Source organism: Dryobates pubescens, chromosome 1 (assembly GCF_014839835.1).
Source record: "Dryobates pubescens isolate bDryPub1 chromosome 1, bDryPub1.pri, whole genome shotgun sequence".
NCBI lineage: Eukaryota > Metazoa > Chordata > Aves > Piciformes > Picidae > Dryobates > Dryobates pubescens.
Genome location: NC_071612.1, coordinates 42,000,141 through 42,065,715, shown reverse-complemented (window position 1 = coordinate 42,065,715; position 65,575 = coordinate 42,000,141). Strand labels below are relative to the sequence as shown.

The window sequence follows — 65,575 nt, the reverse complement described above, 5'->3', positions numbered from 1 at the left end:
TTCTCTCTCCCACAGCCCTGCCTGCTACATGGTGAAGACACAAATACTTGGCAGACTCCTGCGTCTCTGAGAGAGGCTTCCTTCAAGATGATGGCCTTGGGATGGCTAGCGATGTGTTGTGATGGGAGAGACCACCCCCTCCCTTGGGCTGATCTCATCCCTAAGCACTGCCTCCATCCCCCACTGTGGTGAGGAAGCAGAGAGGGCTAGGGAGGGACCCTGTTAGGGAGAGCCCATGAGGGAAGCTGAGGCAGTAATGCCTCTGGGGACTGTGAAAGGACCTCACTGCCCAAGAGCTGGCATGAGGTGAAGCTAGAGCTGCCTTGGCCACCATGTTGTGGTGGCTCAACCCAGCCCAGTGGCAGGGCTGACCCTTAAAATATCCTCTGAGGGAGAGGCTTTTTACTCTAACAAATGGCGGCTTGACTGGTGGCAGATGAGTAGCTGGAAGAGTTTCTGGAAGAGGCCTCAACCCCCTCAGGCTGCAAAAGAGCAAGGCCAGCCCACCAGAGGAGGTATGAGGGGAGGCAAAGACATGCTTGAACACAGGGACCTCATGGTCCAAACCCTTGTTCCTATCAGGGTGAGCTCTGCCCCACCATATCCTGAGGAAAGCTGGCCATGCAAGGGAGGCCTGTCCCTCAGGTGGCTTCTCCCCCTAGCCTGTCTGCTCAGCTGCCTGAGGGAGTGGGGCTGTGCTGCCTGAGGGAGTGGGGCTGTGCTGCCTGTGACAGATGCTGCCATTTTGGTGCTGAAGGAACGGGTGCCCCGCACCTGTCTGGGACACCCTCTTCTGGCCTCATTCCTGCCCTTCAGCCTCCATTTTTAATGCCGTGAGAGTGTCACTGAATGACAAGGCTACAGATGCCATCATGATAATGGGCCTGGGTCCATATTCTGTGAGCAAAGCTTGAGTGGTCTGAATAATTCTCCAGAGGAGAGGTCTCTACATGACTGCAGCCTCCTCAGGCAGTGGTGGGTGATTTGCTCTCCTCTAAATGAAATAATAACTTCAAGGCAGGTGCTTCTTTTCAGTGAGGAATAAAAGAACACATGACCCTCAAAAGCAATGGATTGAAAACAAACAAACAAACAGACTAGAATAATAATAAAAAAACCAACCCATACCCCAAACAAAACACAAGCTCATTTGGAAATATTGAGGGCTTAGTTGCAGGTTACTGAGGGGGTCTGCTGCTGGCAAGGACTGGCTCTGCAGTACCCACCGTGTTGTTCCCTGCCAGCAAGGAGAGCTTGCTCCTGGCTGCACCGAGGGTCCTGCCACAGCCCCTCAGGATTTTGGCAAGCACAGTGAATTACCTGGCATGATCACGGTCAGACACTTGTTTCCACAACCCCTCAAAGCACAGAAGTGTGTATGTGTTTGTAAAGAAATTCAGGTTTGCAAGAAGTAATGTCTTCTTAATTCCTTTGCTGCCATAAGTGAAAAAAGCTAACAAATACCTGGCTCAGGATGGTGTAAAGGGGTTCATGGAAATTTGTGATTGCTGCAAATTGCACACCCATGTCTTTGCTAGGAAGATTTAGGTATTTTTAAAGTTAAAAACTGCTGCTTGAGGTAAAATAACCATCATGCCAGAGTCCATTGTGCCTTGCATGCAGGCAGATGTGCAAGACTGTTGTGACTGTCTTGAGTTCTGAGTCCTCCACAGCAGGGACCCACTGCTTTTTCACAGAATCGCTGAGGTTGGAAAAGGCCTCTAAGATCACTGAGTCAAACCATTAACCCAACACCACCATACCCATTAAACCATGCCCTGAAACATAACCTGCATTTTCAGCATTTTCTGGTGACTCAAATGATTAAATGTAATCTTCAAAAGAGACATAGAAGCTTATTTTGTGGGTTGGGTTTTATTTTTATTCATGCCTACAAATTTTATCCTTAATGATTGCCATTTATTTTAGGTTAAGTAGTCTTATACCATGTTACTTGGAAGCACCTGCGTGTTTAATGACTGTCGTTGTTCATGAAATCGCTGAGGCAATTAAAAAAATAATAATTATTAGGTGTATTACAAACGGTTAAGAAAATGTTTCCATAATTAAATGTAATGACTGCCAACTGTCACTAGAGGCTGCTCTTAACACATGGTGGAGAAATAAAAACGGAGAAAAACTTCACTGCACGTCCTCCATCTCCCATAAAGGAGACTTTTTTCCCTCCTTTCATACACAAGAGGAAAAAAAAGTTAATCACCATGATGCATCTGCGTGGTTATCCTGTTTATTTCCCTTGCTAAACCGTTCATTTAACCATAAAATCATTGTAGCTATTACAACCTGGTGAGATTAGGCATGGACAAACCGCATTTCCCAGACTATTAATCCTCTTTTCTTTTTTTTTTTTTTTTTTTTTTAAAGCACACAGAAAACAGATCAAAAATTTTGAGCTGCATTTTGAAAAGTATTTGAGCAATAGCTCCTAATTATAGTGGGAAATACAGGTTTTATTTTAACACGTATTTTTTAAAGTCATAAATTTCCCATAGGAAAACATTAATGATACTTCACTACTATCTTTTCTGTCCATAATCTTCCTCAGCTGATTTGTCTTTGACAAGTTGCATTCATCTCCTAGGTAAGGAATCCTAGCTAAAATAATAAAAGTCCCCCCAATGTTTTGCAAAGAATTTTCGTGCAGAGCGGTTAATATCCAACCCAGGAGTGTTTAAATAAACAAAACACAGGCTGTTTGTGTCTCTAGGCATGCATATCAACCTGCTTTGGCAGCTTAACAGCCTCTCAGTTCCCCTGTCCCACATGCTCATGTGATAGCCTAGAAGGTACACCAAAAATGTCTTTTTCCTCACTAAACCCATTCATTAGCTCAGAATGAGCATTTTGCTTTGGCTAGGTGAGGTGTTCTGCTTTCTTTCACAATACAAAGATGGTCAAATATTTCTTGCCCTGCCCTGTTCTCTTCTGGCTGTCCATCATCTGCAGTCAGAAGTAGGGACTGTGGTGAGCAGTCTGGCCAAGGTACAGGGTAGAACAGAAGGCTCCATATCAGCATGTTGATGTATCTTCATGCTTGCATAAATAACATCCTTCATCCTAGCTCTGGCTTTTCTGACTGGGCCACTTTAGTGCCTGTAGTTCGATGTTGTATGCCATTTACTCCTTGTGAAGTCTGACCTTAACCATAGCTGCCCTTCCCTTCAGTCTTCTTGTGTCAATGCTAGTTACATGTTCCCTCTACTGGCTGTTGCCTTTCTGTAACACATGGTGACTGAGTCAATGTTCACTAAAACCAGTCCCAACTTGCATCAACCCTTCTCAAATTGCACAACTCTGTGCTTCTGTTTTGTGGCTGGGGTGATACCTGAGGGTGTAGTTTGCTCTGCTTCACCTCCTGGTTCATGCTGGTTCACTTTTGTGCCTGGAGCTTGTCTTTCTTCGGTTGCAGTCTGTCCAGGGAGCTCAGCAGGCTGTAGGTGAACCCAATGGCCTGACGTTATTTCGGGGCATTAGCTGCAGGGAGCACATTTCTGTTTGTTTGTTTTTCTCCAGACCTAGGGAGGAGGGAAGTGAGTCTGTGCAGCTTGAATGAAGCTTTGTTTTCTGCTGAGGAAATGAAAAGCTGAAATCTTGTCTCGCCTGACACAGAAATGTTCCTTTTCACAGGACTGAGGCTGTTGGTTTGGAGTCCTTGAGGTGGTAAAGTAAAAGAAGGGCTGCATTTACAAGACCACTGGAGAAGAGGAGTGCCCCTTATGTGCAGTGGTTGGATACCTTGTGTGGGAGGTAGAAGAGTTGGTGAATTATTGTTTCTGCTGGAGAGAATTTTAAACCACATGTCTGCCCTTTCAGGCTATTACTCAAACTGCTGTGTTATAGAATGGTGCTTCTCTACATTTCTAATTACTAAGGGCCTGTTAATGCGGATCTGAGCTTATTAGCAGGCTCTGTTGAAGGCATTCATCTTAACTTAAAGTAATAATAAAATACAGGGATCTGACAATCCCGAGTTCTCAGGTGCTCATGTGAATCAACAAACTAGAAAGTTACTAATTTGCTTGTGATTCTGGCTATTCTCTAAGTAGCATATGAGAATTCAGAAGCAGGCCCACTATAGTCCTTTGGAAGAATTCATGTGCATTTCTGTGGTGGAGGCAGAACTAAGCCCTGATCAGCTTGCTTTCTTCACAATTGCTCCAGCCCAAAAAGGCAGGGGTGATAACTTCAGGTCCATAGTGCTTCCTCCAGCTGAAGCTGCTTAAAAAACCTGGGTGGGCTGTAATTTCAGTTTGCTGAAAGTGACTATTTGCTAAAATAAATGAATCAAATCAGGTTTTGGCTGCCCACCAGACATCTGGAAAATCTCTTTCTTAGACTGCCACAGTAACTCTTTTGGTTCACAAGAATTTTACCTATGACTTAACACCAAAACCAAAATAAAATACCCCTGAGCTGCAGAGCTGCTACAGGTATGAACTCTGTAGCATGGATTTCCTGAGCGAAGAGGCTTCTTCACTGACCTGTGGTGCATGAACGCATCTGACAGTAGGCAACACAGAATAGGCATTATGGAATGGCAGAACCTCATGATCTGTGCTTGGCCTTGTACTTTGTGGAAGGAACCATATCAGTCTCTTGTTCACTGCAAGCAGCTGAAAAACCTCAAAAGTGCTGGAAAGGATGTTTCGAGGTTACCTGGCCATTTCATCCATCTGCAAAGGAAAACTTTGGAAATCACAGAATCATCCAGGCTGGAAAGGACCTCTGAGATCATCAAATCAAGCCATTTCACCACTCCACTAAGTCTGTTGTTACACCATGTCACCAAGCACCTGATCTAGATGGCTTTTAAACACATCCAGGGATGGCGATTCAGTCACCTCTCTGGGCAGCCCATTCCAGCGCCTCACAACGCTTTCCATGAAATGTTTTTTCCTTATGTCCAGCCTAAACCTTTCCTGGCACAGCTCAAGGCTGTTCTTGTTCTATCATTAGTTACTTGTGAGGATAGACCAGTGCCTACCTCTCTAAAATGTTCTCTCAGGTAGTTGTAGAGAGCAATTAGGTCTCCCCTCAGCCTCCTTTATTTTGTAGAGTAAACAGCCCCAGTTCCCTCATCCACTCCTCACAGGACTTGTTCTCCAGGCCCCTCACCAGCTCAGTTGCCCTTCTCTGTACCTGCTCCAGTGCCTCGATGTCCTTCCTGTACTGCCATGCCCCAAACTGAACACAGTACTCGAGGTACGGCCTCACCAACGCTGAGTGCACCTCCCTGGTCCTGCTGGCCACACTATTTGTAATACAGCCCAGGATGTCGTTGGCCCTATTGGCCACCTGAGCATATTGCTGGCTAATATCTATCCTCCTGTCAATCAGTGTGCCCAGGTCCTTTTCTGCCGTACAGCTCTCCAGCCATTCTTCCTCAGATGGTTTAAGCTAGTGTGAAGATAGTGGAGGATATCACAAACATAGCATCTATTTCAAATTAATACTTGATTCTTACTAAGAATACTGACCCCATACACCCATCCTTCTTCTGAGTTAGGCTTCAGTCCTCTTTCATGCCCAAATCTTTCCGCTGACCACCTGAGACCACCCGCACACTTTTTTTCAGCATCATTAAAGCACTAGCAAGCAGATGTCAGCTTGGGAGCAGTCTCTGGACATCAGTTTGTGAAGAAGAGGGCAGTGATATGGAAAGGTTTTCTGTGGGTGAAGGGTTTACTGTAACAAGTAGTGAGTGCTACTTAAGAATGATTCTCAGATGCTATGTGAAGGTCATATGTTTTAGGATTTGCTTTTCCCTCACAGCTCTTAAGAATATATGATGGGAAGCCAAAAACTCTCAGATTTATCTGAATCAAATACAGTTTGGTGTTGTGTTGTTTGGTTTTTTTTTTTTTTTTAAATGAATAGATTCTCTCTCCCCTCCTCCCCCCCCCCGCCCCCCCCCAGCAGCCTATCTTGGAAAAATTAAGACATCTGGGCAGCCATATGAACCACTGTAGTACCTGTGAGCTGATGAACATTTTCTTAATCTCAGTATAGCTATATCTTTCTGTACCAGTTTTCCACACACAGGCATACATTCAGCTGCCATAGGTGTGAAAGTGAAGCTGGAATATCTCCAGCCCAGCTGGCTTCTGCCTAAGCATGCAAACACAACCTTGTTTGACTAATGAAAGTTTCATCTGGCACTTATGGGTATTGCTGCTGCTGGCAGCAGAAAGAGGTCCTCTCCTTCTAGCCTTGATTAGCTCATCTCTCCTGTGCCCATCAGGAGTGGGCTTTTTCCCTTTCACCTTGCGTCCCAAAAGCTGCTGGAAGGCACCATCATTGAAATGACAGTAGCCAAGAAATAGCACTGGTCACTGTGTGCAGAGGGATGCTTTCTAGTCATGTCCTGTTTCAACACTGGGTGCTTTTCTTAATGTCTGTGTACTTTGTAGTGATCTTAATTGCTGATTTAGAAATCCACGCATCCGGGGAGCTGTAGATGCCTTGGTATTTGCACTGGTGCTACTCATTTTTTGTTCTGGGCAGTGATACAGTGTCTCCAGTTGTTTCTACACCTGAATCATCAAGATTTTCATGTGTCTGTCAGGCTTAAAGCTTTCTGAGGCTTGCAGGCTCAGGCTCTATGTGACACACAGCTGTGGCTGATACAGGAAGGATTTGCAGAGCTGTGTAAGGTGACACTGCCACAGTCACAAACGGCCCCTCTTTAACTTGGCCACATCACACTTCCATTACTCACAGCGTTTCTCTGCCTCACTGCCTGCAATCACTCCTGCCGTGGTACTGCAGGAACAGCAGAGACTCAGAAAGCCGTGTGGGTCTAAGGGGCCCGCCGGTTCTGCACTCCCTCACTTGGCTTTATCAGTGGAAATTCCTTTCTTGCTGATCGAATGGCCGAGGAGAAATTATCTCTTTTTAAAACAGTTCACATTTCTTTGGATTCAGTTTCAAATTGGCATTCTTAAGCTTATCACAGACCATTTGTAAGTGCACTAGTTCCTGACCAAAAGATTTAGCATGTACCAGATTTGTTATCCATCTAGGACAAACAGTCTGAGAGAGGCACATGCCATACAGTACATTCTCCATGAGCCACTTAAAGGTACCAAGAGCTCTACATAATCTAGAGAACATTATTTAAAACTGACAGAACCTTACCCTATCATAAAAGCAGGCTTCTTCTAGGACTTTTGGATTTACTCGCATGTTCAGCTCCCCACTTAAGATCAGTGTAGAAACCCAAGTAACCTTTCTGTAACATCACTTATATCCAAGCACTAGTCACAATGTCTCTCTAACCCAGAGTGGCTCAGGCACAAAAGCTGTGCATAGCCACATCTTCCTGGGCCTAGTGAGAACTGAATGACAGGGAGCAATTGCTTCATTCACTATTTAAATCCCCTTCTCTCCTCCACTAAGCCCAGTAGTTGTTCAGGCTTGCCCCTGGCTTCTTGCTTTCTCTTTGCCTCACTGGTATTTTTCTGTTGTCTCTCTGATTGACCGTCTTTAATTTTTTTTTCTACTACAGTAATAGACAATGCTGCCAACATGTGCCTTGTTTTGAGCGGTGGTAGGTCTGCATGCTTTGAATGGGGTCTACTTGTTATAACTTTCCAGCACCATAGGAAAATCTCAGTTACTTGTTATGTTTTCATTGAAAGCCTACTGCTGTAGCTGAAAAAGTTGGCCAGCCTGAACCCACTTAGTAGTAGTAAGGGCTGCATGTAACAAAGGACAGAAATTTCCTAAAGTAACTACTTAATCTTAGAATCACCGAATCATGAGCTGGAAGGAATCTTAATGATCATCAAGTTCCAAACCCTTGCCATGGTCAGGGACATCTCCTACTAGAACAGGTTGCTCATGGTCCCATCCAACATGGCTTTAAACACTTCCAGTTTTGGAAACTCAAGAACTTCTCTGGACAACCTGTTCCAGTGCCTCACCAACCTCATGGGGAAGAATTTCTTCCTAATGTCTCATCTCAGCCAACCTTCTTCCAGTTTGAAGCCATTATCCCTCACCCTGTCACTACATGCCTTTGTAAAAAGTAGCCAATACAAGTGGGAGGACAGAAGCTTTATATGCTAGGTAAATGTTATTTATTTATAAAGGAGAAACTCGATCCCCTGCAGTATTATTTACCTGCTCCTGGAGCTCAAGCAGCAAGGTCCTATGAAAATTGCCAACTCTTTTGATGTAACAGATAAATGGAATATGCAAGTTAATAATGAGAGTAATAATGTAACAGATAAATGGAATATGCAAGTTAATAATGAGAGTAATACTGTGGCTCTATTACCTTCTTCAGTGTATGGAAGAAAATCCATAGTGTCCCAGTACTCCTGCTTCTCTTTCTATAGCAAGTTGTGGCAGAAGTGTTATGAATGGTTAATCAGCTCTTTCATTACATGTTCTCTGAAAGGGAAGAGAGCTGAGCTATGTGCTTCAATATCTTCATATCAGTTTTGTGTTGTACATCACGGCCAGCTGGAGTCAAAACTTTTCAATTAAAACAAATATACAACAATTAATTTTTTTTCCTGAGCACTTGTACATGATGTCCCATCTTGAATTACACAGGTGAAACACAGGGTTAGCAACAGATTATGTTAATGCTGTTATATTAATAACATTTTTTTGAGATTAGGCTGTCAGAAAGTAAGGTAAGGGTTTAGTCAGGGATTGCATCTTGATTTAACAACTACTGGAAACCTTTCTTTGACAACTCTTAATGCTCATTTAGCAATGAAAAAAATAACTAAAGGTAACTCAGTTTCCAGTTATTATTAGAACTTTAACCACTGATGCCTTGCTATCATTCTACTCAGCTCGGCTTATTGTTTTGTTTTGAGTAGCAGGTAGTTCTGATTAACAAAGTGATATCAGGAATCACTTCAGAGCAAGCTGAAATCAGTGAAATCTGTAGGATGCTTCTGAACAGACTATGAAATGGACAATATACTTTCTGAAAAAAGCTGAAGTGGAGTTGCAGTTGGCAGCATGATGGTTACTTCAGGACATCACACAATAGAGGGCCTACAAGAAAGCTGGTGAGGGACTTTTTAGAGTGTCAGGTACTGATAGGACTAGGGGGAATGGAGCAAAACTAGAAGTGGGTAGATTCAGCTTGGATGTTAGGAAGAAATTCTTCACCATGAGGGTGGTGAGACTCTGGAACAGGTTGCCCAGGGAGATGCTAGAAGCCACATCCCTGGAAGTTTTTAAGGCCAGGCTGGATGGGACACTGAGCAACCTGATCTAGTGTGAGGTTTCCCTGCCCATGGCAGGGGGGTGTGTGTGTGGGAGTGGTGGTGTTGGAAGTAGATGATCCTTGAAGTCCCTTCCTATCCTGACAATTCTATGATCATACCATTGTGTAGTCACAGTGTTAGAGCAGCACGCTGATAGCATTACAGTGTGATGCTACCAAACCAGTTTGTAACCTTGAAACCAAGAGAGTTGTTGTTTGGCTTCTGCTCCTTCAATTCTTTCATCATAACTGCAAAATCATGAAGGTGAATAGTCATGTGTCCTGCTGAGCAGGCAGCTGCCCAGGGACATCCTGCTTCTCGTGTACTGAGCCGCTCATAGTTTGGGTGTGGACAACAGCTTCACTTTCTCTGTCCTTTGTGTATGAGTCTGAGCAAGAAGAAAAACTGGAATAAATTGCCTGGCCCTTTGCCACCTCTTTACCTTAAAGAGTAGCTGGTATCTGTAGCAAGTTGTTTTAACTACTGTTAGTCAAAAATCTGCCATGTTCTGTTTGCAGAAGCAAATGACTGACATTTTTCTTTGACAAGACAACTGCCTTGGTCACCAGATTTGTCTGAGCTTGTCGTCACTGTTTGGGTATCTAGGGAGAGGCTCAAAACAGTACCAGCCCTGAATCTCCTGGGGGAGCAAGCAGGGTGAAGTGTTTCCCTCTGGCACAATGTAAGCCGCCCTGCAGCGTTCTGTGCTGTACCAAAGCCCAGAGGTAGACAGAGACTGTACCCTTGGATTTTTGTACATTAGAGCCACCTCCTCAGCATCTCTAGCTTTCCCTTTTAGTAGTGTTGCAGGACAAAGGGGAGAGAAGTGTTTTTCCATACGTCTGTCCTCCCATCCCTCTGCAGTTGCCTGATAGATGTGCCTAATCTCTCCCAGGGCTTTCTACTGTGAGAAGCTCTGTGATCCTTTTCCCAGGGCATCTAGACAGGGATTAACTCCAGCTGGCTCCCTGCTGATGCACCTTCCCACTCAGGAGACCAGGACAAGAAGGCAAGGACTATGGGGCTGGTGCTCTCACATCTGCTGCCCACAGGGTGGCAGGACACAGCACATAGAAACCTGGGAGCTCCAAGGCACTCCAGCTCCCAGCTTGGGAGGAACAAGGCAGAGCAGTCCTGTTGCCTTCTCCAGCATCACAGTGGCAGAGAGACTTGGGATCAAGAATCATTTTTTGCTGCCTGTGCTTCTGCAGTAGACTGACTTGCAAAAGGGGCTTACCTGTCCCCTCCATCTGAATTTGTTATTTTAAATACATTTTATCTGAGGAGTTAATAGATCCCCCCCACCTCCACCCCTAAGTCACTGAAGCTATATGTACAGCATACCTGGGACATGCAACAGCTGCTTTTCTACCTCACAGGCCCTTTTGCCACTTCATTAGAAAGAGACTGTGATTCCCAAGTAGGCTCTTGAATTTTATTTTTTCCTCCAGAAAAGAAAGAGTAAGTGCTGTCTGTCTTGTTTGCAGTAACAGCTGCCACAAGCTCTGCTTTTGACGAGGTTTAGAAATAAAACAAAAATAACCAAGCCAACTCTTAACCCAAGCTACAGAATCCCAAAATCCCAACAAACACCATTGAAACAGAAGCTGATAATATTGATCCCTTGTGTAGTGATAATTAGACTCCAGAAATCATAAGGGAGAGCCTTCCTGTAGTATCAGAAGGCAAAGCTAGATCCCATATGTAGAATTTTTATAGCTGCAAGTACAGAGAATGGTTTTCAGACAATGGTAAAACGACTGTTTTTTCCCCTTTCCTTCAGGAGCAAGCTCCTAAGAGGTACTACTTGGAAAGGAATCCCTGAGTGTGCTCTGTGTGAAAAAAGAGGCAGCTTTTCAGAGCAGTACGTGGAAGGATTGAGACCGGCTGGATCAGCAAGAACCCCAGTTCTGCCATCACTTCTGCCTTGAGTAGCTTTAAGAGTTTGTCTTCTTTGTTCAGGTAAATGCATCTCTGAACATATAAAGCTATTCCTGCACACAAGTGCTGGCAGGATCTAGGATCAGCAACTACACAAGCATTGCTCTGGCAGTGGTCTCCTGTGTGTTTGTAGAAAAAGATGTTAGGCCTTGGTCTTCTAAGGTACTTAAGTGAGAAATCCACATTGCTAAATGTCTCTGAATGCCCAGAATGATGTTTTGAAAAAACGTAAGACTTTAAGGGCCCAGCTCTGCTTCTAGCCATCTTTGTATTTCCTCCTTGTTCAATTTTAGCCAGTCAATGTTGGTTTTCACTTGCTCAATTGACTGACTCCTGGGCAATTTTCCTGCCCCAGCGTTAGGATATTTCTCAAAGAAATTTTCCATCTGAAAAAGAGAGAGAAAAAGAAATTATATGAAACAAATAAAGCTGCTACTGGGCAAGTGGCTTTTTGCAGAGCCAAAGGCAGTTTTGTCTGGGAGAGATATTTCAGGTCAGGCTAGCAGCACTGGGATAGTTTTACAATAACTCCTACTGCTTCAGACTTTTAGAGAATGAAAAGTCAATTTTCCTGGCCAGTAGCTCATTAAATAAATTGACTTAAACCCAAGACAAATGCTGTCACCATACCTGCCAGAGCTGGAGCTCTGTGTTGAAGTTTTGAGTAATAGTTACTATTCGACCAAGGTTTCTGTCATTGATAGTGAATCTGGGGAAAGAAAAAAACCAAGTAATACATTATGTTTGATGCAAAACTCTTCACAAAGAGAAGGTACAAGTCAACATAGAATTGTAGAACCATAGATTCATTTTGGTTGCAAAAGATCTTTTATGATCATCAACTCCAACTCTCCCAAGTCTGGTGCTAAACCATGTTCTTCAGCATTACATCTCTGTCTCTTTTAAACATTTCCAGGGATGGGCATGCAGCCACCTTCCTGGGCAGTCTGTTAGAGTCTTTAAGAACCCTTCCAATGAAGAAAGAGTTTCTTCTAAACCTCCCCTGGTGACACCTGAGGTAATTTCCATCTGGCTACAACCTCCTTTCAGGTAGTTGTAGAGAGCGAGAAGTTTCCCTTCAACCTTCTCCAGACTAAACAACCCCAGTTCCCTCAGCCACTGCTCACCAGACCTGTTCTCCAGATCCTTCACCAGCTTTTCTAGACCCTGGAGTAAAAGCCTCAAAACTAAACTCTGTACTCAAGGTGTGACTTCCAGAGTGCTGAGTACAGGGGACAATCTCTTCCCTGGCCCTGCTGTTCACATGACTCCTGTATCAGGCCAAGATGCTGCTTGCCTTCTTGTCCACCTGGGCACACAGCTGGCTTCAGCCAGCTGCCAATCAACACTCCCAAGTCTTTCTCTGCTGGGTAGCTTTCCAGCCACTCTCCCTCAAGCCTGTAGCACTGCATGGGGTTGCTGTGACTCAAGTACTGGACCTGGCAGTTGGCCTCATTGAATCTCATAACACTTTGCCTCTGTCCATCTAATTTCCTTGCAAAAATACAATTTTTATGGCCTTGGTAGAACTTTCTAGACTTTTAAATCACTTTTCATTGATAGTGATCATGTGGGCAAAGAATGATTTTCAACTTAGCAGCAAAGAGCTTTTTCACAGCAGGTAGATATTACTGTTTTGAACATACAAGTTTCATTATGCAAAGCCCAATGTTTAGAACTGCACAGTGAAAATACAGAAAGCCAGGGCATATAACAAGCTACACAGACGGGTGCCAACCTAGAATGTCCCATGAGTTCCCTAACCTACCTGTCAACCAAGTCCTGCCAGTTAAGTCGTATCCAGTCCCAGGCCATTGTTTTCCCATAGGCGTTGGATGAGATGTATCTCAGGACTGTGAACACATCTTGGCTTTTGATGAGGTTGGTGTTATTAATGGATTTCAGGTACCTAAGGACAATGCCAGAAGAGTCAATGAGAGTCTTCTAGAAAAGACAATGGAAAGCAAATCATAATTTAACACTTCCGACTGATGATGATCAATGACGCAATGTCGATGTCTGTTTCTCAAGTGTACAACCCCCGGCCCATTTCCAGGCAGGAATATTATTTCTATCTACAACATTCTAAAAGCAAAATACAGTGATCTAAAACACAAATATCTGTTGATGACTGTCAAGAGATAATTATACTGAAAGAAACCCTGGCTGTTATGTATCTCTTTAAAAAGTAAATAGTATTTATGTCTTTAAGTTACTCAAAAATAGCCCAAACCCATTGTTATTATTCTAGTGAAAATCAGATTGGATCTTTCAGTAGTCTGGCCTGTTTGGGTAGTAAAGATCCCAAACGGTAGTAGTCCAGGCCATGGTCTCATATAGAGACCATGAATCCCCAGGCAGGTGTCTTGCTCACACTGAAAGCTGCGCTGTTCTGAAACTTGCTCACACAAAATGGGCATAGCAAGCCTGCATGTGCTGCAGTTGTACCTCCAGCTACAGCACAAATGGCTTTGGCTGACAGAGTGGAGGGATCCCTTAGCATGCACATTTGCAGGGGGATGAGCACCATGAACATGACTTCCTAGAAGCAGCTGCAGAAGAGCACCTTCAGACTTTTTTTGTGCTGGGATTAAAGACTGTCTTCTTTTCCCCTGCATGTAAGAGACAACCTTCTCAGTCTGTTTGCTCTTTTCCCCTTCCTTGTTGTTTCAATAGTAAATTAAGACATGAATTCTCTCTGCTTTAGGGGGGAATTTCCCCCCCCTGTAAATAGAGGCTGATCTAATTAATTCATGTCTTAATCATGTCAGTGATTAGTTATTGAATGGCTTTCAATTATGGCTGTTGTGGTCACAAGGTTTTAAGAATACATCTACCTTCAATCACATTTTTATTTACTCTAACTTTTATATTTACTCTTTCTGAACTTCCTATACTTCCTTGTTTCATCTTGTTTAAACTTGGAACTTTTCCAGGCAGAGATTGCTTCATCTTACGATATTTAGGCAAGGCTCCAACCAAGTGGTGAACAACCATGGTGAAGATGTTTTCTTGCATCTCTGCTACGTGATACAATGGCTTGCAAAGTTATCAGAGAAGCTTACAGGAGCTGGTGTGTCTGCAGAGTGGCAGCCTATCCAGCCTGACATTTGGACCAGTCTGGGGCAATTTCTGGTCTCCCCATCACTGCCATGGTGACATGAATACTTACTCTCTGGTTCTGGCTCAGACACCTCTTTACACAGTGCCCCAGGGAGCATTGCAACTTCACACAGATGCCTTCATAGGACTGTTAGTAACAATTGCTCAAGGTTATTTGCCCAGTTTGGGCTACTTAGAAGGTAGACATACCTTCTAATGCTACTCAATGTTCTAATGTACTTAATGTTCTAATATGTTCTCTGCAGCCAATGGAGGGTGACTGACAACACCAAAGCAATTGTTCCTATTGATTTTAAGTCCTTTTCCTGGTCTGGGATAAACAGTGCTCTGGATGTCCTGTATTCCTTCACTGATTGCAGTGGAAACAAAGATGACTAATTTTCTCCTTATGCTTAACTATTAAGCAGCTAAAATTACACGGGGTGAAGGTGCTGTTGGAAGATCTGAAGACTCTGATTGTGTTCAATACCATTCCACTAAAGGGGCAAGGCTTTTTTTCTGCTACAGCACAATCTCAGAGGAGGGTGTTAGATAACTGCTCTTGAAAATGTGTTGCATTCCTCATGCTGTAATCTGACAAAAATGACAGGAGAGAGGAGAGGGGAATGAACAAACCAGTTACACCTGTAGGGAAAGTAAAATCTTTGTGTGTTTAAATCACCTGTCCAAAAGGGTGATGTTCTTCACTGATGCCAGGCCATAAAGCAGCTTTTCTTTTTCTTGTGCTAATGATGTCTCTTGGTATTTCTTGAACATGTAATTCCATGATGACTCATTGCCCGAGTTCTGCATCCCATAGCGATACACTAGGAGTCGGAGATTTACAGAAACACTAAAATAAAGAAAGAGTACTTGAATATTCTTCCCCCTTTCCTGCTTGAGATCTGTGACTGAGCCACGTGCTGTGCTTTTCAGCAGCCACAGAAGCTGTGAGCACTCACTTCTTTCCTTGTAGCCAATCCTCAAAAAGGACAGAAGCATTGTTCAGAGATTCTGGGTCACCCATACTGCAGGCAAAGTCTAGAACAGATGCACGAAGAAGCCTTTAAAAGAGAGAGAGAGGGAGAAATATTTTCCTACTGCTTAGTGTTCTTTGAATCCATCAATAATATGAGATGAAAAAGAAAAAAAAAAGATTGCCCAACCTCTCCAAATGGTCTCCACTATCATTCCAGAGCAGCTGATCCACAATAGGCTTTACTTGCTGGCGAAAATATTTCTGAGGTAGAAAAGAGGAGTTAGTCACTCATGCAGATTTCTTTAAATAACAATGTATTTGTGCTCAGACATCATTCTCCTTCAGTCTTCCTAGAACTAGCATCTCTTAAACAATAAGTAACATAAACATGCACTGTCTCTCCAGATCACCACAATATTCCAGGTCTGAAAGTCTGCTGCACAGACAGGACAAAGGCAACCTGCTTCTCTCCAGCCTTCTCTGTGCTCCCAAAGGAAAATTAGGGTACAGCAAGGGTCCACTGACATGGCTATTTTCCAGAGATGATGCTGAGATCAGGACATAGTTATTTGAGTTCATATTCAAAATGTTAGTTCAGCTAACAAGCCTGCTCACTGCCACAGTGAGATGCAGATGTCTTTTGTGTGAGGACAAGTGTCAGAGATTTTGCTGCCCTGTACAGACTTTTTTACTGGAGGCAGGACAGTGATAACAAAAGTCTGTACTGTGACTTATGGTGAAAGATTATAAGAATAATTAGGCATCATTTCTCTGATTTGAGAATCCACACAATTGAAAGATAAGTGCTAAGCAGTTTTTATCACTTCTCTTTTTTGTTTTTTTTCTAAGTGGACAGTAACAAAAAGTAAATACTGATAGCTCAGCATCATGGAAAACCACTTGAAAGTCAATATTTTTGCTGTTACAGATCCTGAACTGTCAGATCCAGTGGTCCCATGCAGGAATGTTTTTTTTCCTTCATCACCTGAAACTGGGGATAGATATTTTGATCATCTTCCAGCATGTTTGCGAGGTAAGTTACAGATGATATAACTCTGTGCCAAGGTAAATAGTCTGTTTCTTTTGTTAGGTATCTTGTGAGCTGCAGGGGAATGGAGTAATCCACAAGGTCAGGTCTGTGGAAGGAGAGAACATAACTTTTGTTATTTAACTTCTATTATTTTAATGAATTTTAAGCACTTGCTTCTTTAAAGATATTAGAACATTGTTTACTTTAGAAGGTCTGAAATAATAAGTTTTGGGAGGGGGGAAATAGTCTGGAATGTAACTTGGGACGTGTCTTCCAAAGAGATCACTGAGGATCAGTTGATCAAAACCTAACTGCAGGAGCTCTCACTGCCATGAGGATCCTGTTCACATTGTGCAATAGCTCAGTGTGCCCAGAACTGGATAGCCCTCAACTAACTACATCAACTCCAGTCACATGAAAAGGAATTGCTAGCTCTGGAGGCATCCTATGAGGCTGAAGAAACTCGAACTTGGAGGCTGTCACAGAAGGTCATACAGAGTTTATCTGTGTCAGTATGACTGGGTACAAGAGCTAGACGTTTCCAAGCAAGCTTCTAAGCAAGATAGCTGAGGTGGTAACTTCCTGTTGCCATGCTGTGCATTGTAGGCATGCCTCTGATTCTCTGGACACCTAACTTCTTCTGATGTGCTTCTATTATTGTTACTTACATGGCCCAAACACCCCTTTCAAAGACCTGGGCAATTAAAGCCCCCTTTGGTGTTTTTTTTTTTTTTTTTTTTTTTTTTTTTTTCTTTTTTTCTCTTTCCTTTTTTTTGGCAACTGAAACGAAGGGGAGAATTTCTCTTGACTGCATTGTTACTGCAGGCTGCCAATGCACACTTGAATTTACCCCTTTTGCAGGACAACACAAGGCAATAGTCAATTCAGACTTGTAGCAAATTCAAAGATATTCTTTCAGCCACCTGAGCTAACTCTAATTAATGAGCAATGGAAACTGAAAAACTTGTGCTGAAATCTCTGCAGGGAATTAATTTACCTTGCTAAAGAAAAGGCATCATCCAAAATCCCTGCACGGTCAGCAGCTGAAAGACTCTGTGTGAAAAGAGGAAAAGAGAGATCAAGAATATATGAATCATTAGCAGGAAAAAAACCAACCTCCTCAGACCTTTGTGGGAGAACCATCAAACAGGTTGCTGTTATGATACTCACTTTGTGGTCATTGACCAGAAGATTGCTTAACCTGTTCCAGTTTTGACTGTCATAATTCACCCGAAAGAATCCAATGTGGTCTGGATTAACATTCACAAAAGTGTCGGTAGAAGAAGGTATTTCAATTCCTGCAAGCCAAACACACAGCAATCTGTTTGTGCAGTTTACACGACACAGAACTCACTGCAGATTCCTTGACTCCAAAAGTAATGTTCAGTTTTAATGAATAGCAAACGAAAGTCTGATCCTTAAATGTGTGTATTTATTGTTTAGATGGTTATGAGTAAAGATGAATTACGACAGACTTTAATGCATGTCAGCATCCGTCTTAGAATAAGGCATTGTGGCAATTACTTAGATTCATAGAATGGCTTGGTTTGGAAGGGACATTGGAGATTATGTTTCCTGTTCCCCTGGCATTGGCAGGGACACCCTCTACTTGACCAGGTTGTTTAAGGCCTCATCTAACCTGGCCCTGAACACCTCCAGGGAGGGGGCATCCACGCGCCCCCAGGTTCCAGTGTCTCACCACCCTCAGTGTGAATAATTGCTTTCTAACATCCAATCTAAATTTACCCTCTTCAAGCTAGGCTGGTTAGTTTGTCATATTAAAAATGGAGATTGTTCTGCTTAGGGTAAAGATGATGAAAATTAACATCATTCTAAAAAGTAAAAAAATGCAAAGAAGCAGTTCTTGCACTTACAAATATCCATTTAAAAAGGTTTTTTACCCTCATGACTACTACTAGTTTTAAAGTTCTCATATTTTATCTTCCATTGATTTCCACCACCACCCCCAGCTTGGTCTAGTAGGAGGTCCCCCTGCCCATGGCAGGGGAGTTGGATCTTTAAGGTCCCCTCTAATTCAAACCATTCTATGATTGTATGGAGTCAACAGCCCTATGAAGTCAGTAGTCCCTTGCAGTGCACTGTAAAGTTATGTGGAAGTTAGAGAAAGAAAATTTCTTTATGTTAACCTCTGACTTTTATCGTGACATAAGACTTTTTTGTTTGCTTTTACATGAATATGAAAAGCAACCAGTTTAAAACAAGAGCAGAACAAAAGACAAATTACATTTTGAATAGGTAACACTCATACAAACTCAAGTGAAGAGCTGATTGTGGCATTTCTGAAATTCCAACATGTGACAAAATTTAAAAGCTCAAAAAGTCAGTAATTTTTTCTCCCCACTCCCTGTTTTTGGCTGCTAGAGTTGCAGGATGAGAAATACAGGTATGACTGCACAACAGATCATCAGAAATGCTCATGTAGGTATTTCCTGGTTCCTGAAACCAGTGTTAGAACACATATTTAATTGTGTGTAGCTCTTTAATTGAACTCAGATTCCACTTGCCGTGTTACAGGTTTCCTTTGACTCAACAAAGGGCATGTCTAAGTCCCATTGATTTTAACACACTGTAATTAACAGTATGCTTAGATGCATCCTTGAATAGAACTGTATTTAAGCACATGCTCAGGGATATGCTTCAGGACATTTAGCCACTTGCTTAAGGATATTTAAGCACATGCTTAAACACAGCACAATCACTTACTGAATTAAGCCTAAATTGGCCTAATATATATATAGGAGAAATAATCATCTTGCAGAATTGACTACTAATTTCACACTGTGCTCTGCTTCCCAGAGCTGGAAATGGAAAGCCTGAAAACTAATTCTGTATTTTATTAATTTGTAAGGATGTTGGAATGCTTTATTCATTCATTGCTCTTAAGAAAGAAGAGGAAATTTACCTGCAGAATTTGATATGTTGTAGAAAACATAATTTGTGGTATTCCCAAGTCTCCATTTCACTGGTATGTTCCATTTGTAACTGAAATAATTTAAAGGGAAAGTGAATCAAATGACATTTGAAAACAAATGTTAAATACAAAGTTTCAGTTAATCTTTTTCTTTGTTTCAATGCTTCCATCTTGTTTTATGAAGCCAGCTGTGCATATGTGTTGTAGAGTCAGAGAATGGCTTAGGTTGGAGGGGACCTAAGACACCATCTACTCCAACCTCCCTGCTATTGGCAGGGATGCCTCTCAACTAGACCTGGTTGCTCAAATCCTTGAACACCCCTAGGGAGGGGGCATCCACAACCTCTCTGAGCAGCCTATTCCAGAGTTTCACCACCCTTGTAATGAAGAATTTCTTCCTAAGATCCAGTCTAAAACTGCTCTCCCTCAGCTTAAAACCATTCCCGCTTGTCATATCACTAGAGACATTTATGAAAAGTCTCTCTGCAGCCCTCCTGTAGGATCACTTCAACTACTGAAAGGCAGGTCTAAGGTCCCCCCAGAGTTTTATTTTCTCCAGTCTGAACAATCCTAGCTCTCTCAGCCTATCCTCATAGCAGAGGTGTTCCAGACCTTGGATCATCCTTGTGGCCCTCCTCTGGACTAGCTCAAACAGCTCTTTGTCCTTTATATGATGGGGACACCAGAACTGGACGCAGTATTTGAGGTGGGGTGTCACAAGAGCAGACCAAGGGGGCAGAATCCTCTCTCTTGCCCTCCTGACCACAGTCCTCTTGATGCAGCCCAGCACACAATTTGCCTTCTGGGCTGAATGAGTGCACTGCTGGCTCACGTTGAGCTTCTCATCAATCATTACCCCCAAGTCTTTCTTTTCAGGGCTACTCTCAGCCTACTCTATACATACCCACTGACCAATTATCCCTTGTAACAAATCCCAGGATTTCAGCTGTTGTTTGAGTTGTAAAGCTGTTCCTGTGCTATGATACTCTCTTCAGGCAGCAAAATTCCAGCTATTGGTGTGGTATGATTTGGGCAGTTCTATTCTGTGTAAAACAAAGTAAGCACCATGAAGTGTCTGAGCATGGTCATGCTCTAGAGATGGAGAACAGCAGTAGCTTGTCTTTATATTTTGCATATATCAATAACTCTAAAAATGCATCTGATGCATTGCAAGGGAGTAAGACTTTGTCTTGTATCCCATGTTGAAGTATTTGCCATGTTAATATGGTACTGAGTTAATTATGTGCCTAAAGTTAAGTCTGAAAGCTGTACAATTTCCTTAGATCATCTTTTTTTTTTGTTTGGAAAACCAAGGAAACTCCTAGAGCCATGTCCTTCTAAATGCAGTCTTCACCTCTTGGTGACTTCATGTGCTGGAGAGTGTAACAATGACCCAGAATCACATGAACAAATTTCTGTCCTACTATACTGTGCAGCTTATTAACACAGGTCTGGAGCATGCAACCCTGCTGAGCAGTATCTTCACATCACATCAGATGATAATCTAGCAGGGCACAAGGCAATTAATTTAATAAAAGTTGCTTCTGTGTGGATGGTTGTTGTCAGTGTTAATGTATGTCCCTTAGACAGTGCTGGGAGGCAAATGTGACCTCACCACTTGCTCTTCAATTCTTTGAGTGCTTTCAGTGGGTAGTGCAGGCCCCTCAGTCCCAGGCATGGCCAGGATGAAGCTGAGACATTTGGAACAGAAGGGAGTCATGGCACAGCCTGACCCACAGACCAGGCAGTCAGAGAAGTGGGATGGCAGAACATGCTGTGAGCGTACCTGCATGGGCACTTGTACAGGGCTGCTAAAATTATTTGAGCAGTCACCTGCTGTTCCATGTTAGCATTTTACAGTCTGTCAGAGAGAGATTTGTTTTAAGTCTTAAACCCCCAGTGACAAGCACTATAAAAAGGCCTGAGTTGATGTCAAGAAAAAGTAGAATTCCTGAGTTTTCTACCTTAGAGCATAGTGCAATAAGTTAAAACTTTTAACATAAGGTATTTTTGCCACATTGCTCTGTAACACCAACCTTCAAATGGCACAGTGCTGTAGCCTGCAGGTAGGATTGCTTCCAAAGAATTCAAAAGCATTCAAACTTCTCTGCTTACATTGTGAGAAATAGAACATTGCAAATACATTGCTAATAATCTCATCTCAGCTCTTTGGATACCTATGCAAAACTGCCAATACCGTGGGCCTCCTCAGAGATCAGTTTTGTTCTTTTTAAATAGAATGAAACAAAGTGGCCAAAGGGGTTTCTTCATCTTCACCTTTTTCTTGCTCTTTGTATTAAAATAATTAGTACAAACTAATGGAAAATTGCTTTGGGGTAGGTTTAGTTCTGCTTCAAACAGGCAAATTTCACTATTTTAGTTGGTTGGGCTAGCCCAAGGAACAGAACCTTCCTACTCTGGAGTAATTTGAGTCCTTTTCACTGAAATATTATAGAAGTTGTATTACCTCAAAATTGGGGCTGGCTAAAAATAGAGACAGTGCCAGGCATGCCATGGTGCAGCCAAGCCATTTTCCTGTGTTGAGTCCACAAACCCACAGGTATAGCTCATCTCCCTTCAGGTTATTTGTGTGTTAATTAACAAATGTGCTCCTACACTGTCTCCCACCTGTCTTGAATAGTATGAGATGAGAGTTTGCAGCTAGTTGTCAGGCCACACAAGAGCCCAGGATGGCTAACTTTGACTAAGTAACTCTCTTTTAGATGGGTAACATAAAGCAACACCTTTCTCAGTTAAACAGGAAAAAAGGCAGCTCTTGATGAGGATTAATAATATTTATACATGGTTAGCTATTTCACTGTAACTCAAGCATCTAAGACACATGGAGAAGACCCTGTATTGTATGTGATGCATTATAGATGTTATGCCATATAGGAAAAGAAATGAACTCTCATGATATAAAATACCTGGATTGTGGGCATATTATTTCTGGACAGAGAGAACTTTGTGTCAGTTTTCCTTTGTCTGGCAGGCTATAACTTGCAGTCATTCAAGAGATGATTTGCAATCATGTCTGTGTGTGGAAATAAGATTTTTTTGAGAGACCCTGTCTGATTTTGCTCTGCTATGTTTGAGAAAGAAACCCAGAGACAAAGGGCTGATGCTGTCATGAACTGGAAGTATTTGTATCTAACTTCCTGGTGGTTTCTTTTTAAAAACAAATGTTGAGAGTAAGTTTAACAAGAATGAGCATCACAGTGCCTACATATATGTGATCTGAAGTGAGTGTCTCTACTGGTTTGGATAGACATTTGCAGCAGGAACTTACCCAAGATCAGAAGGGGGATGAGAAGCATTTGCATTGGGATCCAAAAGAAAACGTTTCTGTGTGAATAGTGAATTACTTCCCATCTCCAAAACAGGGTAGCCCATCTGCCTAGTCCATGTGTCCATGACTTCCTTCACAGGTTTATTGCTTGCCTGTGAATGATGGGAGAAGGTTGCAGTGAAAAATCAAATTCACTCCAAAGAGGGAAAAAAAATTTAAATATTTCTGATATTGAAAGAAAGAAAGAAGAGCAGAAAGGGCAGAGGAAAAGCAGGTTTAGTACAAAAAACTCTCCTTTAAGTTCTTTCATGGTGCCTGTCATTGACAGAAGGAATGAGCGGGAAACTTGAATGTGGACAGAGAAAATGAGAAGTATGTAGACAGGAGACTGGTCAGTAACATAACAAGAAATACTGAGGAATCTTTGAGGCCTCCTGCATACTCTAAGATCTCTCAATTCTGTCAACAGGACAGAAAAGAGACTTCTCAAAGCCAGAAGGCTCCTTTCAGTATGCCCTGTTTTAAATGTGAAGGAGGAGCCAGTGTCAACCACCAGCAGCTGCACTAATGTAAACTTTGATTCATTCTGTGGGCCATGAACTTCTGCTCTAGTCTGGAGCTGAAGAAAGCTGCTACTGCCTCCCCAGGATACCACCTGGGCATTGAGTTAGAGTCACTGTTTTCTTCTTCAGACAAGGCAGGTGACTTGAAGATGGAGAGCACCAGGGAGGGAGCAGTAGGATGTCCTGCTGAGCAGGACAAAATGGTGGACCAAGGAGATAGGAGCTTGAAAGGAGACACAAAAGAGCAGCCTGGGCTCTGTGAGTGTTCACATAGTGGAAGTGTGTGTGGTGGAAGGAAAGGAAATGATAACAGGGGCAGACCTTGGTAGTATTTTGTGGGTAATTGGATAGATGGAAAGAGCCCAATCTCAAGAAGAAGGAGAGATCAGAAAATGGTGGCACAGAGAACGACCCAACTGGGCCTCAGAAGCTGGAGTTGAACACCAAAATTACTTGGGAATGGGCGCTGTTGAGACCTTCCCAAAAGCTGAATCTGTTTAGAGATAAAGGAGAATACGAGGTGCATGTGTGGTGGATGAGAGGTGTTTTCACCCATGAAATGAGCTTGGGTTAGGGTGGAGGCAATATTCTGACATCTTGCTGTTTGTGAGCAAGGCCTCATTTCTTGTTTCGTAGTCCTCTCCTCCAGCCTTATGCCAAAAAAAAAGAAGAAATAATGTACAATTGCTAGAAATAATATGTGTTGGAATATCCTGGGGGACTGCCTAGCTTGTGATCTCTCATTGATTGAAGACCTTTAGAATATGAACAGCTTGAGGAAATGAAAATAATTGGGTGAGTTATGAAATGTTTATTAGCAACGGCTGGGGTTGCTGCAAAACCTACCTCTTCCAGAGCTTCCCAAAATTGTTCTGTCTTGGCATTCTGGAAATAGTATTTCTTCAAGTATGCCTAGAGAGAGGTAGGAGACTGTGAAAATACTACCAAGTCTTTCTTCTTTGCCTATGGAAGTGATACAAATATTCAGTTGTACAGAGATGCAAGTATCACCCAGAATCACAGAGGGCTGGAAGGGACCTCTGGAGATCATCTTGTCCAACCCCCCTGCCAGAGCCGGTTGCACAGGACTGCTTCCAAAGGGTTTTAAATAACTTCAGCAATGGAGACTCCGCCACCTCTCTAGGCAGCCTGCTCCAGTGCTCTACCACCCTGAAAGTAAGGAAGTTCCCCCTCATGTTTAGATGGAACTTCTTATGTTCAATTTTGTGCCTGCTACCTCTTGTACCATCACTGGCAACAGATCAGTTGCATAGAGTATCTATCCATGTGCAGTGACAGTCTGAGCAGGAGGTTCAATGGATCAATATTATGCTGATGAAGTTCCTGTGCTTTCCTATCTTGTTGTAAACTTGTGCCTAATGTAAGACGTGGTTTAGAAGGAAGAAGCTCAGATTTCACCAGCAGTGGACACAGAGTGGAAGAAGAAAGTCGAGTCACCTCTAGGTTGTGATCAAAATGACTGTTACAAGGAATCGTGGTATTGAGCTAAGTGTTTGCACCTCCTAAATGTTATTCCTGTCCTGTATCTTACCTGGATAGCTAATCACTGCTTTTCCACCTTGCTATCTGGATCCTGGTGATGTTTAATCAGTAGATGGTGCTGTTTGTTTCACTGTTAGCCACAGCTACCTGCAATCATGCTCTCGAAGGCCCTGAATAGAGGGGAAATACTCCCTCGAGTACAAGGTGGTTGTATTTCCCCATCTTGTGGAACTGTATTGACTGAATATATGAAAAGAAAAATACAGGAAAATGCAACTGTCTTGTAGTGGCCCATAAATGTGCTCTCCAGCAGGAGGGAGGTAACTGCAGAGACAACTGACATTGGCTCATAGAAAAGGGCAGAAAACTTTCCTCTTCCTGGGAGGGCCCCTTTCTCCCTTTTTTTCTTTCCATAATTTTGTAACAAGCCATTTTATCCTTCATGAGAAAGGACTATGGACTGTGCAATTTCTCCTTTTTCTACTCCCTATTACCTCACCTATCTAGTGCAGGGTGCCCCTCCATCAGGGCATCAATGAGCTTATGCCTCTAAGAGCGTTCCCACAGACCAGGCTTGGATGGGTTGGAGGAGTGTGGCCATATGAAGCTCCAAACATACTTTTTGGCTGAACGAGGGCATCCTAGGCGACAACAGGATAATGGTGAGGTGGAGGAGATTTCTCCAGTGAAATCTATCACTAGTGTAGGTCTTCACTGGCAGTCTATCAAATCTTAACACAATTCACATTCCTGCTTCTTTGAGAGTATGGAACATCTTCTCTTTGACATTGTCCACTCAATACTGACATGCATTAAATACTTGATATTTACTGTTTTAATATCTGATATTTACTGTTTTAATAATGGCTTTGCTACTGTCACATGAGGGTGGGTTACATTTCTGGTGTGTTTTGATTCTATCCTTACCTGGCAGCCTTTCTGGAAGAGTTCTGGTGTAATCCAGTCTCGAATCATTCTGAGGATTGATGCACCCTGGGGACAAAGAGAAAAGGGAGAAGGTCATTTTATGCTGCCCTAACCCTGGATTTCTGCTAATCCAAAAAAGCGACAGGTGAATTAATATTGTATAAGGCAAAAATAAAAATCATCCATCTGACTAAGAAAGTGATATTTTTCTAATTCACTCATGACACACTCTGTCTGTTTGTGGGGGTTAGTTCTGAATGTGAGAGCTTTTTCTTAGCTGTAATCAGACACCTGTTTCCAGCTGGGCCAGTACAAGGGCTCCTGAGCTCTGCTGCTGATGTTTACTGTCCTACCAGTTTGTGTGAGCAGGAGAGGGGTGAGGGCAGCTGGGGAATAGCCCTGTCCAGCAGCACAGCCTTATAGAGGAAGAGACTTCAACTGAAACCCCACAGATAGGGAAATCCAAAAATGCTGCAAGTCTGGGGCTTTCTATGTTGGGGATATCATCTCAAGATGCAGAATGATCTTTGCTGAGGACTGGGGTAAGAGCTTTGGCCTCTGAAGCAGGCTAGAGTCAGGATCAGAGAAGTTACTTGGGTGTTAGAGAGAAAAAAAACAATTAGGACCCCAAAAGAAAGAAACAAAGGGAAGACAGAAGTAAAAGAGTCATGTGGAACAAAGAAGAGAATGGACAGAAAATGATGAAAACCCAAAGCAGTGCAAAGTCAATCTAAAAAAGCAAAATACGATTTTGGGATTAGCATGTTTTCATTTTCGGAATGAAATCAAAGGGCAGCTGAAAACCTAATGCAATGAATAGTTTAAAAAATCCACTTTTCCCATGAAAACAAGGATGTTATCTGAAATGTCAGTAAATCCTATCTACACTGTTTTGCGTCTCTGAGAGTAACAACTTCACAAATCATGGCAGAGGGACTGTTTGAACAGGTCTGCCTCAGACTTCTTTCCAGACTACTGGGCTGCATCAAGAGAAGTGTGGCCAGCAGGTCAAGGGAGGTGATTCTCCCCCTCTACTCAGCTCTGCTGAGACCCCACCTGGAGTACTGTGTCCAGTTCTGGAGCCCCTATTACAATAGGGATATGGACGTGCTGGAATGTGTCCAGAGAAGGGCCACAAGGATGATCAGAGGGCTGGAGCACCTCTCCTATGAGGACAGACTGAAGGAGTTGGGGCTGTTCAGTCTGGAGAAGGGAAGGCTCCGAGGTGACCTAATTGTGGCCTTCCAGTGTCTGAAGGGGGCCTACAAGAAGGCTGGGGAGGGACTTCTCAGGATCTCAGGTAGTGATAGGACTAGGGGGAATGGAATGAAGCTGGAGGGAAGATTCAGGCTGGATGTGAGGAGGAAGTTCTTCACCATGAGAGTGGTGAAGCCCTGGAATGGGTTTTCCAGGGAGGTAGTTGGGGCGCCGTCCCCGCAGGTGTTTAAGACCAGGCTGGATGAGGCTGTGGCCAGCCTGATCTAGTGTGGGGTGTCCCTGCCCATGGCAGGGGGGTTGGAACTAGACGATCCTTGTGGTCCTTTCCAACCCTGACTGATACTATGATACTGCAGAATCAATGGGGTAGGCAGATGAGTCTTTACCGATAGATTAATTTAATGTGTTTGCCACGAAATAAGTTCAAAACCAGTTCTGTAAAATTTAGAAGAGATATCTGTTAGTGGTACTTACAAGACTGCTTATGATTCATGGTGATCATAAAGCAGCATCTATGCACCAGAGTACCTCAGCTCCCCAGCTTTGTCTATCAGCCACTTCTTATCTGACCTCTCGTGGATCATCCCCTCCCATTTATATTAAAACGTCAGAGCAGAAATACACTCTTGTGTATACATTTGGGAAGAGTGGAGATTTCTTGGTTTTAATTGCAATGTGTACTTAACCCCTTGCATCTTCTGCTGCCGATTTTCAGTCTCTTTCCCCTCCTTCTGTAATTTCATTGTAGCCTATGATGGAGCCCACATAACTTAGAGAGAGTTGTAGTAGAATCATAGAATAATGGAATTGGCTTGGTTGGAAAAGGCATTTAAGATCATCAAGTCCAACCATTCTCTAATTCTACCAAGTCTGGTGCTAAACCATGTCCCTCAGTACCACATCTCTGTGTTTTTTTTTAACACCTCCAGGGATGGGGATTCAACCACCTCTCTGGGCAGCCTATTCCAGTATTTGAGAACCTTTTCAGTGAAGAAGTTTCTTGTAATGTCCAACTTAAACCTCCCTTGGTGCAACTTGAGGCCATTTCCTCCTGTCGTATCACTTGTTACTGGGTAGAAGAGACTGACTTCCATCTGTCTCCAGCTTTCTTTCAGGTAGTTGTAGAAATTGAGAAGGCCTCACCTCAGTCTCCTTTCTGACAAACATTTGACAAGATCATATGTGGCAGAAATGTAGAATGTTTAAGCCTAGTTTTCTTTAGCTGGAAGGTTCAAAAAATGTGGGCTCCAAAAGCAGATTTCTAGCAGAAGTTATTTAAGTATCTGTTTTCTTCAAAGGTAATCACTATCTGAACTCTAAAGACAAAACATTTCATTGTTACTTGAATAGAATAGAATCTTGCAGACTAAGAGGATTGAACTGGAAAAGAGGGGAAAGGGAAAGAGAAAAGGACAGATTTAAAAAAGTGTATTTATCAATTGTGTAGCTCTACTCTCTTAGGTGCTTAAAGTCCTCCTGGCCCTAACCTAGTTAAAGGTTCCTTCACAGAACCTGAAGCAATTAATTAGAATTTTAGTATTGTGTAAGCCCTGTAATTGCTGTGGTAATACTAAAAAGAGAGCATTCCAAGTGATGCTTTATTTGTTTAGTGATGGATGTTATCATGAGGAGATTGTTTTTATAAGAAATATGCAAAAGGCAAGCCAAAACAAAGCCAAAAAAACCCAAGTCAATATTGTTGTGCATTTAGATATAAATATCAACAGTAATTTGAGCTAAGTCTGCATGAAAACTTTCTCATTCAAGCCAAATTATATCCCAAGCCAAATTATATCCCAAGCAGGCTGTTCCCAAACAATGCATGAGTTCTCAACTGTTTTCTCTTAAAAAAAAAAAAAAGAGTTCACGTAGCAATTATCCAGGCACAGGATTTTTTTTTTCTTCTCCATTGTTTTTTTCAGTCCATGCAACAGTCTGCCTCCTGCTTAGCTCACCACTAAAATACATTTTGGGCCAGAGTACTCAATTTAGCCCTGTATGTTTCTTGACTTTTAGTTTGATTTAAGAACAGCGTTACACAATGCAGGTTTTCACATGGTTTATGATTTGGCTGTGAGGCATTTATGATGCAATAAATACTGGTTGTATTGTTGGGTAGAGGATTTAGCAATTGAAAACAGAAAACGGATGGAAATGGATGGATTGAATCTAGCTAATAAAAGTAATAGCTATGGCTACAAACTCTAGCACAGCTAAAGCTGAAGTCAATGCAGCATGTACTTTATGTCTGGCTGACAACAGGAGCTTGGAGGCAAAGGAAAACACAGGCTTTAAGGGTGAATTTTCTGTGTTTGGTGGAAACTTGTTACGGCATCAGATAGGAAACACTAGCAGACAAGAAGCTGTCAACAAAAGCCTGGTGTATCAGGGTCAGAAACAACATGGGAGATGGCTTGTTGAGGAGAGTAAGCAGAGTCTCACCTACTTCCCCACCTTGGTGGAGTATGTGGAGGTGAGAGGGAAAAGGGTGTTTCCTCCAGTGCTTCTTCAGGCTTGTCTTTTAATGCACTGAAAAAAACACCCTAGAAGCAGCAATGTTGTCAGGGTTTTTAAGCCATGAGAGTCCCTGGTTAGATACCAGACCTGCTTGGTTTGTGTCTAAGGACAAAATGGCTTTGGGCGCATTTGATAAGGAGGGAGATGAGCCTAGTTCAGCCTCCTAGCCTGGATCCTGCTGACCATATCAAAGTGGTGACCCTCAGCAGTGCTGCTGACGTGTCCAGTGCTCTGGACCTCAAAGCACTTTTCCACGAGTGTGGAGCTCCTGGCTGCTGCCCCACACAGTGAGTACTACCAGAAGCTGTGGGCCCAGGATGGCTTCTTTGCAGCCTGGTCACAACAGTGGTTGGATGGCAGCAGCATCCTGGTGTCTTGCTGCTCACAGACCCAGGTATTTCTCAGTCAGTACCAGGTGGCTCCTGAGACAGCCTTTATAGGCACAGATCCCTACCACCACTCAGAGGGACAGCCCCAGGATGAGCAAAAAGCTTGTCATCCCTAATGGGGTGTCCTCTACCATCTCCTGGGCTGTAAATGACGGTACTACAAGTTGGTCCTGAGCTCTACAACACTCAATGAAGTGTGGAGTGAACCTATCCCCCAGTTTAGTGCAAATGCCTGCAGAGGCTGGTGTAGCCTCTTTGCTGAGGCTTTTTGAGTGGTTGGGATAATGTGAGCAATATGAAACAAGATGTTACTTTGCTGTTTTTACCACTTGGCTCCCTGTCTTGCTTCCTCAAAGCTGAAGTTACACTGCCCCGAAGGTGTGAAGGGGGAGTGAGAGAAAGGATATCTGGATATCTGTCCTTGCATCATAGAATCACAGAATGCTTTGGGTTGGAAGGGACATTAAAGATCATTGTCTGCCTTTGCACTGGGTTATGAGGTTTGACATAACTGGGCTGCCATCAGCACATGAAGGATGTTCTAAATCTGATGACTTTAGTGGCAGAAGCTGCTGATGTGGTGATTTCCCTGCACCTCTGCATGTTGTGAGCAGGTCTTCATGGCACACAGTAGATGATCTTAGCTCTGGCTGCACTACTGCTCTGGCAGATTCTTCTGATTGAATCATCAGTGACAACAGGGAATGCCACAGAAAAAAAAAAAAAGTCCCACAGACACGCAGTCCAAGTGGGCTAGAAGTTAGGTTTATGAGCTCCCCTGACTTTTATCTCCTCTCCCAAGCCTCCCCTTCTTTGCACCCAAAGTCACAACAGGAGGATATCCTACCTTGCTGTAGGATATCCCATCAAACACAGAGGTGATTTCAGCTGGAGATGACACTTCAGATACAATTGGGTGGGAAGATAACAAAGAATCATCCTTCATTACAGGAAGCACATCATCAGTTAAAACCTGATCAAGCTGAGAAAGAGAAGATGTTAGAACAAAGATGTTAGAAAGGAAGGAACGGCTATATGCCTAATTTCTCAGAAAAATGTGCTTGAACTGCAGCTTCTCTAGGGGGAAGCAGTTGGAAGTGGAATGAAGTTCTACCTCCACTAAAGAAGGACTTGCAAGCTCTTACTTTACATTTGAGAGGGGAGGGATACATTTTTTTTTTTCCTTAACTAAGATAAATTGTCTTTTGCAAATCCTATTTTCCCATGTGCATCATAATACAACCCTCTCCCACAGCAGGCAAAAGGGGAGCCTGTCTTATGAGTTTCAGCAGCGTGACAATACCTATGAAGAATTATTAATTCCATTTGCAAAATAGAGTTGGGGAGGAAGGAGGCAGGGATTTCCATCCCAAGGTCTATAGTATTTTAAAGTAAATACACACACACACACACACATAAAAATTTAAAAGGGATTTTTTGCCTGCAGTCAAAATCTGCTTAGTTCCTAATCAATATTGTACAAAAAAGACTAAACTTCTTCAGGTTTTGCCTTCTACTTCTCAGTTCTTTGTAACACTGAGATGTCTCTAGATCTTAAATGAACACAATGTTTAGATAAAAAAAAAATGGCTTTCAAATTTTAGGCATGGCAACTAATTTCTCTTCTTATGTAGTTAGAACAACAGAACCTCTATTTCACAGTGTAAAAGAAATGATCCAGGCATGATTTTGTTCTCAGTCTCACATAATGTGGATGTGAAGAGGTATTTATGGGCAGCAGGGAGGGAGGCAGGGGGAGCACTGCCTGCTTCTGAAGTTATTGGGGGCTAGCAGATTTAGACAGCGGGCTCAACCTACATAAAACCTACTCTTCCTTCCACTGGCAGAAGTTCTGCATTTTCTAACAGCCACTACACCTGGGTGGCTGAGGAAAACATGCATGCTATGAGATGTTTGAGAGGGTAGGAAGAAGAGAGCAAGAAATGACCCTTTTTTTGCACACTGTTATCATTCCTCAGACTATAATGCCTATCTAAGGGTACCTTCTTTGCTGTTACTTCATAGCTGGTAGGTAGAAAAGCTGAAACCAACTTTTTCTTCATGTTGCACTGCACTGTGCAATGTAAATATACTTCTAAGTCTTCATGGTCCTTCTCTAATTTTTAATGTCTTCCAAAACTTTCCCTCCAGCCCAGCCAGTCCTCCACAAGACAGAAATAATTACCATTTGCCAATCTGGCTCTGAAGCATTCGCTCCCAGGAACTCAAAATAACTGGCAAATCCTTCATTTAACCACAAGTCATCCCACCAGTCCATGGTCACGATATTTCCAAACCACTGCAATTATATACATGGGAAGATGTAGTGTTAAATAAATGGTAAATGTTCATGTCAGTATCTCACGTCTACGCATACAGTGTTGACTTGTTCACTTCTCCTCCTGTTGCCAGATGCAAATTATCATAATTTTGGGGTTTAAATGGGAATTCAGGCCTTGCCTTGTGTTAAAGCATCATTTTTATTATAAAATTACATATAACTGGAGAGATTGCTAATGATTCATGTGCCATCGAAAATATTTTTAGTTTCTTCCTCTTGATCTGATGATTTCTGCTTGTGAGGATGTTTTATTCAGACAGCCTCCACAGTGTACAGTTGTCCCTGTTTGCTTGCCCAAAAGAGACATCTGCACATGCAAATTAGTTCCTTTAACACATCTCAGACAGATTTTTGTAAGCTGGCTCACAGTCTGGACCCAAACATCTAAATTCCTGAGAAAAACCCAAAGGCAGTGGTTATGGTACTTCAAAGTTCTAATGGAGAACTGTTTTAACAGCATATTTTGCAAGCAAGTTGTAAGCAGACGTAGAAGATCCCAAGGCGGAGCAATGACAGTATTTTCAAGATTAAAATGTTTATACTACACATTTGAAGCACTGTAAAAAGAAACCATTTACCTGATGAACGAGCTCATGAGCTATCACAGCAGCTACTCTCTGTTTGTTGGAAGTGGCTGACTCATTGGGATCATACAGCAAGTTTGTTTCTCTGTATGTGATCAGACCCCAGTTCTCCATAGCACCTGTCCCAAAATCTGGAATAGCTATTTTATCTGTATTGAAAGAAAGAGAACATGATAACCACTGTATCCTTTGAGGCACTTTGCTTATTCTCTTTCTGTGTGTTCACAGCCTGCTTTGCTTGCCATTTGTGGTTCTGCAGTCTGTACCTTGTGTTTAAGAAGTAAGTGGTCCAGCTTGGCTGAAGTCCTTGGAGTGAGGACCAGTTGCACTAGCTAAGGATCTGTCATGTGAGGTGATACTGTTCTCCTGGGAGACCACATATCATGCATTACTCCATTTTGGCTCCAGAAATGAAGAGTATTGTCTGGAGATGTGCTGTGGGCACTAAACTTCCTGAAACTATTTGCAGTATAATGAAGCATGTTGCTGTTTGTCACACTGTTGTAGTGAAAGTATTTATTGACATGTTAACTGATGTAAATCCCCCTTGCAGTGAACAATATCTGCTTCTAGTCCTGCCAATCTCTGGGGGGTCACTTATTTATGGTCAGTAATCAATACAGGTTTAAATGAGAATTGTGGACTCAACAGGACTGACATGTTCTCCTGCAAACAATGATCACAGCCTTTCTGTGTGAATTAGTGAAAAAACACAGATTGATTTAAAACAGTATAGGACAAACAAGCTTCACTCCACCCTAACAGAAGATAGAAATTACTTATTTTAATTTAAACAACTTGATTGCAGAACCAAAGTTGATTATTTGGCAAGGGCTTCACTGGCAGTCAAAATAAGGAGAATGACAAGGCCAGAAACCATAAATCAGTGTGAATTGTAATATTCAAATAAACCACTGTGCAGAAACAAATTTGATTCATCAGGTTTGATATAGATGACTTCTAATTCTGATGAACAACATTGTAAGTTAAGATCCAAGATCCAACAAACAGGCATTCTGAGAAAACCAGTACAAGATCTCCAAGAGCATCTATCTTCTGACACTGCTGACCTGGGGTTACCAGGGTAGCACAGACAGGCCTGTGCCTATATGCTGTGGGGAAAAAGTCATCAAGCTTTTATGGAAATGAAAGTCTGAATCTGAAGGGTAGGTGAGATACAGCCCCAGTTATTACTGGGTACCAGTGTATATATTGTACTGGTTTCCCTAATTCAGTTGCCATTAAAATGAAAACAGATATTTACACTAAACTCCTCTGATGTTTCAAAAGAGGGAGGTAAAAATCTATTGCTGAAGTAATACAGGTTAGCCTGATGAGTAGGTGTGTGAACAGCCAGCACAGGATTTTACATAGCGCTGTTAATCATCTCCAAAGATTGGGGTGGTTATTTTTCCCCATTACATTGCCTTAACTTGTTTGTAGTTAATATTTTTTCCATCCTTTTAAGCTCATGAACCTATCTGAATTACCTCTTTGGAAGTCTTAGAGGGTTGCTTTTCCAAGACTGTGATTACATTCCCAACTTTATTAGTTCAAACTGGACAAATAAGATCTAGAGTCTTGATAGCCCAAGCTGCAGGATGCCCAACTGCACTACTTTTAATTTGCTTCTTTAGTAACCATGGGCAAAATTTGATGGTGTGCCCACTCCTGTTCAGCTCCAGGTCTTTATTTAGCCCAGCAGTTAAAAAACAACAAAAAAATATATGCTGGACCACATTCATCTTTCCAAGAAGTAGATACACACCCACTTTACACAAAGGTTAATAAATAGTATGACATATTCTCTGGCAGTTTACATCTCCACTTATCTCACTGCTGACTTTTGCCCAGAGGTTCCCATGGAAGAGATACATATTTTTCTCAAACTTCTTCTGGCTCTACTTTAGCTCATGATGTTCCTTTGCTGATGACACCAATGCTTCCTCTGTTTTTTACAAGGCACTTTAAAATGACCATGCCAGGACCACTGCTTCAACTGAGCAAATAAAACTGTGAGAACTGGTAACTGTTACTGAGGCAACCTTCTCATCGTGACATTTAAGAATATCTTGAACTACATGAGTGCAGTTTTATAACATCCTGACGTAACAGCAGCCATTAGCAACCAAATGCTTTCATGCTGTTTTCCACCAAAGCACAGAGACCCGTAGGAGAAACAGAACCTTGACAATGAATGAACAAAAGGAAAAATATAAGCATTGATTATTACCTAACTTTGGAAGGGAATAGCTCATATTAAAGTACTCTTCAAAGAAGTCGAATGCAAGTTTTGTTACATTTGCTGCGTATTCTGCTGTGTGTATTTGCAGTGGCTGGGCATAAACTCTCAGCTGCAGAACAAAGAGACAGAACAGTCTTCAGTTAGAAGGCAGCAAGCATTGAGAAGTCATTTAACAGGCACACCTATAACACTGCAGGTTTTCTCTAAGGAACTGGCTTGGATGAGAAATTCTGTTCCCTTGCACATTGACTCACAAAGTGTTTTGGATGTTGTATGTAAGAGAGATTGAGTCAACATAACCTGTGGATGCTTTCCACAGTGTGTCTAAACTGTAAAACTGGCAAAACTCATGCCTAGAACTCACAGTGGCCAAGCTTGGAGCAGGCTTCTGCTTCCCCAAGGCCCGTTTTTCTCAGGAAGGAAGCCTAGGCAAGCACAATTGCTGTTCTGAGCAGTTTATTGATCTGGACTCATCCCATCAGACCAGTCCTTAGGAGCCTATCTGTTCTGAAATTATTCTGAAGCCCATAACAGCCTATTTTCTTCAATTCCTTCATACTTTCCTACTTACTATCATCATATTTTCCACTTGTCCTTGTATGCTGGAAGATGTCAGACCCTTTGAAGATAGTGTGTTTACCAGATCTGTAACTCTTCCTATACATGCTGGCCCATGCAGGTTAAGTGGCTATTTGCCCGGGATTTCAGGTCACACAGCTACCCAGTTTCAACAATGATGCCTGCCAAGCTGCTGTGCCTCTGGAAATCCTAGAAAGCAATCGGCTCCCTCTGTTTCCAACAGGCAGATCCAGGAAAACTGTCACATTTGGTAGCCCTTTGTGTGGTGAGTGACCATTTACGTGCTCCTCTTGCATATCTGAGCATGTGGTCTTTTCTTTCTGAATGTGAAAAATGTTGTGTTCAGTGCTGACATATCCATCCCTGAGGCTTGTTGCCCAGGACTGCTTTGGCTGTTACTGCCAGACAATAGGAAACTTCAAGCCCTGGAGGACTGGAGTCCTTATGACACCTGTAACCATAATGAGAAGGCTTGGAAAAACATTTTGGAATGTTATCTATGCACTGTGAAAACAAAGTTTAACTTCAGAATTCATGGAGTCTTTTGGGGATCTTCCCTCAGTGTCACGAGGCTTTGTCCCAAAGCTAACACAAATCTCTGTCCCAAAGCAGAGCCATAGCACTGTAGTGTCCATTGGCAGGAGCCATAGGCTGTTCACTCTTCCTCAATCTTAATCTTGGAAATGAAGAGAGTGAAGTTTCTAAGTACGGAGTGAAGTTTCTGGCTTTAGGAAAACTGATCCATCTCATTTTGCACACTCTACATGGTCCCATTGTTCCGGCTGTATTGATGTGACGTGGTTACTCCTCAGCCTTGTCTTGCAGCCAGGAATTTAGGGTCCAAACTGAGCAAAGGAGCCAGCCTACTCTAGGAGCCCTCCTGGAGCTTGACAACACATTGATTTCCATACCATGAAATTTCACTTCTTCCAAATAGGGGGAAGGATGGGAAAGTGGTCAGAAATAAAGCTGGAATGAAAAGAAAAACCCAACAAAACAAACCCCCAAAAAGCTTATGAAATTCAATCATGAATCCATTCCAGGCAGGGGATTTCCCTCAGGGTCAGTTTGCAATTACAATCTGCAATTTCCACTTCAGTAAGCTCTTTTCTCAATTTAGCAGTCTTCGCTCCCTTAGCTGATCCATATTAATGGGTTCCAAACCCTTTAGCATGCACTAGGACTGACTTCGAGTTTCATTTGTATAATCTCCTCTGTGATTTTCCAAGCAGACATTTGGTACCTGACAGGTAATCAGCTCAGGAGCACCATGTCCAGCTGTAAGCACATTTCCCACCATTGATTCCATTTGTGGCTTTGTTAGGACACTGGCTCTCAGAGTAAACAGAGTTTTTAAGTAGTTTGCTGGGTGCTGTTGTTGATGAAAGCAAAGTATAGCTCACATGGGTACTTTCTGTTGGATGAGGGATTTATTGCTAGCAGTTTATAGAGCAAACTGTGGAATGTTCTCAGCAATAGGTGAATCTAAATACTTCATTGCTTGGCTGGGTTTGCAGGTTTTTGGAAAGGAGTTGTTTCATTAGGAAAAAGACTTTCTAAATATCTGATTAATAACTCTAAAGATTGCCTGGTTATCCTGGGGAAAAGGTAATTTTTAGTGATTAATTTTATGTGGCTTCTTTAATTAAAAACAATCTTAGAGAGAAAATAATCTTGCACTTTATATTGGTAAAACTATGTCAAAGCTAACAGAAAAAAACTCCAAACAGTTGTAATTTTAACCTCACTTAAACCCCAAGTTTTCTACTGCAGACAAGTCCTCAGGCATTTTTCAGTGAATAATGTTAATAAAAAACTTAGAAAGCAAGGACTGAATTAGATGTTTCTTCAGACAACCTCTGTACTGACAGAAATACACAAACTTTAATTTCAGTGAGCAACCTCTCTTATTTAGAAGAGCTACAACTAGTCAGGAGCAGTATGGGCCTTACAGTGCTATGCCTGGCGGGGGAAAAGCCCAAACGAAAACAAAAAAACCCACACCAAAACTAATATTGATCTCAGAGCTATATTCTGGGGAACGGCAAGGGCAAACAGAGAATGTTCACTCTTCCATCTAGAAAACAGTAAGTTTTATACATCTTCAGCAATTTTATTTTTTTTTGCTATCACACTACGTTCTACAAAAGCTGCACACATTTTGATTCTTCAAACAACTAAACTCTAGAGAATATCTAGAGAGGCCAAATAACCAAAGTCCTGTCCCTGACAGTGAATGGAGTGGCCAAACTGAAGAGCATCTGGTTAACAAAACTGAGCGGCTGGATGACCTAAAACATTGTCTTCTTCTGCAGATGACTCAGCTAAGCAGCAGGGATCTAAGAATACTGCATCGCTGCCTCAAACCAGGACCCATTTTCTTGGCTAGGTGTAATTTAGCCTAGTTATCTGTCAAGAAATAATCTAAGTGTACAGCATGCTGCTAGTGAGGGCATAGATGAGGGAGGCCTCAGCACAGTGCTGTGCCAAGAAATGTTTGCTGAGATCTGGATCAGCACTCTGGAGTTTGATACGAGGCAGATTTTCACATCAGTCTTGAGTAGGCAAGGATTTGCTGAGCTTTTTCAGATGGAGAAACTCGAGAAGAGCTTTCTTTCTAGGGGAACAGCGATCTGGCTGGGGTTTTGCAGTAGATTCCCTGGCCATTTGTGTCACTGCCCACAGAAGAGGAGGAAAGTGCTGTCAGCTCATCTGAACCACAAGACCATGTGTTACACCCCTGAGGGCAAAGGAAGAGAAAGCAGATTCACAGATTGCATCCAATTGGAAGGGACTCTCAAAGGTTAATTTGTTCATCCCCTCCTGCAGTGAGCAGGGGCACCTCCAACTAGATCAGGCAGCAAGCAGCAGACAGCATACAGCTCTGGGATCATTTTCTGTCTCAGATGGTAAACCAATAAATAATGAATGGATTTAGGCTAGATGAGGAGTTCATGTTGAGAGGCAAAAATGTATTTCGTCTTTCAGATTGTGATTCAACATGTCTTGTGATCTCCTTATACCTTATGATCAGACATTCCAAACAAAGGGAGAACTGGATTGGACTGCCTGTTGCATTTAAATAAAGGAGCTACTTTAATTTGATGGATATAGATTCAAGCATAATCACTTCATTAGGGCACCTAACAAATGTATGGCAGTTTGGGCAGGCACTATCACTTCTATACTTGCTTGTAAAGAGCTTACACTAGTTAGTTTCCTTTAGCCTCTGTGCTAAAATAAAGAATGTTAGAGCCAATACCTAGTGGCACAGAGCATTGTAGTCCTGTGTCTTTATGGTTGTAAATAAGAAGACATCAAGTGCATGAGTTGACACCTTTTAACCCCCAGGAAACTGCAAAGCATTTGTACTATGGCATGTGAAACTCTTGTACCCGTGGATTGTACATTCCTTCAGACTCTGGGCTTCAAGTCAGGGATGAGGTTGGAGAAATGTACCCCTCACACGTGTACCTGTATTGGAGATACTGACTGGTGTCTCACAGAGACGGCAGACAGGGAATGACTGCAAAATGCTCTAAGTAGTCAAAATCAGAGGGACCACTGCAAACATCTAATCTGATAAATGAAGCTGCACAGAATAGGCTGGAGAAAGGGGGAAATATGTTCCTCTTTGTATTATACAAAGAGATGTTTCATTAAAAAAACAACCATGCAAATCACAGTACCTCTGCCATCAGAACCATGTTCAGGACTTACCGGTTTCCCACTAGCAGATGTTTTCTCTACATAAGTAAACTGGTGCACTGCAAAGCATACCAAGTAAGTGCTCATGGGGACTGTCTTCTCAAAAATTGTCCGAGTCCAGCCACCATCCAGCTGTTCAGTTTGCTGCAGAAATGGAAAAATAATTAACTTGATTTTCAGAATTGCAAACACATGCAGAAGAAGGTACAGCATTTCAATGAAGGCTGCAACTATATAGGAATAATAATAAATCACTTCTTCAGGTTCACCTCTTTTAAACCCCTCTAGGGTCTGAGGATTCAACCACCTCCCTGAGGAGCCTGTTCTTGTCTTTGAGAACCCTTTCAGTCAAGAAGTTGCTTCTAATATCCAAACTAAACCTCTCATGCTATCACTTGAGGCCATTTCCCCCTTGAGGCCATTTCCTCCTACCACTTGTTAATAGGGAGAAGTAACCAACACCCACCTGGTTCCAACCTCCTTTCGAGGAGCTGTTGTAGAGAGAGAAGGTCTCCCCTCAGCCTCCTCTTCTCCAGACTAAATAACCTCAGTTCCCTCAGCCACTCTTCATATGTCCTGTTCTCCATACTCTTTACTAGCTTTATTACCCTTCTCTGAACCTGCTCCAACATCTCAATATCTTTCTTTCAGTGAGGGCTCCAAAACTGAACCCAGTGCTCAAGGTGTGGCCTCACTGTGAGAACAGTCAAAATGTTCGGGTTTTCTTTTTTTTTCTGCACTACACAAAATGGGACATTATTTTGCTGCACTGATTAAGTTTACCTGGACCTAATTTTCACCAAGGATTTCAAACCATTCACATGCACAGGAGTTTTGCCAATGGGAATTTTTCAGTGTGTACCTGTGTGTTTTGTCGTTGAAATAACATCATTTTGGAAAAGACTGAATTCTGTCCTCTCTTAAATATATACACCTTGTAGGAGTCAGGGATTGCAGAGATGCTATGCCATGGTAAAGATCAGTCTAATTTATCTGTCTTGAAGTCATTCAGATATAAATTAGCACCACTAACTGGTGGATTGTTTAAATGTACATAAGGTTTAGTGCTGATTATAGTTTTTATTTTGCAAATAAATTAAAAACCTTTCCAGATTTTCCCAAGTGTTCTTAACTCTCAACTGAACTATATGGCCAAACCTGCAACCTGTTGTCTGTGAGTTGTCCTCTAAATATTTATTTCTGCTATTCATCATCTACTATTGCCTGTCTGATATACTTTTTTTTTTGTCCATACCAGAGATAAGGTCCATGTGCAAAGGTGTAAAGTCAATGTCAAAGACCATTAAATCTTGATAACATTCCCTCTCATTCCCTCAGCGTCCTTGCCAGTTCCCTCACTTAGATAAGGTCTGTGAGGAAAGGTACAGCAAACACTCTCACAGGTTGTTCATCAAAGCACCTGGTCTTTTGTTGGTATCATAGAAATATTTTTAATAACAGTAGGTCAGAGCTTTAAATTTGCAAAGGGTCTGGGAGCCATCTGTACCAGATGGGTTATAGTTCTTGCAGCTGCATTGTGAAGGAATAGCTGAGCTTTGGGGGAATTTCTAAATAAACCAGTACACAGCAAAGCAGACCTTTGTTTTCTGGGTGGGGCAATGACTGGGAAGATGCAAATGTCAACAGCCTGGAGGCTGGAAGTTCCTTTCTAATTTTTTTTCTTTTTAAAAAATACTTGGCACTTTATCTCCCATTTCAGAACACATTCATTAGAAATGATACATTGGACTACACATTCAGTTGAACTATTCATTAAAAACTCTCTCAGCTGAAAACCATTCAAACTTCTTCCAGAGGACCTAGAGATAGATAATTGATGCCATTGAATTTCATACAAAACTTGGAATTTGACCCAAAAGGTCCAGAAATACATTATTTAGAAAATTATAGTCATGGTGCACTGACAAGTTTCCCCACCCATGAGCTGACAAATATGATTTCAGGTCCTATATTACTAAAAATAATAACTCTAAACTTCCTTGCTAGCAGGATTCTGCACTGTTAGATTGTGACTAGCAGACCTTCACTTTGAACCTTCATGTAGTTTCAGTGATTATTTTGGACTTCTCATTTGGAAAGCAGCCTGTTTTCCAGAGTATTCCTTCTCAGAGTCCACTTGGCTTGACTGAAGAACCTACCATTACCTGTTTATAATTAGTAAGAGATGCTCAAATCAATTTAGATTAGACTCTGGAAAGAAGTTCTGGAACAGATGGCCCAGAGAAGTCATGAAAACTCCATGCCTGTAAGTTTTCAAAGCCAGGCTGGATGGGGCCTTGAGCAACATGGCCTAGTAGAAGCGTCCCTGCCCACAGCAGGGGCTTGGAACGAGATAATCTTTAACATCCCTCCCAACCCAAACCATTCTATGATTCTATGAGTATCTCAACAGAGGGCCAGTTAGCTCAAAACAGAAGTGACATTTCATATCTGCTTTGGATTTGGCTTTGAACTGCCATGTTATATGCTGGTGGACCACTACAAGTCCTAACCAACCAAACAGCCCTGCTTCATGGAAACTCTATTAACCCTTAGCTTTACAGCATCTGGAGGCAGTCTGTGAATGCGTGAGGACCTTGTGACCCATGCTAGCTTTCCAGTGGCTTTACAGAACTTAGACAGCAGAGTTGGGAAATACATACCTGTACTGGCATGTTTGACAGTGCTTTATAGGCATCTTGATGGATGATAGATATGTTGTAAGTTGCTTTTTTGTTGGGCTCGTCAAAGCAAGGAAACGATTTCCGTGCATCTGTTGGCTCATGATCAGTAGCTGCAATGCTCCTTAAACAAACAGCAGATTGGCAAGCCTTCGTTATATACCTTTTGCATCTTATCTGCCATTCTAAGCAAATATTTTTAGCAATTTCACAACCTCAAGTCAACTACAAATATTTGTGTGTACTTGTCCATTCATAAAAGGGGGTGACATCAGAAATGTACAAGCTGTCATCATGCAGTCATGTGTAACATGTACCCAAAAGTCTCTTGTCAGCATCCTCTAACATTCAGAGTGAAAGCTAAAGCCAACGGCATATCACCAAATGTTTTTAAGAGTGAGGCAATAAGAGGAATGACCCCTCATGAGTAGTAGCAATTTTGGTCACCTTCCTGATGAGCTTTCCCATTGATTTATGTTCCTAAAATAAACTACTGGTTGTATAATCTGAAAGGAAACCCAGGTCTTGGTATAGGAATGTTTACTTCGGTTAGTCCACAGGTTTACCTACTAAAGCATATATTGGGACTGGAGTCTTGAACATGTCCTCAGAGGACACCCTGGAACTGCTCCTAAAATTTCATCCTGCTTTCGTGTTTCTTTTTCTGCAGTTATGACATACAGTTTCCTGATGGTGTTGTTATACCCCCAGGACTCCATTAATGAAACTGCTGGAGAAAGAATGAGAAATTCAGGTGAACGTCCCAGTTCATAATTGATGCTATGATACCTGTTTTGAGGGTGGTGGTGGTTAGAAAGCTATCTCAGTTAGGCAGAAACAACTGGAGGAGCTAGACAATATGGATCACATGAAAAAAAAAAATGAGGTGAAGGTTGTGAATGTTCCTATCATGTGTTTGATTCTCACAATGACACCAGGCTCCCCCATTAATGAAGCACAGAATGGCAGAGTGTATTGTCCAGTGATTCATAGTGAAAGGATCACAGATGCTTCCGCAATTAATCTGGAATGTCAAGCATTTTCTGACAGCACTTCCACAGCTGCTCCAACTATATTAAGTTTTTCTTTCCAAAAAGTAATTAGAAGTGTACATCATAAATTACAGCTCTGCAGCAATCCTACAAGCTCACTTGACAACCAATTTTTCAGTGTTTCTCTTGCCCTTGGCATTTCCCCTGTGACAGTTAAATACTAAACTGATCATGAGGAACTTGTAGCTGCAAGAGTCATTTACAAGCCCGATGGAAGTAATGTGTCTGGGCCCTTACCATTCATGTTCATTGGAACAGGAACTCAAAAGTTCATGGGCAAAAAGCATAATGAACATTCACCTTAACATAACTTCAGGCCTTGCTTTTGCTTGGTAAATTGTTTGATGTCACTCTACTTTTTGTAGGGTTTGAAAACTGTTTCACAATGATGTTAACTTCTAGTCCTCAGGGCAATGCTTCCATGATATTGCTTAAAAAATTGGCTCTGTACTTAGACACCTTTATATCTTGTTCTTACAGACTGATAACACTGTCATCTCTGTTGATTTGTAAGGTGAATCTGTCCTCAGACACTGAGATGCTGGAGCAGGTACAGCAGAGGGCAATGAAGCTGGTGAAGGGTCTGGAGAACAGGTTTGGGGGGGAGCAGCAGAGGGACCTGATGTTATTTAGGTTGGAGTAAAGAAAGCTGAGAGGAGACCTCACTAATAGGAGCCTGAAGACCAGTGGGTGTGGGTCTCTTCTTTCTCATAACAAGTGATAGGAGGAGAGGAAATGCCTCAAGTTGCACCAACAAAGGTTTAGGTTGGATATTAGAGGAAACTTCTTCACTGAAAGAGTTCTCAAAGACTGGAACGGGCTTCCCAGGGAGGTGATTGAATCCCTATCCCTGAAGGTGTTTCAAAGAAGCAGACATGTGGTGCTGAGTGACACAGTTTAGTACCAGATTTCGTGATCTTAAAGGTCTTTTCCAACCAAAACAGTTCTGTGGTTCTATAGCTCTGTGAAGACAGACAGACATAGGCAGTGCAAAACCTTAGCACTACCATTCCTATGGAGTAGAAGATGAGAACTCCAGGCTATGGCATGCAGAGAAGTGGCACTAGAAACATGAAATATTGTCCTTTTCTTTCAAACTAGTAGTTTTTAGATAAGATTTTCTTTGCTGCTTAGTGGTTTCTGCCCTTCTACTTGCTGTTGATGTCCAGACCTTTATATGTGAACTAGAGGTGACAGTTGTAAATATCATTGCAATAAAAAGTGAAGATCTGCCTGAGACTGCATCCAGCTGTTGTTCCCAAAATAAAGCAGTGCTGCATTTAGAACCATGATGAATTTCACACCACCACCCCCTACACCTCAATTCCTCCCCCCCCCCCCCCGAATACAGTGGTTTCATGCAAAAAAACCCCACAACCCTCCACTTGAGCTAATTTAACATTTTTTCCTCCTGTTCTTTCCCTCAGACCCATTGCTTCTTCTGAGAAAATTTTCTCCTTGAAGAAAAAATCCAGGAGTGTTACTTTTGTAGACTAAAGAATATTTTGCCTTTACCCTAATCAAATAAAATCATAAATGCAAGCTATTCTGTTAGAGATGTGCCCAGCTCGGTATCTTTCATAAGCCTTGTGTTGTCTTCTTATGGAAGATAGAATTTCTATAAGGTGGGAGCCATATTTTGTCACTAATAGTATTACAAAACCAAAACAAGCTGTTGTGACCTGTTTGTATTATCTGTAATATTAGAGGGAAAATAAAAGGGGGTTTTAGGACATTCTTTGAGAGGAATAAATGAATTGAAAACCCCATTACATCAAGAAAGGGTTCTTGTTTGTGCTCCTTTCCCTAATATCTGAAACTATTAATATTGGAATGCATTTATGCCCACTGCATAGAATCACAGAATGCTAGGGGTAGGAAGCAACCTCCAGAGATCGTTGAATCCAACCCCTTTGCCAAAGCAGGATCACCCAGGGCAGGACACACAGGAATGCATCCAGGCAGGTTTTGAAAGTCTCCAGAGAAGGAGACTCCACAACCTCTCAGTGCAGCCTGTTCCAGTGCTCCATCACCCTCCCTGTAAAGAAATGTCTCCTCGGGTGGAGGTGGAACCTCCCGTGTATGAACTTGTATCCATTGTTCCTTGTCCTATCACTGGGCACCATGCAAACTAGGGAAGGATTTTTATTCTCCTACCATCAGTGGGGAAATGAAATGATCAGACAGAGAAATACCTTTTCCAGAGGATCTCAGTGCTTACAGCTGGGTTAGCACACCCACAGGAAGATCTAGGAAGGTCTACGTCTCCAATCTGCCTCCTCAGTTTCTGCTTTCCTGCTCCCTACCCTCACACACAGGTTGGCTGAAGTAGTTGTGCTCCAAAGGTATCTTAAAATCTGCCTCTGGGCATGTCCAAAAGCACCTTTGTCCTGATGGGGATTGAGTGATCTGTCTGAACAGGAATCCCAAGCAAGGCGTTCTTCTCCCTAAGCCTCCCAAGGATCCCAGTCTTGTGGGCACGTTCAGCACATGTCTACCTGTTTTCCACAGAATGTGGTGGGAGTTTTGAATCTAAGCAACAGCAGAGTCTGGACACGTGCCCACTTTGTAAACACAAGGCATCATAGCAATGCTTTGGGAAACCTTTGCCTTCACAAATAGACAGCTGGGGAGCAGCTCAGCCCTCGGAGTTGACTTTCCAGTGTTATTAGTTCTCTCAAAAGGTCCTGCTGCTTCTAACATTGCCCATAAGGGACAAAGGAGCAGGTTAATTACATGTCAGCTCTCATTTTCACTTCAGTCACCTTCGCTCCAACATGCACTATTAATAGACTTGCTTGACATTTGCTATTACCTGATCTGGTTTGTATTTACTGACTGCATGCCAAAAATGAACCATTTGGGTTGATATTTTCTGAGGGTGATGCCTGCCTCAGGCAAAAGTAAAAAAAAAAAGCTTATTTCAGTCATGATTGGTTTTGAGTGGAAATCCAGGGTGAAAGGCAGTTTTAATAAGTAACAAAACCTTTCCTTTGCCATCCTTCCTCACCCCATCCTATCACCTACCTTCATGCTGCATAACAGCAACTTGGCTGCTGGTTGCAGCACCATTTGGCTGGTGGTTGCCATCATTTCAAAGCTGTACTTACCACTGTCACATACATCTGCTCATCCACCCCCCTGCAAGCAATCTGCCCAAATTTAACTACTTGAAAAGCATTTCAGAAATCACCATTCACTCACACTTATTAGAGCCCTTCTTAAGCCAGACAATCTCACATCCTCAAGTTCCTTTTTGTATGGAGTGTTTTCAGACTGCTGGCTAGGATCATCCTTGCAATTGTAGCTTCCAGCATCCATATCAAGGGGTAGGAACCCTCCAAAAGTGAGCTCACATTTTATGCTTTCTTTAGCTTATGAAGTATTTCCTGACATCTGATGCTTGGTCCTTGTCTTCTTACACTATCTGGATCTAGGGGATGCGCACCTACCTTTTCTGCTCTGTGCCTCCGGTCCTGCTGTTGTGTTTTGACAGACCTGGGGCAACTAATTTAATATCTAGGTATCCTTCACCAATAAAAAGCAAGTGATGCTCCTCAGCTTAGGAAGATGCTAAGAGATTACACTTTAAAGTTGCTGTGGGGATGTCAGATACTCAATAAAACCCTAAGCACCTTTCAAGTCAGAGCAATACTGAGGTGGTAGATGGAAGAAAATAAGAAAGATAGAGCTGGCTGGCATTCAGGTTGTGCTCTACATGTCTTCTCAGATCAAATAGCTAGATCCATGTACAAAAAAAGCACAAGGTTTGCTTTTTCCACTGCCTCTTGGCTTTGCTGCTGCTGGTGCCTCTCACTGCTGCTGCTCCTGGCATTTCCTGTCAGCAGCTGAACGGGCTGATGCAACTCTCACTTTGGATGCCATTGTCACCAGGAAGGGCAAATAAGTGCTGTGAAAACACACCAGTGTTTGTTTTCATATTCCTGATACAGGGTCTTGGAAAAGTCTAGCCAAGTGTAACTTCTGTCCATTCAGGCTGGAATGAATCAATTCAGAAATGTTAAGTATTGGAAAATTGATGAGTGTCCCTTCCATATACTAACTGCAGAGAAATGTCTCTGAACAGTGAGAAATGGCTTTTACAACTTTTCAGCTTGAAGAAGCACAAACCTGAGAGGTGGAATAGACTAACTGAACTGGCAGAAGCTATGTAATGTTTGAATAACTATTGGTATGCTCAAACGGAAGAGCCGGAGCACAAAAATGCAATGTCGAAGATATTCTTCATAGCACGGACTTTCCTACTCATAACTTAAACCAGCTGCAGTGAAGTTCTGGTTTGGATATTCCTTAGGCTTACAACATTAAGGAGGCATGACATGTGGAAAACTATCACAAGAGCATTTTACACCAAAACTGTCAACTTAGGGAGTGACAGGAGAGAGTGGTGAGAGCTGTATGCTATTTATTGTACTACAGAGTTAAAAACGGGCCTCAATCCCTCCAGGTCTCTGAGGGAACCATTTGTAAAGCTCAAAGGTGACCTGGGACCAGTGAAGTTTGAAAAAGTTTTTCAGAACAATCATAACAAGCCCCTCATCTCTCCAGCCCACATTCACTTGTCAGCAGCCAAAGGGTTTTGAATAGAAGCATCTTCCTTAGGGGAATGAGAAAATTAAAGAACAGCCCAGAAATGTCAGCAAGTTGGTGAGAGACAAGACTGAGAAGATGAACAGGAACAGAGCAGGCCTGAGCAAGTAGAAACAGAGAATAAAGTTTTATAAATAAAAGAAAAACTTCTTTACTTGATCTCTCCGTTTTCATTGTAGGTGGTCCTATAAAATCCAACCAGGGAACCATTCAGCCAGCCTTGAAACTTCAGGGTGAGTATATAGGGATCGTTTTCATCAGTGACAGAGAGCTCTGTTCCTGTCTTCATCACTATGTACTCTTGTGCCTTGTATTCAAAGCAGTCATTGAGAGCAATCTGCTGTCCTGAGGATTTCTGGAGCGTGGGCATCTCTGTAATCTTGGTCTCTCGCAGGTGGAGCCACAGAGCGTTGACAGAGTTTTCCAAAACAATATGAATGCTGACTGTCCCTGTGTAAATGTCTTTCTCCATTTCAGGCTTCATCTGCAGATCATAGTGGACAGGCTTGACATAAGTGGGTAGCCTGAAATGTCTCCACTCACCAGTTTCATCATTTTTAGCAGGACAGGGACCCAAATCCACTGTGGGCTGATCTGTTTCCTCTGAAGATTCTTGAGATTTTGGTCTGGACAGTCCCACACCAAGCCCCACAGCAAGACCTACAATGACCACAACGCCACAGATGATAGCCACGTGCTTTGCCTTCATGCAGTACCTCTTGGACTTCTTATCCTCAAAATCCATGCCCTCCATCTCTGCTCCCAGGACTGTTCTCACAGGAAAATATTAACTGTAAAAAATCCAAACTTATTAGTCACTTCAGCATTTGCATTCAGTAAGCTCAGCAGACTTGGTTTGTATTTTAATTGTGTAGCTGTTCTCTGCCTGTCTCCCCCACCTCGCTTTCCATGAGACACTCAATTAATTAAAGACAACATGCATTTGGAGGAAATGGGAATGATCAAAAGGAGTGCATCTGGGCTGGGAGATGGAGGGAACAGGCACAGAAGAACATTGTTCCTGTCGTGCTCCCCTTATAAGCAGTGCAACACCACCCCCAGCCCCTCCTGCTCTGAGTTAAATATAAAACAGTGCTATGTTAATCAGCAGTTAGATGATCAGATGCCAAAGCTCTGTCAGCAGCTTTCAGAAAGAGTTTGCATACAGAGGTGTAACTGCTCCAAACCCTCAACCTTTGCCACTACCTTTTTCTTTCTCTTTTTTTACCCTGCTGTGTCTTTTTTGGGTTTTGGAGGTCTGGGGTTGTGGTTGTGGTTTTTTGGTTGGCTAGGTTTTGTGTATTTTTTTTCCACTTTTTCCACTTGCTAACAAAGATCTCTTTGAACTTTCACCCTGCATTTTATGAAATGACATCTCCAAAGTCTCAACAGTCCAGCAAAAAATTCACATACATCTTTCAATGATTTTTCAGTTGTTTCCCCTTTTCTAGGCTCATTTACCTTTGTCAAGTAATTTGAGGTGGTTACAGGCTGAAGAATGCACAGTGGAACAATAAGTTTTGATCACTGACTTCAAACTAAACATGTTTAATTCCTCTCCTCCTTTCACAAGGGCCAGTTTTCCAGGAGACTGCTCACAGCCGTCGCCTGGGATAGCATTGCCTTTTTGGTCAGTGCAATTACTGACAATTACAGAGAACCCTTGCTGTGAGGGACACTTCTGAATATGCAATTATATGATTTACTTGCTAAAGATCCAATTTAGCATTTACTGCATGTCATCACGACGTGCATGTGGCACTTCATCAAAACAAACTCATTGAATAGAGCCTCCTTGGGGGAACTTATTGTAAGGGTGGCCTTGCTAAGCCTGTGAGCAAGATGTTGCTAACGCTTTATGAAACTGAGTACAGCAGTAGTCTTGACCTTGTTTGATGCTGAACTAAAGGAAAACTGTGCAAAATAGAAACCTCAGTTCCTGGACCTCTTAACACCGTTTCTCCACTTATGGAACCCACTTGAACAGATTTTTTTAATCAGGTACATAAGTTTGGCTTCATGCCTCCTGTTTTAGTTTATTAGGAGACAGATTTGCAACACTCTTCACTCCAGTTGCAACTCTCTGCAACTCTTTCACTACTTAGCTTCTTCATTTTTGTTTTGTTTAGGGTTGGTGGTTTGTTGGTTTTTTTTTCTGTTTGTTTTGGGTTTTTTTGTTTTTTGTTTTTAGATGGATGAAGTTTTTCCTGTATGGGTTGACTTAGGTCCTAGAGTCAGTCAACCTATGCTCCAACTAAGATGCACTAAATCAGAGAAGGAGCTTTTCCAGGATAAATATCATCCAGTCCATTTAAAAATGGATCTGTTCACAAGCTGCTAAGTTTCTCTTAGAAAGATCACCAACCACCACAGGGAACTTTAGCCACCCAGCCCGCATCAGCGCTTCTACTATTTATACAGCATCTTGTTTTAAAATCAAGATTTCCCAATGGGAACTGAGAAAAAAAAATAATAAAGGGTCTCTTTTTGCAGAGCATCAAGTTAACTCTTGCTGGGATATTTTCAAAAGTGAAAAATTAGTGCAAAATCAAATTAGAAAAAAAAAAAAAAAGAAGAGGAAAATCAGGCAGAAAGCCACAAATCTGTTTCATATTATGTCTGTTTTTATTGTTTCCCTTCTGTCTGCTGTGATCAAAACTAGATATGACATGGGAAACCAGTGCTCTTTAATGGATTGAGTAAGATTTAGCTTCTAACAGCAGAGCCAGCATCAAAGATCATTGTCTTAATATTTAAAACCATTTCAGCTTTTCTCTTGTTCTGTGGTAGGACAGGACAACGAAAAAGAGCAAGAATAGACTTAAAATAAGACATCTTAAGCCAGAGCAGGTCATAAGTGATATGAGAGTAAATGTGTTTTGATTTCAGGTGTGTTTTTAACATCACTTTCATTTTCATGCTCCTTAACCATGGGGTTTTCTGTTTCATTTTTAATCTGAACATGAAAAATGCTGTTTTAACTTATAGACCACTGAGCAGGTTTCTTACTGTAGTTCTGAAAAGTCTTGCAGGTTTCTTCACTGGTAACAGTTGCCTCCTTCAGGAAGAGCTAGAAAATATGTATGAATGAGCTGGTCCTAGATAGCAAAAATACAGGTATTCTCCTAAGCTTTAAAAACAACATCAGCAGTAAAAGCCATTACAAACTAATGAGGAGGAACAGCAAACTAGCTCAAGAGATAGAAGCGATGATTGGTATCTTCTGCCAGTGGAGTTATACACAAGCTCTAAGCATTGATCTCCTCTTTAAAAAAGCTGAAAGTCAAGTCTAGTTTCTGCCAGCAATAGGTATAATATATTTCTGATAGCTATAAGCAGATATATCCCTTCCATAGCAGAAACATGCTTTGTTTCTAGCTGACACCACTGGGGTCAGTCGGCACTGCTAAGAAGCTGCCGATGTCCAAAGATAAGACAGTGCTCAAACTGTTAATCCCTTTACACAGGAGCAATAAAGGAGGGCAGTGCTGCTAATGCCAATGCTCTCCCTGCTTGGCTGTCTCCAGGTAGAAAGTGGGAGGGAACAGGATCTGCCTCCTTAGGTTGGAGAGCACCATGGCCATCATCAGCACTTTAGAGATACATTGCCTACACTCTTTCCATGGGCATAAGATGATGAATCCCCCCTTGGAAAGTGGAAGAAAGCTAATCCCAAGATTCTCCATCACAAACCACAAACCAAGGCAAGTCTTGGCCAAGCTTGGAGGGTTTAGTTTGATTTCTAGGAAACTGAAAACAGACTAACACAATCTCATCAGTCATCTGGACAATGCTGACACCTGCTATCATTTGTTTGGTGAATTTGAAGCAATTTCACCTTAAGTGAGTTTGCACCAGGATTACCACACTATCTGAACACTGTCCCTTTGGCTACCTAAAACACAGAGGGGTATGAAGTCACCTTGCTCTGTCATGATATTGCTGGTGGGCCCACCTGTGTGCTCGTAGGAGCAATATCCAGATTATCTTTTCAGACAACTACCAGGAATATAAAGTAAGGGTAATTTTTATCCCCAAATTATCAGCCACTGATTTCCAATATAATGTCCCATTTTAATTTCAGAAAATGGAATACAGTTTCCACAAGTGACAGCTAAGATCACCACCAGCACAGGCCTGCTGTAGGTATTCAGGGAGAAGTCGCATAGTCCCAGGAACTTCTTAATTGAAGCTGACGATGAGAAAAGAACTGCTCTGGAAAGCATCAAAGACATGCAAATAAATAAAGTATATTAAAGTAAAAAAAGACAAAAAAAGAAAAGACAAAACCCCTCCACTGCAACTCACAACAAATGAAATTCCTCCAAGCCAATTCCATCCTTGGAATAACATCAAACACTCACTGGGACTATGCAAAAAAGGTCTTTGGCTCCCTGTGTCCAGGGACACTAAAGCAACACAAGGGCAGCAGAGTCCAAAGACCTTTGATTTCCTTCTGTTCTCTGAGCTGTCTCTGCTACAAGATTTGGGGATAATCGATGGAGCCTCTCTGCCTCCATCAGGAAGAGTCTGGCTCTCTTTATGCTAATGTGCCTTGTTAGATTTGTCTCTGCAAAAAAAAAGAAGGCATGAAGCAATCTGCTGTAGTGACTGCTTTCTGGCAGAGTTGCACTTTTAGCCTTCTCCCCTGTGGCCCTCTACCAAATAAAAAAAAACTAGGACATTAGTTTGAGAAATGTGAAATTGGTTGTAGTGTTCCACCAGGTCACAAATTAACCGTGTCTGAAATAATTTCCCTGTCCAATGTTTTTCTGTGTCTGCAATGACTGATTTTGTCTCCATCTTTGGCTCTGAACACCCTCCAGCAATCATCTATCCCCTGGAGTTCACAAGTCTTAGTAATTACTGGCTTGCGGTGGTCCTTCTTCCACTCACAATCTTTTCTGTGACAGTTTTTAACTACAAAACAAGCCCTTTTGGGTTTGGATTGTTTGGAAATGCAAATGTTTTGGACTGGTTTGAGAAGAACAGTCAGGATTTCTTCAGTCATAATTGTTTCCCCATTTAAATCTCTGAAATCTGGCCCCAGCACTCCGGTACTGTTCCTGTGCTATCTTGGGAGGGCAGCCCTCTTCCCCAATGCAGCCCAACCAGCTCTATAGAACACACCAGCTGAAGTGAAAGGGAGAAAAGAAACAAACTTTTACAGTGCTGTTGTGGGTTTGAGAATGGGAAGTCATAGCCACAGAGACAGAAGTCGTCCAAAGGGCTAGACAGGACCCAGGAAATTGTAAATTGTTCTATCTCATAATTCTGCTATCTCTTTATAAGCTGGCTGTATGGCCAGCTCTTTCTCTTTTTTCCCTTCTCTCTCCCCCTGGGAAGGTGTGAGCTCTTATCTCTGGAATGGGGGAGTATTTTGGGCCTATCTGAAGCCTTGGGTGGCCTGACTAATTTTTTTTCTATGCAATTCTGGCCTGATTGAGCCTAATGTGTGTGTGGGGGGGGGGGGGGGGGGGGGCAAGAAAGCACTGATGCCTGAGTTAAGGTATGGTTGGCAGGAGGGAAGGTTTTTCTGCTTATGTAGCATGTACTATGGATTTTGTGCATTTTATGTGATTTGTATTGTTATATGTAGTTATGAATAATAGTTCCATTTACATTTCTGATTCTTTCCAATCCAATGTGGAGAGTTTTTCTTTAACTCCTCTGAGAAGGGTTAATGAACATCTGTCTTGCTCCTCAAAACAAAGACAAATGTAACCTTTAGGACATGTTGGAACATCAGCAGGCCAGCAGGAGAATCAGATACTGTAGTTTAGAAATTTAGTGGGAAATTTTTTGATGAACTTCTGGAAGCATTTTTCCTTTGTGAGTGAAAACCTTGCTTTCCATTCTCTTCACTTCTGTGTGTGAAAGCGATACCTCAGAAGACCTTATCTCTCCACCTGCAATTCAGGGCACTAGTTTTAATCTTTCTAATATGAGTTGCAGTTCCCTGAAGCGTCACCACTGCCCTTGAGCACTGCTGTGTCATTTGGTACACAGTTATATTGATCCATTTCTACCTTAAGAGGGCACAAGGAACAAAACATTTTGATGGAGGAGAGGTGTAAAATTTCCTTCCTACCTTGAGTGGCCCCAGCCCGAAACTGTTAACCTTTGGGGCAGGATTATTTGTTTTGCTTTCTCCTTTAGAAGCAGGAGAAAGTTCAGAAGGAAAAAAAAAAAAGGGGGGGGGAGGGGGGAGGGGAAGAAAATGAAGCATTAATCAGCCCAGTAATGATGTCTGCTGAGCATGCAGTGATAGTACTAAATTCAAGTGTGACACTGGGTTCATTGACCAGGTAATGGAGATTACTGTGGAAAATAGCATTTTCAGTTGAAGGCATGCTTTCACTTACAGTAAATTCTGGGTTTCTCATCTTACTGAGAAAGATATAGTGGAAAAAAAAGAAGGCATCAAACTAATTGGCAACACAGAACGGAAAGATCAATCATACTTTTAATCACTTAAAGAGATTAAGACACTGCATCTCGCTCTCTTAAAACAGTGTGCACTGGGAGCAATCCCATAACAGTCAATAGCAAAGTGCTTGAGAATCTGAAAAGAGGGTATGATAACAGTGCACAAACCTGGAGTGGCTCAGAACCAGGTAGTTTACCTATCCCATAATATAACAGCAGGGGAACTCACAAAGCTGCCAAAGGCAGTAAATTCATCACAGGGTAGAAGAAAATCTTTCATCTTAACCTCACATACATCTTATTCATAGTGAGAAGCCAAAGACACTGTTTATGAGGCACTGAATGCAAGCCACTGAGAAGCAGAACATTGGACCAAGAAGATTTCTACTCTGTTCTACTATGTAAATTTATGTGGTCTTTTGCTGCTGAAGGTGCAGCAAAAATCATGCCAAGGCAGAGAAAGAGAATTGCTCACATGATTTCCAACACTGGAAAAGTATCATAAATGAAACCAAGTTAATGGAAAAAAAGACAACAGTTAAATCTTTTTGCTCAGTTGGAGATGTAATCTGAAGGGAATTGTCTGTCAACATGTATTCAGGTTATTCCAAATCTGTACCATTTTCTTGGCCAGGATGATGGGGCTGATAAAAGAGAAAACAATTGCAGCAGCATAAACAGTTACAGTTACTATTGTACATTTAATATTATTAAAAAAAAATATTTAAAATGATTCAATTTCTTCCCCTTTGCAAAGAGGATGCAGGTGTATTTAGGCATTTGAAAATGAATCAAGAGGTGGGGGAATGAAAGAAAAGCAACAATTATAAATGTGGCTTCCTTCTCTTCCTCCCTTCAAGTTGAACCTGTTTGCCTGCAAAATGGAAACAGAACAAGCTATGTCTTTGGGATTTCAATCACATTTACTTGATCTGTTTTGTCCTGCATGCAGTATCTCATTCTTTTGAGGACTAGCTCTGTATCAGTCAGTCCTCACCTCCCCAAAGCCACTGACAACAGTGACTGGGTAGAGCAGGAGATAGAGACCAGTTGACTGATTCCCAGGTGAATTCCTAAATCACCCACCACACAGACTTTCACAAGCAGATGTGTATGTGAGGGGTGATGAGATATATGCACTGGAGAACCACTTGGCAAGTTTGCCTGAAAGGAGGTGTCACGTTAGGAGGAAGGTTCTGACATGAGTAATATTTCTTTGATGTTATTTGAGAACCATGTCCTTCAGAACAACAGCCAGACAAATGTTTTCACAGAGCAAGAATACCATGAAATATTTTGTTCTATTTTAGCAAGCCCAGGCTGATCTGGAAGACAATTTTATTGGCCAACAGTAAATCCTGAGGTCTAACTTGATTTTTATTATAAGCAGCAGCAAGCAAAATGGTAGGTGTTTCTACACAAGGATGAGGACATCTTTATTCTTCAGGCATATAGCATGTTATTTTGAGCTTGTACAGGTTGCCAAGAGCTTAAATGAGCAGACCAGTAAAATTTAGCACTTGGTAAGGATTGCACTGAAGAAAAAGCAGCAGAAGCAAAATCAAATAAGATAGTACAGAGATGAAAGCAACATTTCATCTTCCTTTTAAAACCAGCAATAAAAAATGAAGCCAAAGAAACTTGGAGTTTGGGAGAGAAACAGATAATGTTTTGGGCTATCTGGATCAAATTCAAGGTTTTAACCCCTTGTCCAAGACCTTCTCCAGTGATAATCAGGTGTCAAATGAAACTGTGGGGTTTGCATCAGTTCACTTTTAAGTTTGCAGGGGTACTGCCTCTGCTGCCTCTGGAGAAGTTTAAGCACTGGTGTTTTACAGGATAAACTACAGGATGGGATATTATATTTCATGCAGAGCCTTCTTTCCCTTCCACTTGAATTCACATATTTTTTTCTATTCCCTAAGATCTCAATGACAGCCTATAGCAGGAATTGTTCTTTACTAATAAGTCCTTCCAAGGGCTTCTGACAATAGAAGCCACAAAAAGTAGCAACAAAGTACCAACAAACCTAATAAGTGAAAAAGGATATAAATCCAAATTTTCAGCCTCTGTCCCAATATTTTTTAGAAATACATCCTACTACTTCTATGTGTTGTTTTCAGGTTATTTCTGGTCCTTTCTAAAGCAAATAATAACATTTCCATTCACTGCAGAGAGAGCAAGAAGTAGAACAGAGAAGTGCAGGCTGACATTTACTGCTGCATCTGAGGGGAACATTTATACATAGGATGTCTGATGCTTTTTCCTCACAGTTTTTGTTGTTGTTGTTTTCTATTTATATGCTTAATTTCAAGAGCAGCCTAATGGTTTTAGATGGAGTAAAGACTTGGTCCTTGCCTAGAGAGTGCATGTGGTAGCATTAGACATGAGAAAAAAGAGCAGGGCACTGAAAAATGGAAAGAGCATGAAATGAAGTGATAGGACAAATACATTGACATAAGCATGTGCTACACATCTTGATTATTTGTAATTCAGCACATGTAAATCATATCCCATGTAATTCATATTACATTACAGGCTTTCATTCTGATGTCTTGCTTCTCATAATGACATGGGACCATGAGTGAATCTCTTTTAAATTAAATCATTCCATTAAAATATCTGCTCAGCTGAGGAGAGCACTTAGTGGACCCTCAGAGAAAGCAATTGCCAGCTGAATTATCAAGAATCATATCTGTGGCGCAATCAACAGTATTTTTAATTTCTGGTGAGTCAGTCTAAAGATTCAAAAGTCAAAGGACAAAGAGTTCAGCATAGTTTTACAATGATCATACCTTGCTTTTCCAAGGGGACAGGAAAAAAAAAAAAAAAGAAAAAAGAAAAAACTTGTTTCTGAAACACATATTTAGGGTAACAGCAAAGCAGGCTGCATTCTACTTTACTGCGCCTTACACCTTTAAGTTCCATGTGGTTTTTAGAGTGGAAATAATGGAAATAATTATTATTTTTTTAGGAAGACACACTACTACAGTGATACATAGCAACAAAAAGCTTCCCCAGAGTTGAACTTTAATAAGTTTCTTAAGTTTACATAAAAATTTTGTATCAAGTTACTTATGATTTGAAAGTATCTCTGCACAAGATCTGAATCTATCTACTCCAGCTAGAGGATCAGACTTTTTCTTTCAAGAGCTATGCCACTTGCTTCCTTCCATCTACTTTGGTCTGCAATATCTCTGAGATGTTCAAATATTAGGAGACAGCCTGAAGGAGGGGGGAAAAAGGGGGGAAAGGAGCTAAATCTAATCACAATATACGTAGGGTCTTAAACGGATACTGTTCTAGTCAACAATAAAGTTATTAAGGTAAAAGGACACCAAAACCTATTTTCATCCCCCCATTCTTCCTGCTTACTATTCTAGTTGTCCATCATCCTACACCTCGTACTGGACCAGCTTGCTCAAGGCCACATCCAACATGCATTTGAACACTTCCAGGCTTGGACCCTCCACAGCTTCTCTAGGCAACCTGTTCCAGTGTCTCATCACCCTCACAGGCAAAGATTTCTTCCTAAATGTCTAATTACAATTGAGCTTCTTCATCCTGTCACTCCATGACTTTGTTGAAAGCCCTCCTGAAGCTCTCCTGTAGCCTCCTCAAATACTGGGAGGCTGCTCTAAGGTCTCTCTGAAGCCTTCCCTTCTCCAGGCTGAACAGCCCCAACTCTCTCAGCCTGTCTTCACAGGAGAGGTGCACCAGCCCTCTGATCATCTTTTGTGGCCATATTCTGGACCTGCTCTACCAGTTCCACATCCTTCTTGTGTTGGGACAGTCAGACCAGGAGAAATATCTTGATTGCTGATACTGTGAGGATATATTTCCTAGACTGCAAAGTAATGTTTCTGACTAAATGGAACATTTTAACAATGCACTTTTAACAATGCCAGGTAAAAACCCTACATGTTCTAGACAAAGAAGCAGCAAGGGCTTTTCCTGCTCTGTCAGCATGGAAATTTGTTTTCTAGCTCTTATCTTTCTATACGAGGTAGCCACACATTTAGTGCTGGCAAGAAAACAGAGTCAGACTCACCACAGTTTGACATGCTGCACAAACTGTTTCCTATTGTCCAGTGGCAATATTTTGGCATGTAGTCAGCTGAGACTCCTAGGTTCACAGGAAACATTTTAAGAAGTGGCCCAGTTCTGCAAGTGTTTCCTAGTGAACTTAGCATCCAATTTGTCTCTGAATATTTATAAAAAAAAAATAATTAAAAAAAGGGAGAAAAAAAGTTTGTTGTTTTTTTTTCTGTGAAGAAAAAGCAAGCAAAAGGATAAATGGTAAAATGGCAGCACCTTTTTTTCCAAGGCTATCCTGAAAGTTTATATGTATTACATGCTGCAGTTCTGTGCTCTTGGGATCCTATTGAAACTAGTGTTTGACTGTATCCTGGCTTGCAGGCAGAAATACAGCCCCATTTAAACAAAAAGATGAATTCTATGCTTGCCATTGTCACACTGAGCTGGGTGTCTGTGCTGAGCTTGTGGCAGCCCTTCCTTGCAGTACAGTAGGACTCAGGACTTTCTGCCTCCCATAATGTACTGGAAAAGTCCTGCAGATAGAAAATTTGTTAAGGTTCTTCAGGTCATGCAGGTGTTCAAGCAAAATCTTTGTACAGCCTATTACTCCCTTTTATCTGATAACAGTAAGTGCAGGGCTCAAAGGAGGACTCTGTTATCTGGCTCTGTCATTCCACCAGGAAATAAAATTGAGCACTAATCCCACAGCCTCACCCAGGGCAGAGCACCCAGCACAGCAGGGATTAGAGCAATTCTCCTGAGTGGGAGTGAACCCACATTCAGCCCCAGAACACAGCCCATCTGAGCAGCCAGGTGGGATGCTGTCTGTCCATATCGGCTGCTAACAAAGTCCCTGGGAGCTCAGTTCAGGCAGACTATCATTTCTACTGTCTCTGTTTCATTTCTGCCATGATAAGTACAGTGTCTCCTCAGAGCCTCTTCATTTGTTTTCTGGGGGCAGTTTAGACCCTCACCCATCAATTCCTTTTGCCAGGGAAAAAAAACCCAACAACTACATTTCAGTTTCTTGTGTGTTTTCTAGCACACATTTGTAGTTTTAAGAGTGGTGAAAATCATTGTAACAAGGGAAAGAAAATGCTTTTATGCAGCAAACCACTAAAGCTTCCTCCCCCCTGGGGACAGCATGAACTGGTCTCCTAAATACAGTTTCAAATCCCTTGATCTGCTGGGATTTACAACCTCACCCAGAAAGCAAGGGGTGAAGCCAGGCAATGACCAAGAAGCAGAAGAAACTGCCCCAGCTGCTGTGAATAAAAGGGCTGAGAAGAGAGTGGTCAAAGGAGGTGGTGGCTAAAGGAACTTGCTTTGTAAGGTGAGGCCTGGTGACTGAGTGAGATATAGCTACTGTAGAGGATGAATATATAAAAATATTTCCCTGGATGAGCAGTTAATGAGGAAACCTGGTTGAGTTTTTTGCTTTGCTTCTGGCACCTGCGTGACTCAGTGACAGATGGTACAACACTCCGGGTTCAATTCTCTTGTGCTAACGTTACACATGCAGACTCCCATGCCCATCTTCCTTCAACAGGAGCATGGTGAGGACCTGTCCTGTGTTTATGCCTGTCCCCAAAGCTGCATGGTTGCTGCTACACTTGTAGCAAGCCAACTCCAAAAAGCTGTGAGCTAAGGGATCCAGCAGTGGTGGAAATGTGTCTCTGAAGGATTTTTATATTAGGTTCTGATTCACCATCCTGTTCCAACAAGTGGAAACCCATGCTGCTTTCCTAGGCTGTCTGTTTTGGAAAGATACCTCTGCTATTCTCCTGGGGACAGGCATCCATTGTTTTACTCTACAGCAGCTTCATTGCTCATTTATAAATAGGAACAGATGTTTGACTTACACCAATCAGGAACAGGTGGGGAGAATAAAGGGTCATTTACCTTTCTTCACACTAGCTTCTCTATGAAGTTAGTCCTCTCCTGTGTTGGCTAGTCACTCAGGATGGAGTGGAAGAGTCAGGTTGTGTTACCTTCCACGTATGTTGCCCTGAGAACATCTGGATTTAACACTCTTGAAGTGCAGAACAGATTACTTTGTTGCAGCTCTGTGAAGGTGGCTGCGAGGAGACCTGAATTAACATGCCTGGCTACAAAAGTGATGTCAAGGTAATGTCGTATTTTAGACTTGTGCTGATAGATCTGCAGTATTTTGAGTATAAGTGGCCACAGTTGTTGGCTCTAAGAGCAGCATGTTGCTTAAAGGAAAAATGGATTTCTGTACTATAGTACTGCAATTAGTCTTCTAGTTAAGCAGCTTAATAGATGACTCAGCATTCACCAGTATGTTTTGAGATTCTATCTTATTATATGCAATTGGACTTCATTCTTTTATCAGGAGTGGCTTTAATGGGTGTCAAACTACACGGAAAGGGCATTTGAGTTCTCACATATGGAATGTGAGAATATGAATGTTTATTACCACAGGAAGATTTTAAAATAAGTGACCTTTAGCTAAATAACCTCAGTCATAAGAACAAGGCCCTAAGTTTCAAGTGCTGTTGTGTTTGGGAGGTGGCTGCGCTTTAGGTTCCTCCTTCAGTGACTGCTTTTGTTAAAAGGCAACCAAGAAGCTAAAAGGACAAGCCACTCTTGTATCCCTATGACCTCCCTCTACTGTAAACAGCAGAATAATGTTCCCCTGCCATCCCATTCTGAAGTTAGATATTTCATATTGTTAATACTTAGAATGCACTCCTTGTTTTGAAACATGCTTTTAATGGAGTGAACTGTAATATTTCTTTTTACAACATGACTGGTTTCAGAACCAGACTCTAACATTTCCTTACTGTTTGTGCTAGACAGCTGTAAGTTACTCCTCTGGAATGAAAAGGGAGCCTACTCCATTAAAAGGCTTGAAGTGCTGACGTACACAGGAGTAATTCACAAGACAATAGTCAGGCACTCAAAAATGTAGCTCCTCAGATCTTTCATGCTTAGTCTGGTGCCACAGAAGAGAAGTGCTGCTTTCTAGGATATGACTGTGAGATCTCAGTCCACACTTTGCTGACACTATTCCTGTTGCAGCCATTTTTCCAAAACCGTGAGAGGAATACTCGTATCAGCTGCTGTCTCGTCTCATCTAAAGTTGTTCTCCTCAAATCCATTATGAAATAACTGTCTTTGTAGAGTCTTTGAGACCTGGTCAACAGCATCTCTGTCTAGTACTTCTTTTCAAGGTCATAATTTGGACTTTCTTGGTATTTTCCAAGAGGCATATTAATGTTTCTTTCAAAGAGCTTTTAGGAGGGAGCATTTGCAGAAGACAGATGTTTAGTGGAGATGTTTAGGAGCCTTTCTCCATGCACATGGTTACAGTACTGCTGCTAATGTCAGTTCCTGCATGGCACAGGGTAAAATTAAGCTCATTTTCTGTAGGGAGAACTTTACAGGAAAAGCCTGCAGGATTTTCATATCAGGCTACAGAGCAGGTAGTACAACTTGTTCTGTTGGGAAATATTTGGCTCCAAGCTGGCTATCATGTTTGTTCTCAGAGTTAGCAATTCAGAAATATCATAAATAGATTAAATTTTACTGTGGGAGGAAGGATGTTGAATGAAGAAATAGACAAATTCACATTGACCAACTGATATGATACTGAATGAGACCACAATCTGAGCAATGAGTAGAGGGAAAGAGGGGAAAGTGCCATGAAGATAAAGCAATGTACATTTCATAGGGGTAATGTAAGACCTCTTGTTTTGCTTTACAGAAATAGTGAAGTTACTTGACATACCATTTTTTTCCTAAAGTTATGCTAATGATGATTAGTACAGTGCTTAATTTTCATATTTGGCAAGTTTTGGAGCAAAAAGAAGAAATCAGATTACCAAAACTATGTTAACACTTCTAAACGAAACATTCATTATTGAGGAGACCTGAATACAGGAACCTCTTAATCTAAATCTAATCCAATGCTCCTCTGATATATCCTCCTGTTCTTGCTATGTCTGGGTACAAGATAGATGTTACAAAACTTCAGTTGCCATGACCAGGAAGTTTCTGGATCACTATTTAACCTCTGCCCAGTCCCTTCATTGCCTAACTTTCTTCCAGGAAACAGTGTATGAGAGCTCCAGTTGATGTTATAAATAGAGGAGCCCGCATCTGCTGAGTCACGTGTAAGATTGGCATAACTATGTGACTTTCAAAGTAATGCTGCTTTCCATTGTGTAGATGTGGCAACATCATCAGATATCCTGCCAGTTACTGGTGGTTTGCAGTTCAGTGTACGAAGATTAGATCTTTTTATGCAGACAAAGCAAGGACAACCCCTAATTCTGAAGTAGTGTTAACTGAAGACAACACAATAAAATGTTATATCATACAATAAAACAGAACCTGAGAACATAGCCTTGGAGTTTGACTACAGCAGGTATTGCTGGAAGTATTTCTTCAGTCTAGAAGCATACCAGATTAAAGATTGATATCCTTCCTCCCTCCCTTTGTACTCCATGTCTAAGAGAAGGTTTTGCAAAGTTTTGCATGGCCACAAAAGAGAGGTTTGGTATGTTTCGGGATTATCAGTAGTTTTTCACCAGACCTTAATTTCTTTGGCTCCAGTTCTGTACTTCAGAGTAGCCTCGTTTTGGTGTCAAGGCAAAAGCTAACTTTCCTCAAAGATATAGCTACAGACTTTCTGCTTATAGCACTAAAAACTCATCATCCCTTGAAGAAAGTCTCCACTCTTAGAAGAGAGGTTTCCAACCAGGGCACCACATGGGTACCTACAGTGGTGAGGCAAGGATGGGCTCTAGCTGGAAGTTTGTCCACAGCATGATAGTCCTTGACTAGACACAGGTTGTGACAGAGTTTGAGAAAAGGAATAAAAGACCAACCTGATCCTAAATAGGGCCCCAATAGTTAGGGATGTGGAGTGGCTGTCCCAGGTGAGGTAGTTCAGTGCCTATCAGTGCATAGAGGGCCTGACATAGAGGAGCAAAACTGGCTTTTGTTTCTTGGAAAGCATTGAAATGGCCACTGTGTGCCAGGGCAGGGGATTGGAGGCAAGATTTATTGTTTCTAGCAGTGCCAAGAGAACCTGAACAATTACACTGACAAGGACTTTTTTTTTTCCTGATAAGGAATAAAAAGTGAAGGCTTTCCAAAGTGCTGATTACCACAATCAACAATGATGACTTCAAAACCAAGAAGGAAGGAATTAAGTTGTTTGTTTATCAGCAAATAGGAAAGTGCTTAGCAGGAGACTGCCTTTAGAAATTCATAGTTCCTTTAACAAGCCAGCAGCAACCTGGATCTGAATTACAGATGGGGGACATACCAGAGATAAAAAAAAGCAAGGCTTCAGCAATCTGTTTCAAAACTGTATGATCATCATTATTTAACTCTGCCAAATCTGTTGCTAAACCAAGTTCCTCACATCTCTGCATCTTCTAAACATCTCAAGGGATCAGGATTCAACCCCCTCCCTGGAGAGCATGTTCTAGTCTTTGAGAACCCTTTAAGTCAAGGAGTTTCTTCCAAGATACAATCTAAATGTCCCCTGGTGCATCTTGAGGCCATTTCATCTTGTAGTAACTAGGCAGGAGTGACCAACCCCCACCTGGTTCCAACCTTATTTCAGAGACCCATAAAGAGAGTCTCACATCAGCCTCCTTTTCTCCAGACCAAACAACCCCAGTTCCCTAGTGTCGTAGTTTGGGCTGGGTGCCCTCTGCTACAGGGGTGTTTCCTGTGTCCAGAAGTCCATCCCAGTGGGTGGACTGAGGAAATTAGGTATTTCTACCATAATCCCTTGCACCACTATAAATTTTGCGGTGGGGTCTGGCACTTCCTCTTTCCTTCCCTCTCCGAGACTTGGTAACTGGGGGAGAGATCTCCCGGCCATGGGCCTGATCGGGCCCAAGGCCACAGGGGGATGGGCAGTCTCAGGCCTGGCCAGCTGAGACTAGCCCAGCAGAGGGAGGGGGAAGAAGGAGCCCTGGGGGTTTTGGATGCACCCTCAGATGGGAATGGGATGCCTCTGGGTTTGCTTTGGGATCTTTCTTTGTCACTGCTTTCTATTTAAACTTTCATCACTTTTGCAATCCGTTTGTCTGAGTCGTTATTTCTGCCTGTGGTGGGGAGGGGATCTGCCCCAACCCATTACACCTAGGCAGCTCCTCAGAAAATGTGTGAGACACAACACTGCAGTGAATTCAAGATTCCTTCTTTGTGGCTTTATGAATCTTTGAAGATCTGTAAATTAGCACACCTGCTTTTGCTTTGACACTATGGGATAAATACAAAGAGTGGGATACAACAGCTGGGAAATTGGGACTATCAGTGCAGGTGAAAGAGTGTGTGGGTACACACTGCAATTTCTGCTGGGTTGCAGTGGTCTCTGAAAGATGCAGAGTATGCCTCATCAGGGAGTCTGGAAAGGATGTTGAAAACCTGTGGAAGACGTAGGCACCACAGAGCTTCTCTGAGAGTACCACAAATATTGACTTAAGGCATCTCTTCTGAAGACATCAGCTTTTTAAGCTCTAGAATGTGTTTGGTTAAGGGCCACAAGAAGAAAATGTGCAGTAGAACCTGATGGCTGTTAAATTCCATATGTGGGATACACCTTTGGGGGAATCTATATGAGATGCACTATCTTAGCAACATGGCCTGGAGAGGGGGGAACTGCTATCTGCCAGAAGCAAGGACTCCATGGATCACTCCTTTCCAAAGAGCTCTGCGGTGGCTGTTTTTCTGACACCCAAATGCAGCAGCTGAAAGAGGAGGAAAACAGATCCTGCATGTTCCAAAGTGTGCTTTGAACTCTGCTGCCTGCCTGTGAGCTGAATTACAGTATCACAGAACATTAGGTTTTGGAAGGGACTTCAAAAGATCATTCAGTCCAATGCCGCTGCCTGAGCAGGGTCACCTGGATTCTGTTCACACAGGAACATATCCAGGAGGGTTTTGAATGTCTTCGGAGAAGAAGACTCCACAACCTCTCTGGGCAGCCTGCTCCAGTGTTTTGTCACCCTCACAATGAAAAAGTTTTTCCTTATGTTCATGTGGAACCTTCTGTACACCAGCCAGCACCTACTGCCCCTTGTCCTGTCATTGGATATCACTGAGCAGAGCCTGGCTCTGTCCTCCTGACACTTGCCCTTCACATATTTATAAATATTAATGAGGCCATTCTCCAAGCTAAAGAGCCCTAGGTCCCTCAGCCTTTCCTCATAAAGGAGATGTTCCACTCCTTTCAGCATCTTTGTGGGTCTGCACTGGACTCTTTCAGGCAGTTCTCTGAGGTCCTTCTTGACTTGAGAGGCCCAGAACTGGATGTGGACTCACCAGGGCAGAGTAGAGGGAGAGGAGAATCTCTATTGACCTAATAACCCCACCCTTTCTAATATGCCTCAGGGTGTATTAGACACCATTGGGTGTTTCATTTCCATCTTGGATGGAGGAATGGCTCTTCCTAGATTTTAGTGCTGGGATTAGCTATATGACCCCCAGAACAGAAGCAGCAAGAGACGGAAGAGTCTTCTTGTGCATCTTCACTTGCTCAATCATGTGGCCACTGGAAATAGCTTGGACTTCAATATCTGCCTGCTACTTAATAGACAGAAAAGAAAGGTATGAATAGTACTTACTGTGAGCATGAATGCAAGCTAGGTCAGCTCTAACCTTGGCAAAAATTTGG

General features: G+C 42.1%; 1 protein-coding gene across 1 annotated transcript; it reads right to left on the bottom strand.

Annotated features, from left to right (window-relative positions):
• Positions 1-11,024: 11,024 nt before the first annotated feature.
• Positions 11,025-48,492, bottom strand: ENPEP (glutamyl aminopeptidase). The gene is made up of 20 exons (XM_009904896.2): positions 47,601-48,492; positions 41,765-41,906; positions 39,114-39,245; positions 34,803-34,923; positions 32,564-32,718; positions 31,830-31,943; positions 30,492-30,626; positions 25,521-25,586; positions 23,937-24,002; positions 22,528-22,679; positions 19,230-19,309; positions 17,477-17,604; positions 17,304-17,359; positions 16,262-16,412; positions 15,464-15,537; positions 15,260-15,361; positions 14,980-15,150; positions 12,964-13,104; positions 11,826-11,904; positions 11,025-11,581 (listed from the first exon to the last, which is right to left on the bottom strand). Exons 1-20 carry the CDS (start codon positions 48,197-48,199, stop codon positions 11,432-11,434), a joined length of 2,814 nt encoding a protein of 937 aa, XP_009903198.1. The 5' UTR covers positions 48,200-48,492; the 3' UTR covers positions 11,025-11,431.
• Between the last annotated feature and the right edge of the window lie 17,083 nt (positions 48,493-65,575).

Excerpts from the sequence above, each read along its gene's own strand:
- ENPEP (XM_009904896.2), bottom strand. The coding sequence starts at position 48,199 with ATGGAGGGCATGGATTTTGAGGATAAGAAGTCCAAGAGGTACTGCATG. Across the intron at positions 32,719-34,802 it reads CTATTCCCTTCCAAAGTTAG|ATAAAATAGCTATTCCAGAT; the intron begins GTAATAATCAAT and ends CTTTCAATACAG. Across the intron at positions 24,003-25,520 it reads TCTTCCAGAAAGGCTGCCAG|GCATACTTGAAGAAATACTA; the intron begins GTAAGGATAGAA and ends ACCTCTCTCTAG.